General features: G+C 40.4%; 1 protein-coding gene across 1 annotated transcript; it reads left to right on the top strand.

The window, feature by feature from the left end:
• The first annotated feature begins 2,408 nt into the window (after window positions 1–2,408).
• On the top strand, window positions 2,409–34,667 carry LOC128689115 (vacuolar protein sorting-associated protein 29). Its single transcript, XM_070081325.1, has 4 exons — window positions 2,409–2,506; window positions 4,549–4,740; window positions 24,268–24,500; window positions 33,400–34,667. The coding sequence occupies exons 1-4, from the start codon at window positions 2,504–2,506 to the stop codon at window positions 33,518–33,520; spliced, it is 549 nt and encodes a 182-aa protein (XP_069937426.1). The 5' UTR covers window positions 2,409–2,503; the 3' UTR covers window positions 33,521–34,667.
• Window positions 34,668–63,249: the final 28,582 nt, after the last annotated feature.

Here is a 63,249-nt window from a genome sequence, read left to right on the forward strand (position 1 = left end):
CAACTCATTTACTGACTTCCCTGCCAGTGCTCTGTCCCACAGGAAATTCTTCATGCCTCTGTAGTCCCCTCTCTTGTAGTTTGGTTTCGTTCGTCCTGTCCTGCCTGCTTCCCTCTTCACTTGTAACTCTACTATGTACAGTATTTGAAGCTCAGAACCACGTGGTCACTGGCCTCTTAAGGTTCTTTCATATGTGATGTACTCAATATCTGCACTATTCCAGTCTTGTTGATTCATCCTCTCCTCTCTCTCTGGTAGTTTCTTTTTCTTCTTGATTTGCCAGTACTCTCCCAGCCCAGGACTTTTCCAGATGGTGACCCAGCCTTGGCTTTCTGTCGTGGGAGTATCTGAGATCAACTGCCTCCAGGCCTAACCCCATTTCCCCCCCTCATGGGGTTTATAGGGAGAGGCTAAGCCTCTGGTCTTCCATCTTTCCCTCCCCAGCGGGGCTTGTGGGAATGGCAGTCTTTTGAGCTGTGAGTGGTAGCAATCTATGGTTCTGCCACCTTCCCTGCCCTTGGAGGGCTCGTGGGAGAGGTGTCTCTCTGGTAGTGTCCCTTACGTGTTGGTACATGAGGTTTTCCAGTACCACCTCCATCATTCCAGCCCTCCACATTTCTGGGCCCCCATGTGACTCTAAGTTCTCCCAGTCACTTTTTTTTTTGTGACAGAAATCACCCACAATCAGTAGCTTTGCCCTGCTCGCATGAGTCCTTCTGGCCACTTCAGGCAATGTGTCAACCATCGCTCTGTTACTCTCATCATACTCTTGCCTTGGCCTCCTGCTGTTCTTTGGTGGGTTATACATCACTGCAATTACCACCTTGGGACTATGGTTCATACATCGGGTTGCATGCGGCAAACAGTAACAGCCTGGTTGATCAGGCCCTGGTCCACCATGAGGCCTGTCATAGACTGGGTTGCAGGAGCGTATACCCCTGAAACCCTCTCCAGGTAAACTTCAGGTATATATATTGCAAACAATCGCAGACAGGCTATCTTAACTGTGCAAGACAAGCAAATGGAAGGGGGGAATCTTTAGCTCAAGTACTTTCACACTTCTCAGTGCATCATCAGGAGCTATGCAAAGATGCAAAGCAACAACTGAAGGAGTGAGAGGGGAAGTTTTCTCAGAGTAGCGCAGTGCGGGTTATATATATATATATATATATATATATATATATATATATATGAATGTTGCAGCGAGGAGAAGGCTGGAGGCAGTGGAGATGTCATGTCTGAGGGCAATGTGTGGTGTGAATATAATGCAGAGAATTCGTAGTTTGGAAGTTAGGAGGAGGTCCGGGATTACCAAAACTGTTGTCCAGAGGGCTGAGGAAGGGTTGTTGAGGTGGTTCGGACATGTAGAGAGAATGGAGCGAGACAGAATGACTTCAAGAGTGTATCAGTCTGTAGTGGAAGGAAGGCGGGGTAGGGGTCGGCCTAGGAAAGGTTGGAGGGAGGGGGTAAAGGAGGTTTTGTGTGCGAGGGGCTTGAACTTCCAGCAGGCATGCGTGAGCATGTTTGATAGGAGTGAATGGAGACAAATGGTTTTTAATACTTGACGTGCTGTTGGAGTGTGAGCAAAGTAACATTTATGAAGGGGTTCAGGGAAACCGGCAGGCCGGACTTGAGTCCTGGAGATGGGAAGTACAGTGCCTGCACTCTGAAGGAGGGGTGTTAATGTTGCAGTTTAAAAACTGTAGTGTAAAGCACCCCTCTGGCAAGACAGTGACGGAGTGAATGATGGTGAAAGTTTTTCTTTTTCGGGCCACCCTGCCTTGGTGGGAATCGGCCAGTGTGATAATATATATATATATATATATATATATATATATATATATATATATATATATATATATATATATATATATATATATACATACAATATATAATATATAATATGTAATATATATATATATATATATATATATATATATATATATATATATATATATATATATATATATATATATATACATATATATATACATACAATATATAATATATAATATATATATATATATATATATATATATATATATATATATATATATATATATATATAAATATATATATATATATATATATATATATATATATATATATATATATATATATATATATATATATATATATATATATATATATATATATATATATATATATATATATATATATATATATATATATATATATATATATATATATATATATATATATATATATATATATATATATATATATATATATATATATATATATATATATATATATATATATATATATATATATATATATATATATATATATATATAAGTGTGTATATAGGTATATAATATAATATAATATAACATAATTTTGTTTTATAAGAATATTATTAATACTATATTTTATGGTAGTAGTGTGGGTGATGTAGTGAAGTATATTCCTGAGTATAGTGGGGGAGGTACAGTGTCCGGGACCTTGTGATCAAAACAATCGTGTCCTCCCACCTGTCACCATGGTCAGTATTATTACTAGCTTCTCTGACACCTCCTGACCCTGGTACTCAAAGGAGGCTCTAGTAGGGTTACTTTCAGAAAGCAGAGATAACTGATGACATTTTTTTTCCCCATTTTTCACATTAAGACCTATTTCAAGATTATGGCTGACTGCCTCTCTTGCTATTTTATTATTATTATAATAAAAAAGAAGCGCTAAGCCACAAGGACTATACAGATTTCTATTTTATAATAATTTTTTTCTCACTTGTCTCTATTATCTCTAATACGATGGAAATAAAGATAATTTCTCTGAAGTTTCCAGTTTTGGACTGTCGTTTTTAATTGACATATCAAGCTAAAATCTCACTTTGCAGTTCTTTTCTCTTTGTCGATATTACTGATCAATTATTTAGTAGTTCTTGTAAATACATGACTGATGTGGAAAATTGCATTTAGCTGAACGTATCATTATGTACATAACAGTAAATGAACAGATAATTATTATTTATCAGTTAGACAAGTAGGAATTTGGGACACCTAGGTCGCAAAAAATGTCCCCCTTCGATACCTACCACTGTCATATCCACAAGTTGCTCTGGACCTATTAACTAAATGAAATATACATCACCAGGAATGCTGATAAATATATAAATTTGTGGACTGTATATTAAAATTAAAAAAGGATTATATATACACAATTACATAACAGAAGGAAAATATATCTTAATATCACTCAACAATTTGACTGGAGATTAATGTGTATCATACTCAGAAAACCTCACTCTAACTAAATCTATGAAAATAATGCTGGCCAGAATTACACACAAATCTAGAGAGCTTATCTGAGGTTCCTGGAGCTGTCTTGTCCAGTCGTCTGATATCTCAAGTTATGCAGGAATGCACATCCAACAATTTTGCCTCCTATTTGAGAGGTGTCAACCCAATTTTAACCTCTAGAGCACGAAAATTTCTACCCATTACACCAACGTTCTAATACAAATTCAAAACCAAGATGGTGAGTCTCCCTTTCTGCGCAGGCGCAGCTTCCAGTTTCCCATTTTCGATAACATACTTCTTTTAAAAATACAATATAGGCATCTATTTACATATAAATTACCGTATTTCCGGAAAATATACAGTATTTTCCACAACTGATATATGTGTACACTACTGGTAAATTATATGGATTTAACTTAGGAAAAAACCAAGTCTGTTTGATATATATCCAGGAGTCCTATTGACCTAGGCACCTGGGCACCCATGAAAATATATTGTCTCTACCATAAGATTAAAAAAAAAAAAGAAGTTGAGTGACACTTACAACTATTTCTTGTTAAATGAACGGTAGAAATTGTTTTTATTGTATTTTACTATATTGCAGGTTTGTGTTTATTATAGTTGTTAAGATTTTGATTGAACATCCTAAGAAACTGATATATTTTTAATCAATACATTGCATAGAATTTAGACCTTATATATTTGCATTTTGTAGATGAATGGTTCAGAGAACCGACATGTTGATAAATTAGACACATGTGCAACTCTTGGGTATCTTTATTGAGGAAACGTTTCGCCACACAGTGGCTTCATCAGTCCATACGTAGGAGAAACTTGAAGAACAGGAGGAGAATGAGGTAATCAGTCCCTCAACCTTGAGTCGGTGTGTTCAGTCCATCAATCTTGATGGACTGAACACATCGACTCAAGGTTTCGCCACACAGTGGCTTCATCAGTCCATACGTAGGAGAAACTTGAAGAACAGGAGGAGAATGATGGACTGAACACATCGACTCAAGGTTGGGGGACTGATTACCTCATTCTCCTCCTGTTCTTCAAGTTTCTCCTACGTATGGACTGATGAAGCCACTGTGTGGCGAAACGTTTCCTCAATAAAGATACCCAAGAGTTGCACATGTGTCTAATTTATCATATATTTGCATAAACATTCATCATTATATTTTGATAATTTGAATGCTGCACTGGGTGTTATGAAAGGTTTTACGCACATTAAAATTTAAAATAACTATCTCAGTATTGTAAGTACACTATATATATTCCACAGCTGGTTCTGGTACTAGGCGATCTACATATTCCTCACCGCACGAGTTCTCTGCCTGCAAAATTTAAGAAGTTGCTAGTTCCAGGCCGCATTCAGCACATTCTTTGCACTGGAAATCTCTGCACAAAGGAGAGTTATGACTATCTCAAAACTCTGGCAGCAGACGTACATGTTGTTCGAGGAGACTTTGATGAGGTGAGACTAAAGAATTAGCAAGTTTTACTCTCAGAAAAGTATTGATTTCATTATGAAAATAAAAATCCTTGCTTTTTTTGAAACATACATGGAAGTTAGATTAACTGGGCTTGCAGTTCACTTACCATATTTTCCAGCATGTAAGGTGCGCTTTTTTTTTTCCACACAAAAAGTCTTGGAAAATCACACTGCACATTATACTGTATACTCAAGGTCAGGGTCAAGAGTAATCTTTGGGTTACACTTTAGCAGTTGTTTACTAATGTTACATTACAACTGCTGGGAAACATCGTGACAGCAAGTAGTCGACATTCGTGTCATACAATTATGATACAATTACAGTTTAATGCTCCAAAGAAAGCTACTTACGAAAAGCATTTCAGGCAGACTAATTCGGAACCTTTCAAACTATGGTAGATAAGCACATTTCACACAAGATACGTATCGAAAAAACAGAGCTGCAAGTGAAAACACGATAGGTAGAGTGAACAACTTGTGGGAAAAAGTGGGTCAGGTTTTATACCACCCTCAGAAAAAGAAAAAACTTTTCTTGTAAATACACAGTTGACCTAAAATACTAAACTGAGTATTGCTAATGATTTTAAAAGACACGCAAATGGATGCCTAAGTTTCGCTGTCTGAAGTGGATGATTGTGGTTCGCAGGCTGAGGTCAGTGCATAGCTGTTACTTTTGGGAGTCCTGAAGTATTCTGTCATGTGTCTGCTGTGTATTACCCAGCAGTACTTTGTACAGCTAACAGTAAGGCATCATTGCCTGGTTCACGATCCATTTCAGAGTAGAGCTGCAAGATATGTCAGGGTCCTCTTCATTGTAAAAGTCTGCAAGTTTAGCAGCAACATGGAACTGCTCATGTAACCATTGAAGTGTTAATTGTTTCTCTGAAAGCTCTTCTTCCTCATCCTCTTCTACTCTGAGTCTCTTGTGTCTGGGAATTCAGCTCTGCCAACATATCCTCTAACCTCTTTCTTCCTCGTTATCTTCTAATAGTTCATTAACATCTTAATGGCTGCATGTCTTCAAAGCCCTCATCTGGCAGTTTCCTTGCCATCTGAACGATTTCCTTTCCACTGAAATTACAGTGGACCCCCGCCTTACGAATGCATCGCCTTACGTTAAATCTGCCATACGAAGCATTTGAACGCAAAAATTTTGCCTCGCCTCACAATAAAAAACTCACTTTATGTGATTCGTCCAGGACGCGTCCCATGTGTGGCCTCAGCGCCAGTGTTTACAAGCCAGCCAGTGCGGTTGTATCTACGCATACATTCGGTACATTTCACATTATCCCAGTGTTTTTAGTGCTTGTAACTGCAAAATAAGTCACCATGGACCCCAAGAAAGCTTCTAGTGCCATCCCTGTGGTAAAAAGGGCGAGAATTAATATGGAAATGTGTGCAAAGTGGGTTTAACTGCAAACCTTTATGAATGAATATCACCCTGACACAGCTACTGCAAGCCGTGTTGGCAACCTGTACAATGACAATGTTATGGCCCATTTTAGGAAAGTCTTAAAGGAACGGGAGGTACAGAGCTCTATGGACAGATTTGTTGTGCGACAGAGGTCCAGTGCCTCTCAAGCTGGGCCTTGTGGCATTAAAAGAAGAAAGGAAGTAACCCTCGAAAAGGACTTGCTACCTCAAGTCCTAATGGAAGGGGATTCCCCTTCTAAACAATAACAACTTCCACACTCTCCCCTCCTCCCATCCCATCAGTCATCACCAGATCTTCAAAGGTAAGTGTCATGTATTCTATTCATAGTAGAGTAGGAATTGTGCCTGTCTTTTTCAGTTTGTGTGTATTAAAATTAATATTTCATGTGGTAAATTTTTTTTTTTTTCATACTTTGGGGTGTCTTGCACGGATTAATTTGAATTCCATTATTTCTCATGGGGAAAATTAATTCGCCTTATGATAATTTCGGCTTACGATGAGCTCTCAGGAACGGATTAATATCGTAAGGCGGGGGTCCACTGTATTCACCAAATTAGGCCATAATTTTCCCCAGCTGCATTTATTGTTGACTTGGGCACATTATCACATGCAGCTTAGACGCAAGGTTTTTGCTGCTTCTATTAAACATACTTCAGGAATAAAATGATGCTCGAATTAGTTAGCAAGTAATTCCTCTGTCGTCCATGCTGACTAGTTTGACCACCAGGTAACAAGCAACATAGTTTTGTCTTTCTGTTTTAAAACACAAGGCTTATTTTTAACCCTTTCACTATCAAGACCCTTCCCCCCCTAAAATAATATTGCTCAGTGTCCAAACTTTAAAAAAAAGTGTTTTTCTTCTGAAATTGTAGAGGATCTTTTTCTGAAGGTAATGACACCAAAAATATGAAATTTGATGGAAAACTTTTGTAATTACCCATATGCAAAATTAGCAGTGAGGAGCAATTTATTCATTGGTGATTTTTGCCAAATTTGAGTCCTATTTTAAGTCAATTCCATTACTTCAATTGACCAAATTCTTAGCTATTTTGCTAGTATACCTTCCATCCTTTCAATTGAGCACAAAGAAACACCCAACAACTCTGTAAAGTGCAGTAAAGCTGGTAATTTGGCAATTTAACGCAAAATTCAAAAATACCGATTTAAAAATAGTCCAAAAATAAACAGTGTAGACATTCCCGGCACTAAAATTTTTTTATGTTTACCGGTTCATCATGAGTCAGCTTTACATCTCAAAGTTATGTTGATTTACTGGAATATTGTAGTGATTCTGATTATAGACTGTATTGGTTTAATAGAGTACAACCTACAGTACAACAGAAGCTGAATACATCACTGCATAGGATGGCATCAGGCATGACAGCACAAATATTTTAACTCAATCCTGGTAAACACTTCTGTGAATCTATCCCCACTACAGGAAGACAGTTATTGAAAGAAGATGCTGCTGCTTGTGTAATTGCACACACAGAAAGTCAAGATAACACGAACAGACAGTATTTCTGTTAAATAAGGAATGTGGCACTGTGCATCTATCCGTGTTTCTTGGAATACCACATTTAATGATATACAGCCTCTCCTCACTTAATGATGGGGTTCTGTTCCTAAGAGTAGGTCGGTAAGCGAATTGGTCATTAAGCGAGGAGCGTACTGTACTGGTAGTGGGTTTGTGTCAACTGTCTTCAAATATTTTTTTAATGTCACCTTTGCACCATTTATAACATTTTTAGTACATTTTTAAATGTTTATACAGTAGTGTACTATATACTGTAATAAACCTAATAGAGGAAATCAGCTCTAGTATACATAGGTTTGCATACTGGTTGGAAAGCCGGTCGTAAGTCCAACTGGTCGGTAAACGAGTATGTCGCTACGTGAGGAAAGGCTGTATTTTGTTTTATGAATTGTGTAAATTCATATGGTACAGGTACAGGAAGGTTCGCTGGGACGGGTATGGGCCCGGGTCTTTTCCATGTGGTGACCCGGCAGATTCATGTGGTGGAAAAAGGAGTTGTTAAAAATTGGTGTAAGAACTAGTGTTTGGAGTATGAGTATTTTTGTCATGCCATAAAAGGTTATTTTTTTATTATTTTTCAGTTTTCACATTTACATCTAGCTTTATATTCTCTACGGTCACGTAAGATTTTTTGTATACTACCCCCTGTGGCTTGCTTTGCATTGTTTTGTATACTTTAGTTAAGAGATAAGATAAGATTTCATTCGGATTTTTAACCCCGGAGGGTTAGCCACCCAGGATAACCCAAGAAAGTCAGTGCGTCATCGAGGACTGTCTAACTTATTTCCATTGGGGTCCTTAATCTTGTCCCCCAGGATGCGACCCACACCAGTTGACTAACACCCAGGTACCTATTTGCTGCTAGGTGAACAGGACAACAGGTGTAAGGAAACATGTCGAAATGTTTCCACCCGCCGGGAATCGAACCCGGGCCCTCCGTGTGTGAAGCGGGAGCTTTAGCCACCAGGCCATCGGTTTCCGTCACAAACATAAGCCGTGATAACAGGGGCTGTCACGGCTTCTACCCATCCACAATTTAATGATTAACAATGCAAGTTCCAGATTCCTTGTGTAGCAACTGTATACAATATTAAAATTCTGTTTATTGTATTTAAGGTTCATTCCTGTAGTTTTTATGTACAGTACAGTACTTGAGCAATTTGTATTATGTACATAAATGTGAAATCACTCATTAGGTACCCATGGTGTGTGTATTAAGAGCAAAAAAGTGGTTAAAAATTAAATGAGATGAAGCAGGTGATTCTCAATATATACATGTATATTGTCAGTGTATGTTTTGTTGCTGGGTGAGGCAAGTGTATGGGCATGCTGCATCTGTGGCTCAAGTTCAAAAACAGCCAGAGAATCTTCCTTAAAATATGCTCAGTAGAGTCACCAGATTGCATTCTTTACATTTTTACTGTTTTGTATTATACAAATGTTTGTGTTAAAGCCATTAGTGCTATATTCTGGGACATAGGATCATGTGAACTTTCAGAGCAGCACCTGTGGGTCAAATTCAGAAAATATATATAAATGCAGTACTTTTTCTGTCATTATTTTGTTGTTTGTTCAAACCAGTTTTGCATTTTGATTGTGGCATCCTTCTTACCCAGCTCTTTAAGATATGAAAGAAATGGCATAATTTTATCTAATTGACCTAGCAAGATAACACAAACTGCTAGGCTACCTTTTCCATACTTATCTTTTAGTACGAAAGAAAATAACTGTTTCAGTCACACTGAATACTCTGATGTGTGTAGCCAGCATCTCCAGTTATTGCCAACAAAATTAGATGCTTCATGCTTTGGCATTTAAAAAGGAAATGAGTGTTTTCCCTAGGTATAGTGCTCTGACTGCTAAGTATATTCTGCCAACTCTAGTCACCTGCTGGGCACTTCTGCTTCATTATGAAAACTTTGCCATACATTTTCTTTTACTTTATTTCCTCCTTTAATTTTTGATTAACCATGGCACTCAAAAGGACTTTTATAAGTTACACCAGATATCAGAAATTGGCTAAGCAAGAACCTATAAATATATTCAACATAATGTGTTTATATTTAGTGGAGGCTCACTGTGAAGGCTTACTCAGCCCTGTAACAACTTCAGTCAGTATTACTCAGGCTGGCTCCTCCTCAGGAAAATTGAAGAATAGAAAAAGAAATAATAACAGACAAACATAAACACTTTATTAAATATAAAATATAAAATATAAAACACTTAAATATGAAATATTAATCCTACATTAAAGAAAATGAAAAATGAAAAATATAAATAACTGAATTCAACGCTAATATATATAGGGGTGTCTGGTGTTGGTGACACTGTGTGTTGTTGAAATCGTAGCTGTTGCTGATGATGGAGGGGGGGGGGGTTGCAGGTGTTGGTTACGACCCACTGGCTAGTTCTTCACAGTATAGCCGTGAGTATTATATCCCGATGACAGGAAAGCAGGTTCTTTACCGCTGCAATGATGTGGGGTTACGTCCTGCAATTTCATACAGGTGCACAGGTAATTAAATCCAAAAAGGGGACGTCTCAGGACGTTAGTCCATCTCCATTCGTTCTTCTCGTTGATTGACAGGTGACCCTCTCTGTCATCCAAGAGTAGTGTTGGGAGCTGTGAGTCGAGTGATTTACTGTTTGACCAGAGCCCCACACATCACCTTTTGGGGGGGGGGAAGAAGGAGGGGAAGGGATAGCAGGAGCTAGACTGACCCTACCTTAACAAGCAGCCGGCAGTCAAACTATCACTTTCGGGGAGGGGGAGAAAAAGGCGGGAATAGTGGGAGCTTGACTTACCCTACCTTAACAAGTAGCCGGCAATGAAACTATTGTTAATATATACTCCCTCGCTACTCCTATCTAGTGAACTTTTCCCTCACACTCCCCCATACCAAGACTTATAGTCAAGGAGTATAAGAAGAATAGGGGAGGAAAAAGTTCTAACATATGGAAGTCGCGTAAGGCAAGAAATCTTCTACTGACTGTCACGACTTAACCAGTCAGAGAAATAATTGGATGAACCATTGATATACACAATATGGAACTTAAAAGTCTGGAATGCCAATGTCCACCTCAAGAGGCGACTGTTGGTTCCCTTAAAAGTTTCTAGGTATATCAAAGGTTTGTGGTCCGTTTCTAAAATGAATTCTTTTCCCAGCAAATAAAATTTAAGTTTGGAGATACCCCACACAAGGGCCAAACATTCCTTTTCTATGGTGGAGTATCTCGTTTCTGCGGGAAGGAGTTTCCGGCTTAGAAAGCATACAGGGAAGGGAGTACCATCATGGTATTGTACTAACACTGCACCTAAGCCAGTATTGGAGGCATCAGTTCTTAAACAAAATGTTTTATTAATATCTGGAATCTTAAGTATAGGGTCTTTCGAAAAGATACTTTTAATCTCATTAAACTTTTCCCGAGCTATGTCGGAAAGTTCAAGAGGTTCCTTCACAGACTTTTTAAGGAAGTCGGATAAGATGCCTGTAAGATCAGTAAGGTTCGGGATAAACCGTGCATAAAAATTTACAGAACCAAGAAAGCTACGCATGAGCTTCTTGGTTTTGGGGAATTTAAATTCTAATAAAGCTTTGATCTTACTGGGGAGAGGCTGCAGAGAGTTATTAGAAGGTGTGTAAAGGTAGAAAGTTGAAAGTGAACATAGAAAAGAGTAAGGTGATGAGGGTGTCAAATGATTTAGATAAAGAAAAATTGGATATCAAATTGGGGAGGAGGAGTATGGAAGAAGTGAATGTTTTCAGATACTTGGGAGTTGACGTGTCGGCGGATGGATTTATGAAGGATGAGGTTAATCATAGAATTGATGAGGGAAAAAAGGTGAGTGGTGCGTTGAGGTATATGTGGAGTCAAAAAACGTTATCTATGGAGGCAAAGAAGGGAATGTATGAAAGTATAGTAGTACCAACACTCTTATATGGGTGTGAAGCTTGGGTGGTAAATGCAGCAGCAAGGAGACGGTTGGAGGCAGCGGAGATGTCCTGTCTAAGGGCAATGTGTGGTGTAAATATTATGCAAAAAATTCGGAGTGTGGAAATTAGGAGAAGGTGTGGAGTTAATAAAAGTATTAGTCAGAGGGCAGAAGAGGGGTTGTTGAGGTGGTTTGGTCATTTAGAGAGAATGGATCACAGTAGAATGACATGGAAAGCATATAAATCTATAGGGGAAGGAAGGCGGGGTAGGGGTCGTCCTCGAAAGGGTTGGAGAGAGGGGGTAAAGGAGGTTTTGTGGGTAAGGGGCTTGGATTTCCAGCAAGCGTGCGTGAGCGTGTTAGATAGGAGTGAATGGAGACGAATGGTACTTGGGACCTGACGATCTGTTGGAGTGTGAGCAGGGTAATATTTAGTGAAGGGATTCAGGGAAACCGGTTATTTTCATATAGTCGGACTTGAGTCCTGGAAATGGGAAGTACAATGCCTGCACTTTAAAGGAGGGGTTTGGGATATTGGCAGTTTGGAGGGATATGTTGTGTATCTTTATATGTGTATGCTTCTAGACTGTTGTATTCTGAGCACCTCTGCAAAAACAGTGATAATGTGCGAGTGTGGTGAAAGTGTTGAATGATGATGAAAGTATTTTCTTTTTGGGGATTTTCTTTCTTTTTTGGGTCACCCTGCCTCGGTGGGAGACGGCCGACTTGTTGTAAAAAAAAAAAAAAAAAAAAAAAAAAATCAGTCCAAGATATCTAATCTTGTTATACCCAAGGAAGCATTTCTTCGGCTTGGCAGTGAGGCCATGTGAGCGTAACCTACGCAAAACTGACGTTAATGTTTGGATATGTTCGCCCCACGTGGATGTCATTACGTAAATGTTATCAAAATAAACTGAAACATTTGGCATATTACCCAAGACCTTTCTCATCAGTCTCACGTAGGTAGCACAGGCAGTTACCAAACCGAAGGGCATAGTTCTATATTGCATCAGTCCTTGGTGTGTAGGAAAAGCGGTGTACTGCTTAGAAGAAGGATCTAACATTACTTGATGATATGCCTGCGTAATATCAATCTCTGAAAAGAAGGAAGCGTCATAAAATTTGTGTAGATCGCTATCTATTAAGGGCATAGGCTCAGCATCCCACCGAGTTATAGCATTAAGGCCTCTGAAGTCAATAGCAAGTCTATATGAATTATCCTCCTTCTTAACCATGACTACTGGTGAGCAATATGCAGATACTGAAGGTTCAATGATCTTTAGTTTTAATAATTTGTCTACCTCTCAGTCAAATGCATCCCTAAGGTGAACTGGAACTGGGTATAATTTCCGTTTGATAGGATTGTCAGTAACTAAGTCAATCTTATGGACTACCGTGGAGGTAACACCTGGAATATCAGTAAACATGTCTGAAAAGTTACTCACACATTGAAGTAGTTCATGTCTCTTATGGTCATCCAAAGATTCATTAATATTAATGTTGGTAGCCATAAACCATACCCCCGGCCGGGATTGAACCCGCGGTCATAGAGTCTCAAAACTCCAGCCCGTCGCGTTAGCCACTAGACCAGCTAGCCACAATAAGATTCATCCAACTAGGTATATTTCTACACCATAGGAAAGTTAGCACAGGCACCTCTGTGACCACAAATGCAAGTTTTTACAGACGAATCTCCAGCTAGCGTGGCCGTGACGAACTCTAGCTCAAGTCCCTTCACTGCCGTCAACATGACTTAAGAAATCGTAATGACACGATTTGCAATCGTGTCATTACGATTTCTTAAGTAATGTTGGTAGCATCCGAGTGGTCAAGAGTCACCAAGTCATGTAGTTCTTCATCATAGTCTAAGTTAGAGGTGTCAATTACGCACACCTTACATTCTTCAGTTGTCGTATCAAGTTCGTGTGGAAAAACTAAGTCAAAGTTATTAAGGCAGTTAACCGAATTTCTTCGGTAATATTTCTGTCCTAGTTGTGCATGGACACTGTGGGTTGTCCTCCCACATCTTTCATAAACATGCAGTTGTTGATCATCCTATTAAGAAAAGAGAGTGAATGATGGCATGAATTCATTCCTGCATGAAGAGCTTGAACGAAATAATTAAAATCCTGTTTTATTGCTTTAACCAAATATAAGTTCTTTTTGCTGGGAAGCTCTTCGTGGAAGAACTAATTTTGATATGATAAAGCTTAGGTTTCCCCTTGACTTCTATGAGGTAGTCAACTTTCCCACAAATTTTTAATACTTTATATGGACCTTTCCATGCTACTAATAATTTATTTGACTTGATAGGCAAAAGTACAAGAACTTCATCTCCTACTTTAAAACTTCTCCTCTGACTTTTGGAATCAAAATAGGTTTTGTACTGGTCCATTGACAAGCTTAGGTTTTTCGAAACTATGTCAGAGGTCTCCTCAAGTTTGGATCTAAGGTCAAGGAGAAACTGGTAAGAAGACTGAACCTCAGCACTCACCTCCTCATTAGTCCATAAGTCATGAAGGATGGACAGTGGACCTCTGGCCTGTCTACCATAGAGAAGTTCAAAAGGTGAAAACCCCAAAGAGTCATTGGGAACTTCCCTCATGGCAAACAAAGCACAGGGTAGGTAACGATGCCACTCCTTAGGTTTAAGGGAGCAAAGTTTCCTTAAAATGGACTTGAGAATCAAATGCTGGCGCTCAATCCTCCCATTACAGCTGGGATGATAGGGTGTGGTGAAGAGAGGCTTCACTCCCAGAAGTTGGTATAGATGTTGCATTAAGTCAGATGTGAATTGTGTCCCACGGTCAGACAAAATTTCTCTAGGGATGCCCACTCTGGAGAAGATGGACAAAAGGGCTTCAGCCACCTCTGTAGTAGTTATGGTCTTTAAGGGTATGGCTTCAGGGAAACTCGAAGCATAATCAACTAATGTTAATATATATCTATGTCCCCCAGATGAAAGTGGAGATAAAGGACCAACGATGTCAATAGCTACTCTTTCAAACGGTACCATAAAGATAGGCATTTTGACCATAGGTACTCGCCTGGTACCTCGGGAGGATGACAGTTGGCAAACTTTACACGATCTACAATAGGTAGTTACATCTGAGGACATTTTTGGCCAAAAATAGGTTTCCCTAATTTTATTTAAGGTTTTACGATGCAAGAAATGTCCGGCCACTGGCAGGTCATGAGCCATTTTAAGAACAGTCTCTCTGCATTGACTTGGAACAACTAAGACGGAATAGTCTATCTCATCTGAATTTAATTTGTATACTGACTTGTACAAGATACCTTTTATATATTCAAATTTATATGAAAAGTTTTTCCTTTGGATAACTTGATTTTGTTTAGCGGCATTATGGCAATTCTGAAGAGAAGGGCAATTACCTTGTAAATTGACAAAGGAGTCCTTCGATATATCTAAAGGCTTGAAGTCAGGGAAAATCAAAGGATGGACAGTAGGAGAAGTCTGGGCTTTGGTCTGAGCCCTAGTCAAGACATTTATGGTATCGGAGGTGATATCTTCACTTTCATCTAACAAGTGAACCGGTGATCCTACTACCTCGCTTTCGAGAGTATCATCACTGGTTTTTAATCCCACATGAATCTCACGAGACATTGTCTCATCTGAACTTTCAAGGGGCTTCTCTGACTCTACAGGAAGAGGATCTGAAACACTTATATCCATCTTTGGTGATGAAAGGTCAACCTCAGAAGGAAGAATGGCACCTTTTACATTACCTATTAGTACGGAGCAAGAAGTGATGGGAGCTAGTACGGCTTCAGACCAACCTGTGAACCATTTAGACCTAATGTAACAACGGATGGTAGGAAAAGTGTCCGTACGGCCCAAGTAGTCTGAAAGTATAGCAGAGGAATGAGTTTCTTTAACCCTTTGAGGGTCGACAGGCCCTCTCCGAAACTCGTTCTCAGGGTCGGCCAAATTTAAAAAAAAAAAAAATTTATTTTCTCTTATGAAAAGATAGAGAATCTTTTCCCGATCATAACGACACCAAAAGTTTGAAATTTGATAGAAAACTTACGGAATTATGCTCTCGCAAAGTTAGCGGTCTCGGCGATGTTTACGGATCGGCGATTTTGCCCACTTTGAGCCCCATTTTCGGCCAATTTCACTGTACTAGTCGACAAAAAACATGAATATTTCGCTAGAACTCCATTTTTTCTATCGAATGGGTGCAAGAAACCACCCATTTATAAATTCAACTATCCAGTACAGTGGTCAGAATTTAGCAATTTTGCCAATTTCACACAAATTTCAAAAGATGCCAATTTCGGAATAGGGTCCAGAATAAACAAGAAAGACATCCTGGCACTAAAATGACATTTCCTCTAGTCATTAGTCACGTCTCAAGGCCCTTCTTATATTCTTTTGCTTTCCACTTTGAATTTTTATTCTCACAAAAAATATAAGATTTACTGTTATGCAGACTACTGTATTAGTGTAAAAAATGGTATAAATATTATTGGTGCACTTGTGAAAGAATATTAGACTCACCAGTTGACGTGTATTGCACGCTTGGCACGATTTGTTTACTTTTGAAGTTTGGTAAAAATCGAACATTTCTGCTACTTTGAGCTCAATTTCAAGGCACCTTTCATTGTAAAACCAGTCAAAATCATCTCAATTTCAGTAATATGTCTTCCATTCTATAAAATGAGACCAAGAAAACTAGAATACAACAATAAATACTATACGAAAATACACTGCAAAGTCGCTGATTTATTAAAAAAAAATGGAAAAAGTTTTTTTTTTCTCATTATGCACCGTGTGCTGCAGGATTTTTTTTAGACTGTGCACACTGACCACATAGACCCATTCTTTCATATGAAGGCCTACAAGCTTTCTCCCACTAGATTTGAGGTCGCTAGAATTTATGAGTACTAGTACGTCAAAAACCCCTACGCGTAAGACGTACTAGTACGACGAAAACCCTCAAAGGGTTAAGGTTAGGGAACAGCTTATCAGAAATGACTATACATGTGCATCCATTGTCTCGTAAAATGGTAGATACATTAAGTCCATTAACTGTTCCTGAACAGAAGGGTGCTTGGTCATTACAGTCTTTAAAACATCTTCCAACTTTATGGACCTTCTTAGAAGGACAATCTGGACGTTTATGTCCCTTAACACCACACAAATGACAAACAGGAATAAAAGAAGTCATTTTACTTTCCACTAGAGGCTTTGATTTCTTAAGGTCTGATGAACCCTTGCCCTTAGGGTTCGATCCCTTTAGGTCTTTATAGGAATTGTGAGCCTCAGCATACAGGTCAGCAGCCTCAGCAACGTTCTCAGCTTTAATCAGGTTACGTTCTCTGATGAATATTCGTATCTGATGGGGAAGAGCTGTCAGGAACTGGTCAGCAACCATGAAGTCTCTAAGAGATTCATAACTGTGATCAATTCCTGAACTCTCTATCCAAAAGTCGAACAAACGAAAGTGTGTTACCTGTAACTGCTGAAAGTTCTGGCCAGGCTTTAAGGTGGCATACCTGAAATCTTTCCTGTAAGAATTTGTGGTTTTTTGATATGCTTTAAGGATTGCCTTCTTCAGTAGGTTATAATTACATATGATATCCTGCGACAAAGTTGCTTAGATATTCAAAGCAGTACCAGAAAATAACATACCCAACCTAGTAGCCCAGGTGTCAGCAGGCCATTCACAGAGGGTAGCGGTATTTTCAAACCTGATAATGTATGAAGTAATGTCTTCACCTTCTGTGAAGGGAGGTAAATTAGGTGTTGGAATATGTGCACTAGCTGCATGATGTTCAATTACTCCTTCCTCTAATTGTTGTTGTGTAAAAGTTAACTTTTTATTCTCTAATTCAAGGCGAGATTTTTCGAGCTCGCGATCCTTTTCTCTCTCTATTAACTCGTGCTCTCAATCCTTTGCTCTTTCCTCAAGTTCTCTTAATTTAACTTGTTCCTCACGTAACTTAGCTTGTTCCTCACGTATCTTACCCTGTTCCTCACGTTCCCTAGCTCTTTCTTCACGATCAAGTCTATCACGCTCTTTTTGGTCTTCTCGTTCTCGTTCTAACTGTCTTTCTCGGATTTCTCTCTCAATTCTCTCTCTCTCCTTTTTCTCTTCTCTTTCGATTCTCTCTCTCTCCTTATTCTCTTCTCTTTCCCTTTCTAGCTGTCTTTCTTCTCTCTCAATTCTCTCTCCTTCAAGTCTTTCCTGGATCTTAGCACTAATGAAAGATTCTAAATTTTTCCCTGTTATTCCTAACTTGCTTCCAGCGTTCATCCAAAACTGGTATTCCTCCATGCTTGCAAGAATAACTTAAACTATCAGGGGAAATGAAATGGGTATTAAAGAAAACAGAGGGTTCAATTCCTGCTCCGCTCAAACTGTAAATAAATCAGAGGGCTCGATCCCTACTTCAATTAAACAATATGTATTAATGAAAACGAAGGGTTCTATGCCGGCTCCGAGCAAACAGTAAGTAGAATGGGGTCACTTGACCATCCAATCTTCTCACCAACAAATCAAGAGTGTCCTACGACAGTTCCCTTGATATAATAAAGAGCTCAATGAAACAAATTGTCACTGGAAAATCTCGGGTCCCTAGAGTCTAATCCTCCAAAGTGTTTCAAGCTCCAAAAGGTGGCAGAATTAAATATTATATCCTGCCTGACTTGACTTACAATAAATTGAGACTATAACAATCACCAAATCTTTTAAATACCTGTACCGTAGTCCTACCATAGAGAATGATTACTCATGGCTGGTGGTAACTGTCTGTGGTATGCAGCATTGAAGTTCCAGTGGTAGATTCGAGATGGAGTTGAATCTTGATTCAGTCGAGTTGATCCTGGCAAGGTCGCCACTTGTGAAAGCTTACTCAGCCCTGTAACAACTTCAGTCAGTATTACTCAGGCTGGCTCCTCCTCAGGAAAATTGAAGAATAGAAAAAGAAATAATAACAGACAAACATAAACGCTTTCTTATATAGAAAATATAAAATATAAAACACTTAAATATGAAATATTAATCCTACATTAAAGAAAATGAAAAATGAAAAATATAAATGATAACTGAATTCAACGCTAATATATATAGGGGTGTCTGGTGTTGGTGACACTGTGTGTTGTTGAAATCGTAGCCGTTGCTGATGATGGGGGGGAGGGTCGCAGGTGTTGGTTACGACCCACTGGCTAGTTCTTCACAGTATAGCCGTGAGTATTATATCCCAATGACAGGAAAGCAGGTTCTTTACCGCTGCAATGATGTGGGGTTACGTCCTGCAATTTCATACAGGTGCACAGGTAATTAAATCCAAAAAGGGGACGTCTCAGGACGTTAGTCCATCTCCATTCGTTCTTCTCGTTGATTGACAGGTGACCCTCTCTGTCATCCAAGAGTAGTGTTGGGAGCTGTGAGTCGAGTGATTTACTGTTTGACCAGAGCCCCACACGTCACCTTTCGAGGGGGGGGGAAGGAGGTGGGGAAGGGATAGTGGGAGCTAGACTGACCCTACCTTAACAAGCAGCCGGCAGTCAAACTATTGTTACCATATACTCCCTTGCTACTCCTATCTATTGAACTTTTCCCTCACACTCACTGCTGAGAATGCGAAATAAATCACTTGCTGTGTGTGTCATTGAGGTAAGTCTGTTTGTAAGGTGTCCCATGGCCTGGTAGGCAATGCTCTCGCTTCACACAGTGTCAATGGTTCGATCCCCAGCAAGGGTGAAAGATTGGATGTGTTTCCTTACACCTGTTGTCCTCGTTCACCTAGCAAGCAAGTAGGTACCTGGGTGTTAGTCAACTAGTGTGGGTCGCATCCTGGGGGGACAGGATTTAAGGACTGAAATGGGAATAAGACAAACAGTCCTCGATGATGCACTGACACTCTTGGGTTATCATGGGTGGCTAACAAATTAGGGTTAAAAATCCAAACAAAATCTTAAGAACATGGCCCCTATTTCATAATGTTTTAATTTGAGCAGCAGGATGATGTGGTCTTCTGTATTAAAATCATTTTTTTTTTTTTGGGGGGGATTGGTAAAAAGGCCAATTGAATATTTATGCTGGATATTTAGACAATTTGGAAGACTTTTAGATTTTGTAAGAACACAGTAAATGTTTATTGCATCACCCTGAGAGCTCACAGGTACTAGACCAGTACATTTAATAGAATTACCCAGGTGATAATGTATTCATTTGAAAGGCTGCTAGAATTAAAGGTAAATTGTTCAGAAATTAGTTTTTCTTGCAAACTTTTTTAAGAAAACAGGCCAGTTTTCTGCATGTATGGTATGCTGAGCACTTGCTGCGGTGTATAGCTAACCTCTTAAGTTATTTTTAACACAAGGGGGAGAAATATAAGCAAACCATACCATGGGCGGGGATAGAACTCGCGATCAGAGAGTTTCAGAACTCCAGACTATTGCATTAGGCACTGGACCAGCTAGCCACAATAAAATTCATCCAACTAGGTATATTTCTACATCATAGTAAAGTTAGCATAGGCATCACTGTTACCACAAATGCAAGTTTTTACAGACAAATCTCCAGTTAGCGTGGCTGTGGTGAACTCTAGCTCAAGCCCCCTCAAAGCCGTCAACATGACTCACGAAATCGTAATGACACGATTGCAAACAAACCATACTACGGGCTGGGATAGAACCCGCGATCAGAGAGTCTCAAAACTCCAGACCGTTACGTTAGCCACTGGACGGCTTTGAAGAGACCTGAGCTAGAGTTTGTCACGGCCATGCTAGCTGGAGATTCGTCTGTAAAAATTGCATTTGTGGTCACAGTGGGGCCTATGCTAACCTTCCTATGGTGTAGAAATATACCTAGTTGGATGAATCTTATTGTGGCTAGCTGGTCCAGTGGCTAACGTAATGGTCTGGAGTTTTGAGACTCTCTGATCGCGGGTTCTCTCCCTTCCCATGATATGGTTTGTTTGCAATTGTGTCATTAAGATTTCGTGAGTCGAGTCGGGGAGAAATATACAGGAGTAGACATGTTTACATATAAAACAATGGAGCCATGCATATACTGTATGATACTACATATGCACCAAAACAGTTTTTCCCCTCTAAGAAAACTCCTTAAGGTGTGTTTACATTCGTGAATCCTAATTGACAAAATTTTAGTTTTTGTGAGTCACGAAATCGTAATGACATGATTGCAAACAAACCATACCACAGGTGGGGATAGAACCTGTGCTCAGAGAGTTTTGAGACTGATCGCAGGTTCTATCTCCGCCCGTGTTATGGTTTGTTTAGTTTTTGTGGTGAATTTGTTAGAATCTATATTTTCTTTTCCAAGAATTTCAGCATTAATTCCTTAAGTCTCACATAGTGTAAAGAAATAAGACCACGTTAATTTTACAGCTCACTGCTCGCTGCCTAAAATTAAAAATCAGCTGAAGGGGATACAGTATTTTGAAATATTCAGTTCGCAATGCATGCATTTACTGGATCCATTTCTTTAACTTATTTTTTTTCCAGTTTATGACTTAAATTACCAGTGCTGTTAGAGCAACATTAAATATTAAGAAAGACTGTATTGTGCATCTGTTTGAACTTTCAATGCAATGTTGCAGCTCAAAATAAAAATTTTACTTATAATATTTAACTAGGTATTTTCATTCCATTTTTATTTTGTACCAGTACAGTGGAACCTCGACTTACAAGTGCCTCAACATATGAGTTTTTTGAGTTATGAGTCGTTGCTCAGTTGATTTTTTGCTTTGAGTTACGAGCCAAAATCCAAGTTACAGGAAGGCTCCAGAACACCATCACTAGTTGGCGTAGTGAACACCACAACATCTGCTCAGCAGTGCACGTGTTTACCTCACCGTGCAAGCATTTCTCTTGTGTTGTGCTTGTGTTTTGTGCAATTATTTTGCCAAATTTCTTTGTTCTTACCATGGGTCTAAGAAAGTAAGTGCTGAGAAGAAAAAGAGGATAATGTCCATTGAATTATAGAATGAAATCATAAACACGAGTGAGGTGTGTGGGTTGTGGACTCAGCCAGGCAGTACCAGCATAGTGCTTCTATGATATGTATGATACTAAAGCAGGAGGAGTCGATAAAGGCTATAGTGCCAGCCAAGGGCGTTACAATAATTTCTAAGCCACAGACCTTTGTCCACGAAAAGATGGAGAAGCTACTGTTGATGCGGTTGATGGAGAAGCACTTCACAAGAGATACTGTGACTGAGGGTCAATTAAGTTCAGCGATAAAGTGTAGCATTAAGAGTGTAGCAAGTAGCCTATCTTTTCTACCCTCCACCTCCCCCAGCATCTGTTCTCCAAGGTAAATACATACACTTTACAAAACCAGTTTATTTCTTTACATTCTCTCTTATGTTTTACAGGTTCACATTCCTTTATCCGAAATTCTGAAATTCGAAAAGTTCCAAAAACCAAAGTTTTTTCATGGAATGTGGAGCATCAGTCACTGACAGCCAGAGTGGCAGCCATCAGTTGTGTCTCAGCGCTTGTAGTGTTTACATGTGCGTCTGCTGTTCACTGATATTTTGTTTTTGCTTTTTATTTTGTGACTGTGTTTAATTTCACTGTGAAAATGTCAGAATGAGCTACAGATACCCCTATGGGTAACAGTGAGAAAAAGAACAGAAAGCATCTGACATTATTAATAGCGTAGAAAGTAGAGTTACTGCAGAAGCTTGATTGTGGTGTGTCAGTGTGGCATCTTACTGAAGAATATGGTGTTGGAACTACCACTGTTTATGATTGAAAGAAATGGTGTTAAATACAAATAAGCATAAGAATAGTAGTGATGATGATGACATTGTGAACACAGGTGAAAAAAAGTCCTCATAGACAATATGGTGAAAATGTGCAATCAGTTAAGTCTTTAAAAATGCCGTCAGTCATAGTGCTGCTTCATCACTTGAGAATCATGTTCCTGGTCTATAATTATCCCATTATTTCATTTATCAGTATACAGTGGACTTAAGAAATCGTAATGACACGATTGCAAACAAACCAAACCATACTCTATGACCGCGGGTTCAATCCCGGCCGGGGGTATGGTTTTTTATACAGTGGACCCTCACCTAACGATATTATTGGTACCCAAAAACGAATATTGTTAGGCGAGTTTTTTAGCATTAGCCGAGGCAAAATGTTAGCGTTAAAATGTATCGTTAGGCGAATTTAACGTTATGCGATGCATTCGTTAGGCGAGGGTCCACTGTATTACTTTATAAATAAACCGTACTAGTATTTGTAGTCTTTATTTATCCCACTTAGTGTGAGCATTCATATGTGTTTGCTGCAGTGTTAATGTTTAATTATGGAGTGCTGCCCTAGACCCCACCGTCATTCTGAAATTTGAAAATTTCTGAAATTCGAAACACTACTGGCCCCAAGGGTTTCGGATAAAGGAAAGTGTACCTGTACGTACTATATTATGTTTTTATACAATATTTCTTATTTATAAATACATTGTTTCAGTGTTTTCCTTATGAAACTAGTGATCTAGTGCAGTTAGCCTCACAAACACCGTTTTCAGAAGGGGAAGAATAGGAAGATATGGTCAGAGCAGGAGCGGGAGTGGCCGCCACCACTCGTCACATAATGACATATTTTATTCATTCTAGAGTATATATCATGTTTCTGTGTTATTTATATTGTTTATTATGTCATGTTAGATCAATTGTGATAGATAAATAAGCCGTAGAGTTGATATTAGCATCATATTGAAGTATTTTCTTTTGCCTCCCGAGAGCAGAAATTCCGCTGAACAGATTAATGGCATTTCAGTTAATTTCATTGAGGAAAATTAATTCGATATACAAGCAAATTGAGTTACGAACTAGGTCACGGAACGGATTAAACTCGTAAGTCAAGGTGCCACAGCATATACTAATGCTATTAGAGTCATATCTGAAGAAATATGAGTGCTAGCTCTTGACTCCTGAGTTAATTGGCAAGAAGCATGTGTTTCAGCACTTGCATCCTCTTCATTTCCCAATACTGCTGCTGTTCTTGAACCCAAAACAGTTTCTTATTGGAAAGAACCTTTTTCTGGGATTCCAATATGATGTCAGCTTTGTCAGTATAGTACAGTCATACCCTGCATTTCATCATTAATTGGTTCCAGGAACTGTGACGTAACCCAATTTTTGACATAAACTGGACATAATGTCTTAAAAATGTCTTAAAATGACAAACATGATAAAACTAAGCTGAAACTAAAACTAGCATAAATAACTCGCGTAAGAATATAACTGTTGTTTAATCTTAAAGAACACTAAAAGAGTAATGAGCACAAAAAATTATAATGTAGGTGACATTGCTGAGTGACGTAAAGTCGGACATAATGACATACACTGAAATGAAATTTACTGTAGAAAAGTGGTGTAAAGGTGAATTTGACGTAGGCCGAAGTGACGTAAGTGGGGTATGACTGTACTGTGCATTTCAAGTCGGCATTGATAGGTTCATGAACTTCTTGGGAATGTCTTGTATTGTATCTCAAGGCCATTGAAGCTATTGATACACTCAGGCCGGTGTTTTTTCCACACCATTCATGCTATAATGTGCCTTTTGATTTATTTTGTTTATATTTATTATTGCAGACCAGTTATCCAGAACAGAAAGTGGTGACAGTAGGACAATTTCGCATTGGTATGTGCCATGGCCATCAAGTAGTTCCCTGGGGAGATCCTGCAGCCCTTTCCCTCATTGCCAGACAGCTGGATGCTGACATCCTCATCTCAGGTCACACACACAAATTTGAAGCATTCGAAGCGGAATCTCGGTTCTTTATCAATCCTGGCTCAGCTACAGGATCTTACAGTGCTCTGGATGGGTAAGGTTCTTCTTAAAAATTAAGTATTTTTGTTTAATGGAAAAAGTATTTTCATGTTATTTTGTTCACTGTATTGGTGTTTTTCAGTTGTTACAGGTACGATACATTTTTTTTTCAACACACCATCTATCTCTCACCGAGGCAGGGTGAACTAAAGGAAAAACTAGTTTTCCTTTTTACATTTAGTAATTTATACAAGAGAAGGGGTTACTTAGGGTACGTTTATGTATAGTGTATAGCAAGAGTGTCATAAAAAGTTTTTTCTAGAAAATTTTTACCTTCGAAGAAGAGCTTAAAACATTTCTCTTTAATTCCTGCCACATGATACAGGTACAGAATGAGGAATATAATTATTTTATTTGTATTTATTTATTTGAGCATGATACAGTGTTTGTAAAGAGATGGGTGACATTTAGATGTGCATGCGGAAAGCTCCTTAGTATGCAGAGCATTTTGGGCAAACTTAAGACTAATATAGCAATAATTAATTTGATTTCTTTTATATATATGATCTCCAAGTGATTATATCATTAAATTTAGAAATTATGAGGAACACGAGAATTGAATAGCATATTAATACACTCTATATAACATTCATTGAGTTTAATTGTTTTAAGGATTGCAGTTTGGATTTTAATTACAGGTAATGAGGATTCTTGCATATTAATGCATTTTGAACACTTTCAGTATAATTAATAGTTGTCAGTGTGAATATTACAGATAATGGGAAAAAGAATATACAGTGGTACCCAAAGTTTCGTACAGCTCCTAACTCGAACAAATATGTAAGTGTATTATTGTAAGTGCTTTTGTAACTGTATTTTTGGGGGTCTGAAACAGACCACTCTAATTTACATTATTCCTTATGGGAATAAATTCGTTTGGTAAAGGCACTCGAACAGCCTTCTGGAATGAATTATGGCCAAAACTTTGGGTATCACTGTGTAGTTTTCCATGTACTTGTGGTAATGAGAATATGAATGTAGCCTCTCCTCACTTAATGACAGAGTTCCATTTCTAAAACCATGTCAGTAAACGAGTTCGTCGCTAAGCAAGGAGCATACTATGATGGTAGTGGATTTATGTCAACCATCTTTGATATTGTTTTAATGTCATCTTTGCACCATTTATAAAATTTTTAGTATATTTTTAAATGTTTATTTAGTATTGTACTGTACGTATATTGTAATAAGCAGGACAGAGGAAATCAGCTCTAATATACATTATTAAGGTATGCATACTGGTCAGCGAGCCTGATGTAAGTCTGAGTCATCGATAAACGAGTACGTCGCTAAGTGAGGAGAGGTTGTATATATGTAGTTTTATCATATTTAGCTATTCTTCTTTCTTTCAACACACCAGCCGTATCCCACCGAGGCGGGGTGGCCCAAAAGGAAAAACAAAAGTTTCTCCTTTCACATTTAGTAATATATACAGGAGAAGAGGTTACTAGCCCCTTGCTCCCGGCATTTTAGTCGCCTCTTACAACACGCATGGCTTACGGAGGAAGAATTCTGTTCCACTTCCCCATGGAGATAAGAGGAAATAAACAAGAATAAGAACTAGAAAGAAAATAGAAGAAAACCCAGAGGGGTGTGTATATATGTGCTTGTACATGTATGTGTAGTGTGACCTAAGTGTAAGTAGAAGTAGCAAGACGTACCTGAAATCTTGCATGTTCATGAGACAGAAAAAAGGACACCAGCAATCCTACCATCATGTAAAACAATTACAGGCTTTCGTTTTACACTCACTTGGCAGGACGGTAGTACCTCCCTGGGCGGTTGCTGTCTACCAACCTACTACCTATATTTAGCTATTGTTGGAATATATTAGAGAAAGAGGGTTGTTTTGTGGTAATTTTGAAAATGCTGACAGAGAAGTGTGGCTCTGGAGATTTCTGACATGGAGTTCCAGATTTTGGGTCCTTTTATGTACATTGAGGTTTTACAAAGATTAAACCGGACATTGGGTATGTCATAGAGATTTTTGTGTCTAGTACAGTATTATGTTTGTGGGTCCTGTTGCATCTATTAAGGAAGTGCTTCAGGTCAGGATTAATCTTAAAATTTATTGTTTTGTATATGTAGGATGCACAGTAATAAGAGTGAATGATTTGTATACTAAGTAGATTTAGGTCTTTGAAGAATGGGGTGGGAGTTGTTTGGCATTAGACTGTGTGATCGTTCGTACTGTGGCCTTTTGTTGAGTTATTTTTGGCCTAGGGGAATTTACTGTTGTGGATCCCCAGGTGCAGATAGCATAGGTGAGGTAGGTGCACATCAGTGAATAGTATAATGTAAGTAGTGTTGTTTGTGGAACATAATAATGCATCTTGGCGAGGATGCCAACTGTTTTGCACACTTATTTTGTGATGTGTTGGGTGTGGGTGTTGAATTTCAAGTTGCTGTCAAGGAACAGATCTAGAAGTTTTCTCTCATTATGTTTAGCTATAAGAGTATTGTTAATCGTGACGTTTAGTTGGACATTACTTGATCTTCTCCCAAACAGAAGGTTTTGTCAGTGTTAAATGAGAGTTCATTGGTAGCCATCCAGGTTGATATTTTTAAGAGCTCTTCATTAAATATGTTGTTAAGTGGTGAAAATTTGGGTGGGAGATGACAAAAGTTTCGTTGTTGGCAAAGAGAATAGGTCTCTGTTGCTGCGATACATTTGGAAGACTGTTGATGTTTTATTTTTTTATTATCACACTGGCCGGTTCCCACCAAGGCAGGGTGGCCCGAAAAAGAAAAACTTTCACCATCATTCACTCCATCACTGTCTTGCCAGAAGGGTGCTTTACACTACAGTTTTTAAACTGCAACATTAACACCCCTCCTTCAGAGTGCAGGCACTGTACTTCCCATCTCCAGGATTCAAGTCCGGCCTGCCGGTTTCCCTGAACCCCTTCATAAATGTTACTTTGCTCACACTCCAACAGCACATCAAGTATTAAAAACCATTTGTCTCCATTCACTCCTATCAAACACGCTCACGCATGCCTGCTGGAAGTCCAAGCCCCTCGCACACAAAACCTCCTTTACCCCCTCTCTCCAACCTTTCCTAGGCCGACCCCTACCCCGCCTTCCTTCCACTACAGACTGATACACTCTTGAAGTCATTCTGTTTTGCTCCATTCTCTCTACATGTCCGAACCACCTCAACAACCCTTCCTCAGCCCTCTGGACAACAGTTTTGGTAATCCCGCACCTCCTCCTAACTTCCAAACTACGAATTCTCTGCATTATATTCACACCACACATTGCCCTCAGACATGACATCTCCACTGCCTCCAGCCTTCTCCTCGCTGCAACATTCATCACCCATGCTTCACACCCATATAAGAGCGTTGGTAAAACTATACTCTCATACATTCCCCTCTTTGCCTCCAAGGACAAAGTTCTTTGTCTCCACAGACTCCTAAGTGCACCACTCACTCTTTTCCCCTCATCAATTCTATGATTCACCTCATCTTTCATAGACCCATCCGCTGACACGTCCACTCCCAAATATCTGAATACATTCACCTCCTCCATACTCTCTCCCTCCAATCTGATATTCAATCTTTCATCACCTAATCTTTTTGTTATCCTCATAACCTTACTCTTTCCTGTATTCACCTTTAATTTTCTTCTTTTGCACACCCTACCAAATTCATCCACCAATCTCTGCAACTTCTCTTCAGAATCTCCCAAGAGCACAGTGTCATCAGCAAAGAGCAACTGTGACAACTCCCACTTCATGTGTGATTCTTTATCTTTTAACTCCACACCTCTTGCCAATACCCTCGCATTTACTTCTCTTACAACCCCATCTATAAATATATTAAACAACCACGGTGACATCACACATCCTAGTCTGAGGCCTACTTTTACTGGGAAATAATTTCCCTCTTTCCTACATACTCTAACTTGAGCCTCACTATCCTCGTAAAAACTCTTCACTGCTTTCAGTAGCCTACCTCCTACACCATACACCTGCAACATCTGCCACATTGCCCCCCTATCCACCCTGTCATACGCCTTTTCCAAATCCATAAATGCCACAAAGACCTCTTTAGCCTTATCTAAATACTGTTCACTTATGTGTTTCACTGTAAACACCTGGTCCACACACCCCCTACCTTTCCTAAAGCCTCCTTGTTCATCTGCTATCCTATTCTCCGTCTTACTCTTCTTCTTTCTTTCAATAATAACTCTACCATACACTTTACCAGGTATACTCAACAGACTTATTCCCCTATAATTTTTGCACTCTCTTTTGTCCCCTTTGCCTTTATACAAAGGAACTATGCATGCTCTCTGCCAATCCCTAGGTACCTTACCTTCTTCCATACATTTATTAAATAACTGGGATGCTTAAATGTGTGTGGATGTAGTGCGGATGACAAGAAACAGATGATTGCTGATGTTATGAATGAAAAGAAGTTGGATGTCCTGGCCCTAAGCGAAACAAAGCTGAAGGGGGTAGGGGAGTTTCAGTGGGGGGAAATAAATGGGATTAAATCTGGAGTATCTGAGAGAGTTAGAGCAAAGGAAGGGGTAGCAGTAATGTTAAATGATCAGTTATGGAAGGAGAAAAGAGAATATGAATGTGTAAATTCAAGAATTATGTGGATTAAAGTAAAGGTTGGATGCGAAAAGTGGGTCATAATAAGCATATATGCACCTGGAGAAGAGAGGAATGTAGAGGAGAGAGAGAGATTTTGGGAGATGTTAAGTGAATGTATAGGAGCCTTTGAACCAAGTGAGAGAGTAATTGTGGTAGGGGACCTGAATGCTAAAGTAGGAGAAACTTTTAGAGAGGGAGTGGTAGGTAAGTTTGGGGTGCCAGGTGTAAATGATAATGGGAGCCCTTTGATTGAACTTTGTATAGAAAGGGGTTTAGTTATAGGTAATACATATTTTAAGAAAAAGAGGATAAATAAGTATACAAGATATGATGTAGGGCGAAATGACAGTAGTTTGTTGGATTATGTATTGGTAGATAAAAGACTGTTGAGTAGACTTCAGGATGTACATGTTTATAGAGGGGCCACAGATATATCAGGTCACTTTCTAGTTGTAGCTACACTGAGAGTAAAAGGTAGATGGGATACAAGGAGAATAGAAGCATCAGGGAAGAGAGAGGTGAAGGTTTATAAACTAAAAGAGGAGGCAGTTAGGGTAAGATATAAACAGCTATTGGAGGATAGATGGGCTAATGAGAGCATAGGCAATGGGGTCGAAGAGGTATGGGGTAGGTTTAAAAATGTAGTGTTAGAGTGTTCAGCAGAAGTTTGTGGTTACAGGAAAGTGGGTGCGGGAGGGAAGAGGAGCGATTGGTGGAATGATGATGTAAAGAGAGTGGTAAGGGAGAAAAAGTTAGCATATGAGAAGTTTTTACAAAGTAGAAGTGATGCAAGGAGGGAAGAGTATATGGAGAAAAGGAGAGAGGTTAAGAGAGTGGTGAAGCAATGTAAAAAGAGAGCAAATGAGAGAGTGGGTGAGATGTTATCAACAAATTTTGTTGAAAATAAGAAAAAGTTTTGGAGTGAGATTAACAAGTTAAGAAAGCCTAGAGAACAAATGGATTTGTCAGTTAAAAATAGGAGAGGAGAGTTATTAAATGGAGAGTTAGAGGTATTGGGAAGATGGAGGGAATATTTTGAGGAATTGTTAAATGTTGATGAAGATAGGGAAGCTGTGATTTCGTGTATAGGACAAGGAGGAATAACATCTTGTAGGAGTGAGGAAGAGCCAGTTGTGAGTGTGGGGGAAGTTCGTGAGGCAGTAGGTAAAATAAAAGGGGGTAAGGCAGCTGGGATTGATGGGATAAAGATAGAAATGTTAAAAGCAGGTGGGGATATAGTTTTGGAGTGGTTGGTGCAATTATTTAATAAATGTATGGAAGAGGGTAAGGTACCTAGTGATTGGCAGAGAGCATGCATAGTTCCTTTGTATAAAGGCAAAGGGGATAAAAGAGAGTGCAAAAATTATAGGGGGATAAGTCTGCTGAGTATACCTGGCTGGTCTAGTGGCTAGCGCGACGGGCTGGAGTTTTGAGACTCTATGACCGCGGGTTCAATCCCGGCCGGGGGTATGGTTTATTTGCAATCGTGTCATTACGATTTCTTAAGTCATGTTGACGGCAGTGAAGGGACTTGAGCTAGAGTTCGCCACGGCCACGCTAGCTGGAGATTCGTCTGTAAAAACTTGCATTTGTGGTCACAGAGGTGCCTGTGCTAACTTTCCTATGGTGTAGAAATATACCTAGTTGGATGAATCTTATTGTGGCTGGCTGGTCTAGTGGCTAGCGCGACGGGCTGGAGTTTTGAGACTCTATGACCGCGGGTTCAATCCCGGCCGGGGGTATGGTTTATTTGCAATCGTGTCATTACGATTTCTTAAGTCATGTTGACGGCAGTGAAGGGACTTGAGCTAGAGTTCGCCACGGCCACGCTAGCTGGAGATTCGTCTGTAAAAACTTGCATTTGTGGTCACAGAGGTGCCTGTGCTAACTTTCCTATGGTGTAGAAATATACCTAGTTGGATGAATCTTATTGTGGCTGGCTGGTCTAGTGGCTAGCGCGACGGGCTGGAGTTTTGAGACTCTATGACCGCGGGTTCAATCCCGGCCGGGGGTATGGTTTATTTGCAATCGTGTCATTACGATTTCTTAAGTCATGTTGACGGCAGTGAAGGGACTTGAGCTAGAGTTCGCCACGGCCACGCTAGCTGGAGATTCGTCTGTAAAAACTTGCATTTGTGGTCACAGAGGTGCCTGTGCTAACTTTCCTATGGTGTAGAAATATACCTAGTTGGATGAATCTTATTGTGGCTGGCTGGTCTAGTGGCTAGCGCGACGGGCTGGAGTTTTGAGACTCTATGACCGCGGGTTCAATCCCGGCCGGGGGTATGGTTTACCTGGTAAAGTGTATGGTAGAGTTATTATTGAAAGAATTAAGAGTAAGACGGAGAATAGGATAGCAGATGAACAAGGAGGCTTTAGGAAAGGTAGGGAGTGTGTGGACCAGGTGTTTACAGTGAAATATATAAGTGAACAGTATTTAGATAAGGCTAAAGAGGTCTTTGTGGCATTTATGGATTTGGAAAAGGCGTATGACAGGGTGGATAGGGGGGCAATGTGGCAGATGTTGCAAGTGTATGGTGTAGGAGGTAGGTTACTGAAAGCAGTGAAGAGTTTTTACGAGGATAGTGAGGCTCAAGTTAGAGTATGTAGGAAAGAGGGAAATTATTTCCCAGTAAAAGTAGGCCTTAGACAAGGATGTGTGATGTCACCGTGGTTGTTTAATATATTTATAGATGGGGTTGTAAGAGAAGTAAATGCGAGGGTCTTGGCAAGAGGCGTGGAGTTAAAAGATAAAGAATCACACACAAAGTGGGAGCTGTCACAGCTGCTCTTTGCTGATGACACTGTGCTCTTGGGAGATTCTGAAGAGAAGTTGCAGAGATTGGTGGATGAATTTGGTAGGGTGTGCAAAAGAAGAAAATTAAAGGTGAATACAGGAAAGAGTAAGGTTATGAGGATAACAAAAAGATTAGGTGATGAAAGATTGAATATCAGATTGGAGGGAGAGAGTATGGAGGAGGTGAATGTATTCAGATATTTGGGAGTGGACGTGTCAGCGGATGGGTCTATGAAAGATGAGGTGAATCATAGAATTGATGAGGGGAAAAGAGTGAGTGGTGCACTTAGGAGTCTGTGGAGACAAAGAAATTTGTCCTTGGAGGCAAAGAGGGGAATGTATGAGAGTATAGTTTTACCAACGCTCTTATATGGGTGTGAAGCATGGGTGATGAATGTTGCAGCGAGGAGAAGGCTGGAGATGTCATGTCTGAGGGCAATGTGTGGTGTGAATATAATGCAGAGAATTCGTAGTTTGGAAGTTAGGAGGAGGTGCGGGATTACCAAAACTGTTGCCCTGAGGAGGGCAGGGTGGCCTGAAAAAGAAAAACTTTCACCATCATTCACTCCACCACTGTCTTGCCAGAAGGGTGCTTTACACTACAGTTTTTAAACTGCAACATTAACACCCCTCCTTCAGAGTGCAGGCACTGTACTTCCCATCTCCAGGACTCAAGTCCGGCCTGCTGGTTTCCCTGAATCCCTTCATAAATGTTACTTTGTTCACACTCCAACAGCACGTCAAGTATTAAAAAACCATTCGTCTCCATTCACTCCTATCAAACACTCTCACACATGCCTGCTGGAAGTCCAAGCCCCTTGCACACAAAACCTCCTTTACCCCCTCCCTCCAACCTTTCCTAGGCTGACCCTTACTCTGCCTTCCTTCCACTACAGACTGATACACTCTTGAAGTCATTCTGTTCTGCTCCATTCTCTCTACATGTCCGAACCACCTCAACAACCCTTCCTCAGCCCTCTGGACAACAGTTTTGGCAATCCCGCACCTCCTCCTAACTTCCAAACTACGAATTCTCTGCATTATATTCACACCACACATTGCCCTCAGACATGACATCTCCACTGCCTCCAGCCTTCTCCTCTCTGCAACATTCATCACCCATGCTTCACACTCATACAGGAGCGTTGGTAAAACTATACTCTCATACATTCCCCTCTTTGCTTCCAAGGACAATTACTTATATATTTGCAAAAATATATAAGTAATTTTGTCATATAATTACTGTAGCAACAGTTGCATATTGTTGTCAGAGTTTGTCATGGTTCTGTTACCCAAGTTGATTCCTGGTATAAAGATTAAACGTAACAAGTTTTACTCTATTGCAATCTCCTATTCTTCTTATAAGTGTGTCCATGCAATGCTCCTGAGTTATATTAAGAGTTGACAGTAAAGTACTAAAAAAAATGGCTACAGTGCCACTATTCTAATGCTTTGAAGCTCTATTATTCATATTATTCTCTTCCTTTCCAGAGAGATCACACCATCATTCGTGCTAATGGATATTCAGAGCTCCACAGTCGTCACCTACGTTTATCAGCTGGTTGGGGATGAAGTCAAAGTGGAAAGAATAGAGTACAAAAAAGCCAATTAGGCATTTTTTTTATTGAAGCATGTGATAAGCAGCATGTTAAATCAAACAGCATCACCACACAAACATTATGAAACAACTATAAGTCTGTGCTGCTGTTTTAAGTATTTATGTTAAATCTTCAGTGTGGCAGGTCTCTCATGCAGGGTTCAAGAGGCATGGGTAGATTACACCATATACTTTGATCTGTATATTATTCATTACATAACATTTAATTAAATGGAAATTTACTTTGTCATTTATTACTCAATTCCCAGTGAAGTGGGATTGATCACTCAATGATATAGCTATTGCTGATAAAAGGAATTATTTTTTTAAATTTCTCAAGGTATTAATTTTTTATGCAGTGGTGGGTAGTGTAAAATGCCAGGGTATAATATGAAGTTTATTTGCATGCATAGCTATTTAGAGAAGGAGCATATATATGTTGACTAGAAAACCATCTTAGGTACATCTGCCTTAAATATTTTTTAATACCTACTGAAGCTCATGTTTAAGATTACAGCAAAGCCTCAATTAGTACAAATAATGAATCCTGCTAATCTCATTTATTGAATTCATACTATTTTAAGTTGTTATAACAAAGTATGGTAATTGGTCCCACTCCAATGAAAATAGAGTATTTAATGAAATTTTTAATATATTACCAGTAGATAATCAAAATGTATTTCTTATTCGTTTATTATAAACAAAAATATTTTAGTAGGCTAGGCAGAACTGTTTTCTCCAAGTCTTCATACATGTGCTTGTATTTGTTGAAAACTTTATCTGTATCTTGGCAGACTTGCATGCTTTGAGGGTCAGCATCCCTAACCTCTCGTTTTAAAACTTCCAGACCTTGAAATATTTTCTTGCAATCTTTGATGGTGAATGCCTTCATTTGCACATTGTCTAATTCTTCAGATACATACTATTGATCTAAATTAAGGTCTCCATCAGTCATTTCTTGCAGCATGATTCAGGCAAGTCATGGACATTTGTAGAGTTCAGTTCATCAAAACTGAGCTGCCTCCATTGTCTTTTTCTTCAACAACAGCTGTCACTGTCTGCACTGGCAGACTCGCCAGTAATTTTAACATTATGCAGTTTTTTATTTTTAAAATGGTCAAACAAACCATTACTTGCAATAAAAATTTCTTCAGTTTCTGCATGAACTCTTTTCTTTAACCCTTTCAGGGTTTCGGCCGTACTAGTACGGCTTACGCATCAGGGTTTTTGACGTACTAGTATGCCTAAATTCTAGCGCCCTCAAATCTAGTGAGAGAAAGCTGGTAGGCCTACATATGAAAGAATGGGTCTATGTGGTCAGTGTGCGCGGTATAAAAAAAAATCCTGCAGCACACAGTGCGTAATGAGAAAAAAAAAAAAAAACTTTGACCGTGTTTTTGGATTAAACCAGCGACTTTGCACTGTATTTTCGTATGGTATTTATTGTTGTATTCTAGTTTTCCTGGTCTCATTTTATAGAATGGAAGACATATTACAGAAAATGAGGTGATTTTGACTGGTTTTACAAAGAAAACTACCTTGAAATTGTGCTCAAAGTAGCAGAAATGTTCGATTTTTACCCAAGTTCAAAAGTAAAATTGTGCTATGTGTTCAATACACGTCAACTGGTTAGTCTAATATTCTTTCACAAGTACGCTGATATTTATACCATTTCTACACCAATGCAGTAGTCTGCATAACAGTAAATCTTATTTTTTTGTGAGAATAAAAATTCAAAGTGGAAAGCAAAAGAATGTAAGAGGGGCATGGGGACATGACTAATGAACAGAGGAAATGCTATTTTAGTGCCAGGAATGTCTTTCTTGTTTATTCTGGACCCTATTCGGAAATTGGCATCTTTTGAAATTTGTGTGAAATTGGCTAAATTCCGACCACTGTACTGGCTAGTTGAAATTGGTAAATGGGTGGTTTCTTGTACTCATTCGATAGAAAAAATGGAGTTCTAACGAAATAGTTATGATTTTTGTCGATAAGTACACTGGAATTGGCCGAAAATAGGGCTCAAAGTGGGCAAAATCACCGATGCATAAATATTGTCGAGACCGCTAACTTTGCGAGAGCATAATTCCTTAAGTTTTCCATCAAATTTCATACTTTTGGTGTCATTATGATTGGGAAAAGATTATCTGTCTTCATAATTTTTTTTTTTTTTTTTTTTTTTTTGAAATTTGGCCGACCCTGACAACAAATCTCTGAGAGGGCCTGTCGACCCTGAAAGGGTTAATTACCATAAAGAGACTAAGCTTTTGTTTGAATTGCTTTTTGCTAAGAGTAATACATTTTTGGTTGCAGTCTTGTACTCTCACAGATAATCACTCCATTTCTTTCATTGTAATGTTTGTTTCTAGTAGTAGTTAGCAAGCCCCAAAAAGCTAATACAACTGTACCCTTATCTTTTATTTCATCTGTGTGTTTTATAGCATTACGTTCCATAGATTCATGCATTCCAACATCTCTGCCTATTTTAGAGATGCTATCACCCTGTGCATGTCACTATTACATCAATTTTTTTGCCCTTATAAGCCCCCCCCCCCCTTTTTTTTTTTTTTTTTTTTTTTTGCCCTTGCATTATTTAGACTAATTATTCTTGTATTTGTCCACATTAGCTAAGGGCAGTTTTAAAAAAAATTAAAATACAGTACGTGTATAGGATAATCTATGGTACATCTCTACGTGACACTGGGCAGAGCCATGCTCACTGGGCAAGTGGGGTGAGCAGTACACTCATACTGTACTAACCAAATTTTGACATATTAAATAAGGTCTGGTATTTTATAATTTGTTCCAAATTGAATTGCGTGCTATTCAAATTTGTACTAATCAAGGCTTTAGTGTACACTTTCTTTAATATTATATGTATCTGAAAGCAGTTTAAAATTATAGTCCAAGAAAAAATTTTCACGATAGTTGGCTTATAAGAATACAGACAAAAACCAGAGAATAAAAAATAGTGGTGGAAGAAAAGCAAAATGTACTGTACTAGAGTTAAGGCTGATGTGTGGTCTAGTGGCCAGTTTTAGGATTGATTTGCCACGAGTTTGAATACTCTTCATTTCCTGCTGTGTTAGAGGACATTTTCACTTACTGCACCCACTGAGTTAATTTTTCAAGGGGTTTCTGTATCCACAGTAATTTAAACTTATCCCCACTGCAGTACTAAGAGCGATTTAGCATTTTTTGGTCACTCAGTCTAAAGAAAAACTTAGCAATAGTTGCATAATTTTTTTTTTTTTTTTTTGGGTTATAGTAGTTTCCTCAAGGGGACCATTTTGATTGGGTACTGTCCTTCATTGCATTATTTAACTTAAAACTATGTGCATAGGGTATAATTTTTTATAAATTTTTTTTAGTTATCATTTACTGATGACTGTTTTCTATACCTTTTTATGTAATTGACTTTTTGGTTGTTTACCTGTTTATTCTTCCTTCATTTTCCCTTAATCATCCTGAAAAGTGTTTTGACAATTTTTACTGCTATGTACAAATTGATATCATTAAAATGGAGTCTGTATTAAACTAATTATAATATTCTAAACTTTCTCATCTTTGAAGAGGAATATGATTGAGATATATATATATATAGCATATTTGCTTAAGGAAGATCTATCTACAGTATAAACATTACAGTACTTGGAAAATCTGTAGGGGATCATAATTCCCTTTTGTTAACCACATACTTCTCCCTCTTATAAGGAAGAGCAGATTATGATGATGTATGCAGTATAGATATACAAATTATATCTGGTGTTGGCTGATACAACATGTAGGCCAATAAAATATACAAAGATTTTTTTTTCATAAAAAAGGGTTTTATTTCTTCAGAATTAACTAAATTACTTTAATAAATATGGCTTAATTATGGCAATATTTTTACTGGATTGATTTACAGTGTGACAATGGTATTCTACAAAATTGGAGCTGCTCTTCCCTGTCTTGAATCATGCCTGAAGAAAGCTCATTGACCATCACTCACTCCATAGTTGCCTTTCCAAAAGGACATGTAGAATTATGTAAAATTTTCATCCTGTTTGAATGAATAGTTTAAAAAGATTTAAAATATGTATTCTGCATAATAATTTGTCTCGTCACATTGGTGCTCGGAAGTTGGTTGCATGAAGCTCATGAAATGTGCATAAAGGGAAAAAAATCACTTGCATAATGAAATAAAGCATGGCATTGCCTGAGATACATGATGTATGACTGGACTGACATGTTTTTTCATAAATACATTAACAAATTAATTTGATTAAACTAGAATGAAGCATACAGGATTTTCCTAGCTTACACATGCTCCAGGCTATGACCACCCTCACAAATACTAAACCATTTAAATTCTTACACTTGCAAATTTTCAGTACAAATGATAAGACATAACTATCCTTTGTACTACAGGTTGAGTATTCCTTATCCAAAATAATGAAATTTGAAAAGCTCCGAAATCTGAAGCTTTTTTTTTTTTTTTGAGCACTGATACGATGCCACAAATGGAAAATCCTTTCAGCTCTGGAGAGGTTACCAGGCATTGTGCAAGTCTCTCCATACCCAGACAGATGTGACGTGACCTCATGTACCCTGATTGAGGCTCTGATGGTCTGTTCATGCCAGTTTATAAACATCTGTCATTGCCAGACCTATGTGCATTAATATTATTAATCATAGCTAACCACTAAATACTACATACATTACTCACTGTGATTACTGTGTTTAGTGCTTTTCTTTGCCCTGTGTTGTCAAGATATTTTTGAGTGTAAAAATGGTAACACCGATGGGAAAAAATAGTGTATAATAGCTTTTAATCAAAATAGAGCATCACAGGTGGAGACAGTCTGCCAGTATTTACTGTAACAGCTGATGCTGTTTAGCGCTTCTTTTTGATTATAATACAGTGGACCCCCGGTTAACGATTTTAATCCGTGCAAGAGGGGTAATTGTTATGCGAAATAATCGTTATGTGAATGAATTTTCCCCATAAGAAATAATGGAAATAAAATTAATCCGTGCAAGACACCCAAAAGTATGAAAAAAAAATTTTTTTACCACATGAAATATTAATTTTAATACACACAAACTGAAAAAGGCATGCACACTTACATGACACTTACTTTTATTGAAGATCTGGTGATGATTGATGGGATGGGAGGAGGGGAGAGCATTATCTTCTTACTGTTTAGAAGGGGAATCCCCTTCCATTACGACTTGAGGTAGCAAGTCCTTTTCCGGGGTTACTTCCCTTCTTCTTTTAATGCCACTAGGACCAGCTTGAGAGTAACTGGACCTCTGTCGCACAACAAATCTGTCCATAGAGCTCTGTACCTCCCGTTCCTTTACGATTTGTCTAAAATGGGCCACAACATTGTCATTGAAATAGTCACCAGCACGGCTTGCAACAGCTGTGTCAGGGTGATTTTCATCCATAAAGGTTTGCAGTTCAACCCACTGTGCACACATTTCCTTAATCTTTGAAGTAGGCACAATGGATTCCACAACTGGCATAGGCTTCTCAGGGTTAGCCCCAAACCCTTCAAAATCTTTCTTAATTTCCATACTAATTCTCACCCTTTTTACCACAGGGTTGGCACTAGAAGCTTTCTTGGGGCCCATGGTCACTTATTTTCCAGAAACAGCACCGAAAACACTGTAATAATACGAAATACTCCGAGTGTATGCTTGGATGTTACCGCGGAGGCTGGCTCGTAAACAATGGGACGGGCGGCACATGTGAGGCTGGCTGAGGGCACATTGGACGCGTCTCGGACGAAAATCGGTGAGCGGGTTTTTAATCGGTATGCGCGGCAAAAATTTTGCGATAAAAGTAAGCGGTATGCGGAAAAATCGCTATGTGATGCCATCATTATGCGGGGGTCCACTGTAATCTGCCGTGCTGTGCTACTTTCATTAAAACATATTTTTACTAAAAATAAAACCATCTTCAGGTGTAGATATTCCCATCCCCAAGCTATCATATTCCAAAATCTGTAAAGTTTGAAATCTGACACACTTCTGGCCCCAAGCAATTCAAATAAGGTATACTCAACCTGTACTGATTTCTATAAAATACTGAAACACCAGGAATGCAACTTGTTAGCAAGTTGGGGACTGTTTTGTTTATATTATGTTTTATTTATATTATCTGGCTACTGCTGTAAAGCAAAAATCACTGTAAAATGAATCATTGCCTTTTTTTCACTTTCAAATTTACATAAAAGCCTGATATATTTACACTATCATATATTAAGTGAGTACTATAGCTATGCCTAAAAAATGCGCATACAGTGCACACATTACATACCTTAAAATATTTTCTTCTTTAGCTTATAGTGAATATATTTATTGTAGGAAATCTGAATAAATGAAGAATGGGTATAGTCAAAAACCACTGTATTAGTGAAAAACTAAAGTGAAGCGCTGTTTGCCTGTATATTAACTAAATATGCTCAACCTGCATGGGTCACAAAACTGATATTTTTAATAACACTACAGAACTGTACTAAAGACAGAGTTCAAAACTTCTTTGATGTCTCCTGGTTCATCTTGTGTAAACTTTTCTAGTATGTACGTGATCTTTGTGTTCCTGCACACTAACCCCCTCATTTGTTTAGCACTTCTTTGTGAATAAAATAATCTCGAGTGTCCTCTTGGTACCTTCCAGCATTGTCCAAGTCATTATGTTGGACAGTTTCTGAAATCTACAATTGCTTGTTAATCTTCATTCTTATGTTTTTATAGTGTAAATAAGGAAAGTATGATTTACTACATTGTAGAAATTTTACACACTGTTCTTCCATCAAATGGGTGCCTTAATGCTGGTAAAGGGATCTTGATCAAAGGAATTGGATCTATTCTCTTGAGTCAAACCTAACTACCTCTGTTTCCAAGGCATTCTATGATCCCTATGGGTTTAACACTTTTCCATAGATATAATAATGAAGGGCTCTTGATTCAAGAAATTGGCACTAGCCTTGTTTGGATTAACCTTGATTGCCAACCATTCCCCAGGCACTGACCACTATGGGTTTAATGCTTCCCTTTGATTATATTAATGGTAATAATCCTATTCCCTCCAGGTGCTGCTTGATCCTAACGAGTTCAGCACTTTACTACAAATATAACACTAGCCTACAAAATTTAACAAGTTCAGAGAGCAAATTGGTGTTTTAAGCTAAGATTGATGCACTGATAACAAATCTGATCTTATTTAGTCTATCATGTAAGGCTCTTTTGAGATCTTATGATCAGTATTTTGGCTTGTTTTAAGAATCTCATGATACTCATTACTTAACAATCACAGGAATTTTTTTATGCATATAAAGCCATAAAGCTGATCACATTTCCATGATATCTCTTCTCTAAGATGGTTATGTTATTGTGAAATTATTCAGTGCATTCGTTATTAACTGCACCAAGGTTTGGCAGGAAAAATTAAAGTTGAGAATAGAGGAAATGAATTTTGAGAATCTGACATCTCGGTATATATATACTGTTAAAAGCTCTTCTACAATAGTTCTGTGATCATCAGTGATGACTCCCCAAGAGACATGCACAAGTGTTCTTGAATGCCACTCATGCAGCTCAGCATCTTTGAGACTTTTGTTAAAACGAGGATCATTTAATAACTTCCTGGTGTGAGGTCTGACAAAGATTCATTCTTTTAGTTTGGTGTCACTAACTTTGGAAAACTTCTCCCTTAGGTAGATGAACCCTGCCTCATATGATTCTAGAGTTGGCCTTATACATTGAATGCATCTTAATTGTACCACAGGTACAGGTAGCAGCAGTACTTTGTCAATTCACCTTGCAATTCCAGTATAAGCTTATAATTTTTAGGTCACCACAGGTTTTCAACTCAAACTTCTCAGAGTAGTGACAAGTTTGTGCATTGTTTCATTTTTCTTTTAAGCCTCTAGCAAGAGCTAAGGGCAGACCTGGTAGCGCTGCAGTAACTGATTCTTCCAGTTTAAAATTCCTAGGCTTTTCTGTTGCTTTCTAAACAAAATGATTCTTGTGTCTGGGTGCAGTTAATTCCAATTGGCACAATCTTGACCCAAGTGGCTCTAACTGTTCCTTGGATAAATTAAGATAGCATGAAGATCGTTAAGGTCACTGAGTTCCTAGATGTGCTTCCTGGTTGTCAGCTCCAGCTGGTTCAAACTGGGAATATGAATTAGTGGTTTTATCATCCCAGGGAAATATAGTTTTACAGGATGGTAGTACCAGAACGGAGATCCTCTGAATGTTCAACTGGTCTGACTGCAAGACCAGCACTGTATGACCCTGGTGGGTTTAGTGCTTAGTTTTGATCATAATGATTTCAAAAGGAATATCTGGATATGTTGTTTTGGATTTTTTTTTTTTTTTTGGTGAAAATCCCAATGCACTCGTGATACAAAAAAAAATAAAACTGTGTGATCCTTCGGTTCCCTTATACCATTGAGATTGCAAATGGCATACATGACTTCCTTCCAGCAAACCACTCACCAGTCATACAGCAATGATGAGGTACCCACATCTTGTCCTGATTTCCGACCTTCATTCCTGAGTAGTGAAAACAGGCATTTTTCACGAGAGGCATGGTGTTTCATCTCTGCTTTGTCAGGGTAAAGCTGCCGCATCATATAAACATTACTGTTGTTGAAGCAACCACGAAGCATTGTAAGCATGTAACCTGAGAATCAAAAATATGTGTACCATTAACTCTGAAACAGAGAAAACATATAATCCATGAGTAATAAAACAATCTCAGATTTGCAAAAAAAAAAAAAAAAACACCCACTAGCACTAATACTGAAAAATTATAGCTAAAAGTGCTGTATAGCCCTTGTGGCTTAGCGCTTCTTTTTTATAATAATAATAATAATAATAATATAGCTAAAAATAGTGGACTGCATTTTATTTAAAAATGTATACATGTTACAAAATTAGGTGATAAATAACAAAAAAAAAAAAAAGCACAATACCGTGACTGGTGATAAATAATTGTAGGTGATAAATAATTGAAATTCTGTGGAAAGCCCATGGTTCTATGGTACATTTACATGGTGGTTAATTTTGAGGTTTTGTGGTGCATAAACAGAATTATGGGATCATTAAATGGTTATGCCAGTGGATAAATACCAAAAGGTGCATGTCCATTAATGTATTTATACTGCGAGTATGCTTTAATTCCTTCTCTAAATGGAGATTCTTAGATGCCAATGAGGGACTCTTAATCCAAGTAACTGAACATAACCTTCCTGTATTTACTCAAACTTGATGGCTTTCCATTTCCCTAGATACTGTATGACCTATACAGATTTAGAGCTCTGCTCATGAATGTAATAACAGTAAATACTTAGTCCCTATTTTAGGAAATTATAGTGTGTAAAATGCCTTAAATAATGTATCAGTGAACATAAAAGCTCTTGCCGAAGGTCAATTTAAGCAGTACCTGCATGCACCATGCATTACAACATTCACAATTATGACATTTAATTCCAGATTATTATTATTATAATAAAAAAGAAGCGCTAAGCCACAAGGGCTATACAGCGCTGCAGGGTAGGGAAGGAAGCGAGGGTATAGGATAAGAGAGAGAGAGGAGGGATGATCAGTAGGTTACAGAAAACAGCGGGGCAGGGGATAGTACCGGGGTAGAGGGTAGCAAGAGATTGAAGTAGAAAGGGCTGAAGGTATCAGAATTTATGAAGTAAGTCGGTTATTGTCAAAAAGTCAATGAGAGAGTCTGGATGAAAGGTGGGTCCATCAGCGAGAAGGGAAGGTAGAGAGAGAGCAGCAGAGCGAAGACGACGACGGAGGTAAATTCTGCATGCTCGTTGATAAAGTGGGCAGTCCAACAGAATGTGGCTGACTGATAATGGAACTTGGCAATTCTCACAGAGAGGAGCAGGGCGCCTCTCCATGAGATATCCATGAGTAAGACGAGTATGGCCAATGCGAAGACGGGAGAGAGTAGTCTCCCAACCTCGACACTGGTGATAAGAAGACGGCCAGTAACCTATACTCGGTTTAATAGATTGAAGTTTGTTGCCGAGCATAGTAGACCAACGTTGTTGCCAATGGGTGTGAAGTTGGGAAGATATTGCAGCAAAATAGTCTGTAAATGGAATACCTCTACATGAAACTGGTAGGTCATGTACTGCTGACCGTGCAGCAGTGTCTGCCTGTTCATTGCCCTGTACGTCAACATGACCAGGGACCCAACAAAAAACAATATCTTTATGCTTGGTAAAGATGCGGCGTAGCCAAAGTTGGATATGGAGGACTAAGGGGTGAGGTGTATCAAATTTCTGTATAGCCTGTAAAGCACTAAGGGAGTCTGAGACAACCACAAATGATGACACAGGCATAGATGCAATACGGATAAGTGCTGTAAGGATGGCATACAATTCAGCAGTAAAAATACTAGCCGAAGATAGTAAATGCCCTTGTATGACGCTGTCCGGAAACACTGCTGCAAATTCTACGCCGTCAGAAGACTTAGAGCCATCTGTGTACACAGCAATGGCATGAGAATGAGAGTGAAAGTGGTCAAGAAAAAAAGAGCAGGAAGCGACCGTAGACAGTTGGGCTTTCGAGCAAGGGAGAGAGAAAGAATAGACTCGAACAGCTGGAACTTCCCAGGGGGGTAGGGAAAAGTGAGATGCTACATGTACATAGAAAGGTGGTAATTGAAGAGAAGACAAGAGCGAATGAAGGCGAAGAGAGAAGGGACGGAGTAAACAGGGGCGACTAACAAATAAAGAATGTCTACTAATATCAGTGACCATTCTATAAATGGAAGGATTGCAGAGATCATGAGAGCGTACATAGTAGCGAAGGCAATGGGCATCACGGCGATCGGATAAGGATGGAACGTTCGCTTCTGCATAGTGGCTCTCGACAGGGGAAGAGCGAAAAACACCAAGGCATAAACGTAATCCTTGGGGATGAATGGGGTTAAGGCTAGAGAGAGTAGCAGGAGATGCTGCTGAATAGATCTGGTCACCATAATCAAGTTTCGATAAGATAAGGGTGGAATGTAGGCGAAGGAGGGTTCGACGATCAGCTCCCCATGAAAGATGAGCAAGGGTTTTAAGAAGGTTCAGCCGGCTGTGACAAGTTGCCTTCAGAGAGGTAATGTGAGGTTTCCAGGATAACCTACGATCAAAGAGGAGGCCCAGAAACTTGACTATCGCTTTCAGGGATACGGGAGCCATAGAGGTACAAAGGATGATCGGAGATGACAGAGCGTCTAGTGAAAGTAATTTGGTGGGTTTTAGTGCTGGAAAATTTAAACCCACGTGTGGTGGCCCAATTGGAAACACGGTCGACTGCATGCTGGAGAGAAACTGTAATGAGGTGACAGTCAGCGCCTGCACAGGCAATAGCGAAGTCATCAACATAGAGTGATGACCAAATATTTGATGGAAGACTAGAGGCCAAATCATTAATAGCAAGGAGAAAAAGTGTTGTGCTCAGAACACATCCCTGGGGGACACCTTCAGCTTGGATAAAGTCCGGGGAGAGCACATTATTAACCCGAACACGGAAATGCCTGTCAATTAAAAAGTTCTTAAGGAAGGATGGTAGATTGCCTCGAAGGCCTAAGGAGTGGGCTTGGGCTAAAATATTATACCTCCAAGTTGTGTCATATGCCTTCTCAAGGTCAAAAAATATGGCAATAACTGAGTGGTTATTCACAAAGGCATTACGAACATACGTATCCAAGCGTAGTAAGGGGTCTATGGTAGAACGTCCCTTACGAAAGCCATACTGACGAGTGGAGAGACTGTTGTGTGTCTCTAAATACCACACTAAACGTCTATTTACTAGGCGTTCCATCACATTGCAAACTGCACTGGTAAGAGCAATGGGACGATAGTGGGAGGTTTCATGTCCTGTAGTGCCTGGTTTGCGGAAAGGGAGAACAATGGCGGATTTCCACAGCTGTGGAAGAACTCCTTGTGTCCAAATAAGATTGTAAAGGCGTAATAGGACTGCAAGGGCTGACTGATGTAAATGTTGTAGTATACGAATATGAATGTCGTCGGGCCCAGCTGCGATGATCGGCAAGCTGAGAGTGTTGCCTCCAGTTCTTGAAGTGTAAAAGGCACATTATACTGTTCTTCTCTAAGAGAAGAAAAGTCCAAGAGTGCTAACTCTCTGGCAGACTTTGAGGAAAGAAATGAGGGGCATAGATGGAGTCCCTGAGAAATACAGACCAGATGATTGCCAATTTCATTGGCAACATCTAGTGGGTTTGCTATATCAACACCGGCAACCCGCAGAACAGGAGCCGGGTCAGGAGAATATTTACCTGGAGTACCTGGAGTACCTGGAGAGAGTTTCGGGGGTCAACGCCCCCGCGGCCCGGTCTGTGACCAGGCCTCCTGGTGGATCAGCGCCTGATCAACCAGGCTGTTGCTGCTGGCTGCACGCAAACCAACGTACGAGCCACAGCCCGGCTGATCAGGAACTGACTTTAGGTGCTTGTCCAGTGCCAGCTTGAAGACTGCCAGGGGTCTGTTGGTAATCCCCCTTATGTGTGCTGGGAGGCAGTTGAACAGTCTCGGGCCCCTGACACTTATTGTATGGTCTCTTAACGTGCTAGTGACACCCCTGCTTTTCACTGGGGGGATGGTGCATCGTCTGCCAAGTCTTTTGCTTTCGTAGTGAGTGATTTTCGTGTGCAAGTTCGGTACTAGTCCCTCTAGGATTTTCCAGGTGTATATAATCATGTATCTCTCCCTCCTGCGTTCCAGGGAATACAGGTTTAGAAACCTCAAGCGCTCCCAGTAATTGAGGTGTTTTATCTCCGTTATGCGTGCCGTGAAAGTTCTCTGTACATTTTCTAGGTCGGCAATTTCACCTGCCTTGAAAGGTGCTGTTAGAGTGCAGCAATATTCCAGCCTAGATAGAACAAGTGACCTGAAGAGTGTCATCATGGGCTTGGCCTCCCTAGTTTTGAAGGTTCTCATTATCCATCCTGTCATTTTTCTAGCAGATGCGATTGATACAATGTTATGGTCCTTGAAGGTGAGATCCTCCGACATAATCACTCCCAGGTCTTTGACGTTGGTGTTTCGCTCTATTTCGTGGCCAGAATTTGTTTTGTACTCTGATGAAGATTTAATTTCCTCATGTTTACCATATCTGAGTAATTGAAATTTCTCATCGTTGAACTTCATATTGTTTTCTGCAGCCCACTGAAAGATTTGGTTAATGTCCGCCTGGAGCCTTGCAGTGTCTGCAATGGAAGACACTGTCATGCAGATTCGGGTGTCATCTGCAAAGGAAGACACGGTGCTGTGGCTGACATCCTTGTCTATGTCGGATATGAGGATGAGGAACAAGATGGGAGCTAGTACTGTGCCTTGTGGAACAGAGCTTTTCACTGTAGCTGCCTCGGACTTTACTCTGTTGACGACTACTCTCTGTGTTCTGTTAGTGAGGAAATTATAGATCCATCGACCGACTTTTCCTGTTATTCCTTTAGCGCGCATTTTGTGCGCTATTACGCCATGGTCACACTTGTCGAAGGCTTTTGCAAAGTCTGTATATATTACTCAGTTTTCGTACTTTTTTCCAGACTGCACTCGGAGGAAGCAGAGGTGAGGGTGGAGACATAATCTCGCCAGCAAGTGCATTTAGCTTCACAGATGGCACGGCGAGCGATCGCATGCTTCTGCTTTAAATCAAGAAGTCTCTCAGTGGTTCTATTGTACTGGTACCTGCCCCACGCAGCGCCACGTTTCAAACGTACTGCATGAGCACAAGCAGAGACCACCAAGGCACGCATTTCTGAAAATGCCTGCCCGAAGTTTGGGGTATAGAATGAGAAGCTGCGGTTAAAACGGAGGACGAGAAGAGGTGTAAAAGCTCATCGATGGAGGACGAAGAAGGAACGTCTCTAAAAACAGTTAGGTGTGAGTAAAGGTTCCAATTTGCCTGATCAAATTGCCAGCGTGGGATGCGAAGAGGTGGTGAATATGAAGGGGAAGTAAGAATGATTGGGAAATGATCGCTGTCACGTAAGTCCGGAAGAACAGACCAAGTGAAGTCTAATGCGGCGGAGGAAGAGCAGACCGAGAGATTGATGCAAGAGAGAGTGAGAGTCCGAGGATCAAAATGGGTGTGAGTACCTGTATTTAAAACATGGAGGGGGTGGGTGGCAAGAAAAGCCTCTAACTGAATGCCATGGAAATCACAGTGAGACCCCCCCCCCCAGAGGAAATGGTGGGCATTAAAATCACCAAGTAACAGAATCGGTAGTGGTAATGACGAAACAAGAAAGGCAATATCCGGAATAGATAATGCCTGAGAAGGAGAGAGATATAAAGAACAGAGCGTATACCACCTATGCAAGTGGATACGGGCTGCTGTGTAATGCAGCGAAGTACGAACAAATAGCTGATGGTACAGAATATCAGTGTGTAGAAGAAGGGCACTTTCATTAAAGGTCCCATCAGGAAAAGGATCTGAAGAATACAATAAATTATAGCCTGAGATGGGAGAGATAAGAGCAGAGTGTAATTTTGGTTCCTGTAAGCAAACACCAACAGGGGAAAACTGGGAGAGTAACATCTGAAGCTCACCCCGATTACCCCTGAGGCCACGTATATTCCACTGTAAATAGGCCATGATTGGCAATGATAAAGATACCTGAAATCTGCAGGTAAGGGTTCCTACGGACTAGAGGGGTTAGAAAAGTCCACATGCGAAGGCAGTGGAAAACGTTCAAGCAGCGAAGGAACGGTGCGCTGTGAAGAAAGGAGTTGCGCAGATGGAGTAGAGGAGAGAGAAGGAGCGGAGGGTGGATCAGTGTCCATTGATGGTTTGGTCTCTGCAATATATTCAGAGATTGCTTCAAGTGTTTCAGAATTCAGAGACGTCGTATGGGAGACATTATTGGAAATGGTAGGGGGAGGATGAGTAAAGATTGGAACTGTAATGGACTGTACCAAGGTAGGGGGGGGCGAAAGGGTGGAGGGAACTGGAGAAGCGTGGAAGGGGACAGAAGAGGCAGAAACCTGGGAGGTGGCAGAAGAGGAAGAAACTTGGGAGGGAACAGGGGAGGAAGGTACATTACGAGGAGGAGGGTGAACCTCTATACTTGTAACAGAGCCAGTGAGAGGGGGAGAACCAGGTACAGAGACAGGGAAGGGAAAATGAGGAGGTGGAAGATGGGTAGGAGGTGTTAACGGACCTTTTTTTGACTTTTGAGAGGTAGAGGGACGATTGGGAGGAGGTGTCATACGAGATCTCGTCGCTACTGAGGCTTGTGAGAGAGAACACGAAGAAGCAAGATCAGACTGAGACGTTGAAGTAGGGACGTCTGAGCCTAGGACAGCAAAAGAATTAGCTACAGGAGTGACTATGGGAAAGGTAACCACAGAGGTGGGTGCAGAAGATGGGATACCAGAAGTGGGGGGACGTTTTGAAACACGGGAATAAGAAACATGAGGTAATCTCCCTTGGAGGCGGAGATGAGAAACTGGCATGGCATAAGGGAGACCTTCTGCCTCTTTGAGGTAACGGATTTCCCGCTCGTTTAAGTAGACTTGACAACAGCGAGAGTATGAAGGGTGAGCCTCATGACAATTAAGGCAAGAGGGAGGTCGATTGCAAGACGTATTAGAATGGTCATCGGCACCACAGACTGGGCATTCGGTGATAGATCTGCAATATTTCGCTGGATGGCCAAATCGCCAGCAATTTCTACACTGTTGCAGTGTAGGGATAACCTTTCGAACTTGTAACCGATGTCCTGCTACATAAACTGAGGATGGGAGTTCACGGCTGTCAAAAGTTAAACGAGCCACATTGCTAGGGTATCATCTCCGCCCACGGGCAGGAAGAACGTAAGTGTCTACCTTGAGGACTGGAAGATCTTGGAGTTCCAGCTGTTCAAGAATGTCAGTGCCACATGTCTGGAAATTTTGTTGAACTATGGTATGGGGCAGAATGACGGTACCACTACAAGAATTGAGGGAATGATGCTTTTCAATAGTTACAGGAATAGTATCGATATGGGAAAGATGAGAAAGCTCATGAGCCTGGGTAGCATTCTGTACGGTGACAATGCGCATACCGCTCTTAAGAGCATGAAAAGAAATATCTTTACCAACATGGCGTAGGAGTGCCTTGCCAATACTGTGGTCAGAAAGATAGGCAGTAGAGGAAGTCGGTCGTAAAGTGAAGAATTTAGTCCATTGTGCAGTCTGAAACTGAGCGTGGAAAGGTAGTGAAGGATGTGTCGATCTTTTCTGAGAAGAACGAGAAGGTGGAGAAGTATCATCAGCAGGTAATTGTCGTTGTCGTTTAGGCGTGGGATCAGAGTTGGTCCGACGTGGAACGGGCCAGCGATTCGAAAATTGCCGCACCGTAGAGGGAGAGGCCGGAAGAATAGTCAGAGGAGAGCGAAGGTCAGATAAATCGAAGGAGTCAGTCGAGGCCTCAGTACCTTAAGCGGGTGAGGAAACAGCACCGGCAAGAGGTACAGAGGCATGAGGAGTGTCCGAAGAGTGGTCCAAAGATGAGGCGGGGTCAGAACGGGGTGCGGTATCAAGAAGGGGCCCGGGGGTAGCAGGTTCATGGACTAGGGCTGCCATGGTTAGGTTACTTCTTTCTTTTTGTTTTTAAGAAAAAAAAAGAAAGAAAAGAAAATAAAAATAAAAAAAAAGAATAAAAAAAGGGGGGACCGGGGAGGGATAGTTCCTAGGAGGAATGAAAGGGCCAGAAATCTCCCTCCGTGCCCAAGAGGACCTCAGCACCACAAGTAGCGCAGATGCAGCATGGAACCCGTGCCATACCCTACCCATCATGCCAGTAAACCGGCAATCCAGGATAGCAACCTCACATCTGCCGAGCTACCTCGGTGGACAAAAGAGAGGGCGGCCGGAAATCCGCCACAAAGCATACCTCCTTCGGCCACCACCCCCGGAATCCGAAAGGTGGCTTCCAGAGATACACCCGTCACCCGAGAGACACCCAAAGCCACCCTCCGGGATACCGGAGAGGGATCAGGACATCCCCAGGCAATCCAGATTCCACGGCAAACTACGCCACCGCCAAGAACCTCAACGGAATGGGATGGACCCCGGTACCCTTTCCCCTACCTAGGAACTAGCGTGCCTGTGGAAAAAAAAAAAAAAAAAAAAAGGCCAAAAAGGAAGGGCAAAAGGGAGGGGTGAGGAGGAGGAGGAGGAAAGGAAAAAGGGGAGGATGGGGAGGATGGGATAGGGAACGGGGGATTGGGGGGTAATTAGGTTCGGTCTGAGGAAGTAGACTGACAGGTCTAATTCCTCAGACCAAGAGCCTCTTCACCACGCCAAGGAGCCCCCCTTGAAGAGGATTTAATTCCAGAATTTAAAAAAAATTCATTAAGGAATAAGACCAGCATCACACGTTCAGAATCTGCTCTCATCTCTACTACCGACACCATTGCTTACAAACGCACACAGTTTTATGATCTTCGAAGTAACTTAACAAGCATCACCTAGCCCAACACATCATATATACTCTTGATCTAGTCTAGCCCTTTCAGGGTCAAGACCTATCTCAAACTTGCTCTCAGGGTTGAAGAATTTTCAAAAAAATATTTCATCTTATGAAATGATAGAAAATCTTTTTCCTAACTTAATGAAATCAAAAGTACGAAATTTGATGAAAAACTCACGGAATTACACTCCCAAATTCTGCGATCTCAGCGATGTTTACACATTCAATTCAATTCAAGTTTATTCTCTATAAGGGTTACAATGTGGGGTTTACAGGTTTTGGGTATTGTGTGGTTTACATGTTATAAAATACTAATTACAGAGGGGGCCACTAGGACACCTATCATGGCTAGGCATTTCGAGCAGACTTAGATCAATTCTTAACATTAAATCCTTACAGATTATGGTATTAAGGATAAGTGACTACATCATAATTTGTGAGTTTAGCAATGTGAATGCTTTTGTTTTGGCACAATACAAAGTGTCTATATTGGAGTATCATAGGCAAACTTATGACTAGTTAGGATTTATTATTTTAAAATTAAGATTAGTATTTCTGGGTTTATAGTCAGTGGGTGAGTGAGTAATTGTGAACCACCAGGTGGTTATCATGTAGTTAGTTGTCGGGGTGGATCAGGGAGATAAGATGTGTCTTAACTGTAGTTTTGAAAGTGATGAATGTGTCTGCAGTTCTAGAGTTTTCAGGTAGGGTGTTCCAGATTTCAGGTCCTTTGAAATGCATTGAATTTTTGTAAAGGTTTAGTCGAACACGGGGAATGTCATAGAGATGTTTGTGTCTGGTGTTATGCCTGTGGATCCTGTCACAACTATCAAGAAAGCATTTTAGGTCAAGGTTAATATTGGAATTTAAGGTCCTGTAGATACAGATTGCACAGTAGTAAGTGTGGATGTTCTGAACAGGGAGTAAGTTTAGATCTATGAAGAGTGGGGGGGGGGTTGCCAGGGTTGGGATTTAGTGATTATTCTTACTGGCTTTTTGTTAGGTTATTATTGGCTTTAGGTGTGTTGCTGCAGCTGAACCCCAAGCACAGATAGCGTAAGTGAATGGTATAGTGTGAGAAGGGCAGTTTGCGGCACGTAGTATTGTATCTTGGAGAGGATCCCCACCGTTTTGGATACTTTTTTTGTTGTGTTGGATATGGGTGCTGAAATTTATTGTTATTATTATAATCAAGGGGAAGCGCTAAACCCATAGGATTATGCAGTGCTGAAATTTAGGTTGTTGTCGAGGTATAGGCCAAGGAATTTGCCCTCATTATGTCTGGCAATTGGAGTGTTGTCGATCTTAATGTTAAGTTGCGCAACACCTGCTCTGCTACCAAACATAATATAGTAGGTTTTGCCAGTGTTAAGTGTAAGTTTATTGGCTGTCATCCAAGTCGATATTTTGAGTAACTCCTCGTTAACAATGGTGTTGAGGGTGGCAAGATTAGGGTGGGAGATGACACAAGTCGTGTCGCCAGCAAAGAGAATGGGTTTCAGGTGTTGGGATATGTTTGGAAGATCATTGATGTAAATGAGGAAGAGCAGGGGTCCAAGGACACTTCCCTGCGGAACTCCAGTATCAAGTGGCTGTATTGATGAGGCTGTCTTTAATGGTGACATACTGATACCTATTAGAAAGGTAGGATTTAAAATATGCAAGCGCATGGCCTCCACAAACTTGACCATAGTGGTCAAGTTTGTGGAGTAGGATGCGATTTCGCCCACTTTGTGCCCTGTTTTTGTCAATTCCATTGTTCCAGTAGACCAAAATCTACTATGTCGCTAGTTTTCCTTCTATCGATTAAGTACAAGAAACCGCCCATTTACCTGTTTCAACTACCCAATAAAGTGATCAGAAATAGGCAATTTGGCCAATTTCACACAAAATTAAAAAATGTCAGTTTAAAAATAGGGTCCAGAATAAACAATGTAGACATCCCTGGCCCTAAAAACCATGTCCTCGGTTCCTTAGTCAAGTTTTCAGGCCCCTCTTATATTACGCTTGCTTTCCATTTTGAACTTTTATACATAAAAAATGCATATTAGACTGGCAAGCTGGATGCATGTTGGACAAGTGACATCATTTGTGTATTCTGAATATTGGCAAAAATCGAACATTTCCGCTACTTTGAGCTCAATTTCAAGCTACTTTCATTTCTAAAACCACTCCAAATCATCTATTTCTTTTAATATCTTCCATTCTATCAAATAGAGACCAAGAATACAACTGTTGGAAATAATTCGGTCCGAGAAGTCCCAACGGGGAAAAACACACCGTTCGAGGGCCCTTACACCCACCCAAAAACACAAACACACTCTCCCGGATTGGTGGAGATGGATGGAAGGTACTTTTTAATTGATAAATTTACCCTTCAGGGAAGAAGTAGGTAGTTTATACTGTTAGTACACTAATATTAGGATTATTGAGGCAATTGTAGATAATAATAATGTAGACCTAAGACCTTAACATAGGTAGTAATAGGCCGATAATGTAGGCAAACACTAGGTCAAGTTAGCTAGGGAGAACTGGCAGCCCAAGTTTGAACGACGAGGCGTGGGTCTCGAAGACGCCAGATCTTTCTTCTTAGACTAGACACCATCTGGACAACACGTGCCGTGATCAGCAGGCAGTGCCCCCCACGTGTCTTCACATATGAGACCTGGGGAAATTTGGTAGAGGCACCTCGATGTACCGTAGATGACCTCCTCCATCAGGCCCATACAGTAAGACAAGACCTCCACTTTTTCTTAGGATTTCTGGCCAGTGTCTGGGGAAAACTGTGAGTGAGTTGAGCTGTGGCCTTTGTGCAGCAGGCAGTTCATGACCAGTACGTGATTTTGTCTCTTGTCTACCTAGAAGCTAGTGTCCGTTTCTGCACAGTTATACTAGAGGATACACACCCTCTTGGATACAGGAATTTCTGAGGTGCAGGCAGATCACTAATATCGATTAAATATTGCAGGAATTAAGGCTCCCGGTTGCACGTGGTTTCTTAGGGAAAGTCCAAAGGGGCTAAGCTTAGGAAGGTTGAAGATCAGGATATATGCTGCAACACCAAGTTAGTTAGTCCTTTAAACGTGCATGCAGGCGAGATTTCTTGCAACATCAGTCATTTATGAAAATCTGTCCTATAAGCCACTTGTGAGGCTGAGGTACCGATCTCAGAGCTCGGTGTCAACAGAGCTTGCCAGGGTAGGCGACTCACTTGGAGGCAGTCCAGACAAATTTTCACAACCATAAAAACTATACAAAAATACACCACAAAGTCTGTTTTAAACCAAAAACATGGTTGCATTTTCTTTCCATCATGCACTACATGCTGCAGATTTTTTTTATATGGTGCACACTTATCGCATAGACCCATTCTCTTACATCTAGGCCCAAATTTTCCGCTCACAACTTATCTGAGCGAGCCGAGCTCATGGCACTGTACTATTTCTTCTCCTATGCCAAATCAAAATCGAGAACAACGTCCAGTATTGGGCCCCTACTTAAACAAGATGGGTCCTACACAGATGACAGCAAGGAAATGAGTGAGCTACTCAAGTCCCAATATGACTCAGTTTTTAGCAAGCCGCTAACCAGACTGAGAGTCGAAGATCAAAATGATTTTTTTATGAGAGAGCCACAAAATTTGATTAACACAAGCCTATCCGATGTTATCCTGACGCCAAATGACTTCGAACAGGCGATAAATGACATGCCCATGCACTCTGCCCCAGGGCCAGACTCATGGAACTCCGTGTTCATCAAGAACTGCAAGAAGCCCCTATCACGAGCCTTTTCCATCCTATGGAGAGGGAGCATGGACACGGGGGTCGTCCCACAGTTACTAAAAACAACAGACATAGCCCCACTCCACAAAGGGGGCAGTAAAGCAACAGCAAAGAACTACAGACCAATAGCACTAACATCCCATATCATAAAAATCTTTGAAAGGGTCCTAAGAAGCAAGATCACCACCCATCTAGAAACCCATCAGTTACACAACCCAGGGAAACATGGGTTTAGAACAGGTCGCTCCTGTCTGTCTCAACTATTGGATCACTACGACAAGGTCCTAAATGCACTAGAAGACAAAAAGAATGCAGTTGTAATATATACAGACTTTGCAAAAGCCTTCGACAAGTGTGACCATGGCGTAATAGTGCACAAAATGCGTGCTAAAGGAATAACAGGAAAAGTCGGTCGATGGATCTATAATTTCCTCACTAACAGAACAGAGAGAGTAGTCGTCAACAGAGTAAAGTCCGAGGCAGCTACGGTGAAAAGCTCTGTTCCACAAGGCACAGTACTCGCTCCCATCTTGTTCCTCATCCTCATATCCGACATAGACAAGGATGTCAGCCACAGCACCGTGTCTTCCTTTGCAGATGACACCCGAATCTGCATGACAGTGTCTTCCATTGCAGACACTGCAAGGCTCCAGGCGGACATCAACCAAATCTTTCAGTGGGCTGCAGAAAACAATATGAAGTTCAACGATGAGAAATTTCAATTACTCAGATATGGTAAACATGAGGAAATTAAATCTTCATCAGAGTACAAAACAAATTCTGGCCACAAAATAGAGCGAAACACCAACGTCAAAGACCTGGGAGTGATCATGTCGGAGGATCTCACCTTCAAGGACCATAACATTGTATCAATCGCATCTGCTAGAAAAATGACAGGATGGATAATGAGAACCTTCAAAACTAGGGAGGCCAAGCCCATGATGACACTCTTCAGGTCACTTGTTCTATCTAGGCTGGAATATTGCTGCACACTAACAGGATCTTTCAAGGCAGGTGAAATTGCCGACCTAGAAAATGTACAGAGAACTTTCACGGTGCGCATAACGGAGATAAAACACCTCAATTACTGGGAGCGCTTGAGGTTCCTAAACCTGTATTCCCTGGAACGCAGGAGGGAGAGATACATGATTATATACACCTGGAAAATCCTAGAGGGACTAGTACCGAACTTGCACACGAAAATCACTCACTACGAAAGCAAAAGACTTGGCAGACGATGCACCATCCCCCCAATGAAAAGCAGGGGTGTCACCAGCACGTTAAGAGACCATACAATAAGTGTCAGGGGCCCGAGACTGTTCAACTGCCTCCCAGCACACATAAGGGGGATTACCAACAGACCCCTGGCAGTCTTCAAGCTGGCACTGGACAAGCACCTAAAGTCAGTTCCTGATCAGCCGGGCTGTGGCTCGTACGTTGGTTTGCGTGCAGCCAGCAGCAACAGCCTGGTTGATCAGGCTCTGATCCACCAGGAGGCCTGGTCACAGACCGGGCCGCGGGGGCGTTGACCCCTGGAACTCTCTCCAGGTAAACTCCAGGTATGGAACTAACACTGGCTTCAAAGCAAATATATAACGGGACCAACACTGATAGGGCTAGTCACTGTATTTGACTGAAAGCACCGATGGATGGAACTTCTCTTTAATAAGTGTTCTAACACCGGATGTGTATCTTGCATTTTCTACTGCCCAAAATGCTCAGCCATATTAGCGGCTTTCTTTGTACTTCAGCATCTTATATGTAAATCACACATTATAACCTTTGCAAAGAAATAAATTTTTTATCGTATTGTACCGGTGAACAGTTGACATGCTGCTCAGCACCGCTCAGTTCACCATCTCTTAATAGACTCTCCTGTATCAGGAGACACGTAAAATTTATTTCCGACGTCGTCATCGTCCTCGTGCACTGCCTATATCTAACCTGGCTGAAAGCCCAACCTTGCATGCAGACTCCCTCTGACTGTCAGCAACTGCCTTATTAAACCAACTATATTTTCCCTTTAGAGCTCCCCACTATTGAAAACTAACCCCTCACTGGTCTCTGATCTTCGCACATTTCATCTAGAGCGCATCTCATCCTGCGGTGCTGTATAACCTTTGTATAATCCTACTGGTTTAGCTCTCCCCCACGATTATGTATAACCTTTGTTGGTTTAGCGCTTAGTTTTGATTGTAATAATACACTTTCCTCCTTTATACAAGACTATGCTCAACTCTAGCAACAAAGTTACTACCGAGAAACTCAGATTCTTTATTCTACCTGAAGAGGTAGTGGTCAACACCATGAAGCTGTCACGGCCAAGTCTTCCAGCAGAAACCTCACCAGGAAAAGAGAGATTCCGTAGATCAACCCAACAGTGAAACAGAAGTATACACCATTAGTGTTAGGTTAGGTAAGATTTGTCAGGAAAAAAGTGTTTCCTGATGCTGGTCTTAGTCATAGATGACACAGCTTTTGGTCATCTGACTAGAGCCTTCTGCTGGCTTACCGGACTACCCCCTTCAAAAATTATGGTTATGATTTCCTTGCAAAGGATGGAACAAAATCTACATAGGAGAAATGAAGAGGAATCTTTTCACACGGGTCCTATAAAACAAATCTACTGTACGTGTAACGTGGGTGACACCAGCAACACTTACTTTATTGAACACAGACCTAACGTGCACTGGAGCAATACAGAATTTATCTGCAGGAAATCCAACAGGGATTGACGCTACTGTATTAAAGCATCCTTAATTGCTACTTTCAACACAATACAACAAAAGGCTGGGAAATACATTAAGAGGCGGCGCCAATATTTCTATACATGGTGGGTGGGGTCATTGGGGTAGCTGTCTGGTTGGAACGGGGGAGGACTAGGAGACTTGTTTTGAAGCAGCGTTATTATTTCTATTTTTATTTGGGGAGGCTTGGAGGGCCGAGGGAATTTTTTGGGCTCCAGTGCTCCCTTGGTGCCGCCACTGATATCAATACTGCACATGATACTGGGCCACGATGCTGCATGACAGCAATTGGACTTTTTATTGGAGAGCACTAAAATCATAGGAGTCATAAAACACCTGAGGGAAGAGAGAGAGTTGATTCAAAGGTTGGAAGGATGGATCAGTAAAGGTACCTTTGTGAGAATAACGACAACTAGATGATTTGAAACCTTAAACTGATCATCTCCCAAGACTTGTGTTCTCCTGACTAAGGGTCGTCAATCTAAATGAATTTTTTATGAATGAGACTCAAAATTTGGTCATCTCAAAAATTTCTGATATTATCCAAACACCACAAGACTTTGAAAAGGCAATAAATGACATGCCCATGCACTCTGCCCCAGGCCCAGACTCATGGAACTCAGTGTTCACGAAGAACTGCAAGAAGCCCCTGTCACGTGCCTTCAGCATTCTATGGAGAGGGAGCATGGACACAGAGGTCATCCCACACTCACTAAAACCAACAGACATAGCCCAACTCTACAAAGGTGGCAGTAAAGCAATTGCAAAACTACAGACCGATAGCACTAACATCTCATATAAAAATCTTTGAAAGGGTTCTAAGAAGCAAGATCGCCAACCACCTAGATACCCATCTGTTACACAGTTCAGGGAAACACGAGTTTAGAGCAGGTCGCTCATGCCTGCCCCAGCTACTGAACCACTATGACAAGGTCCTGGATGCTATAGAGGATAAACAAAATGCAGATGTAGTATACATAGATTTTGCAAAAACCTTCGACAAGTGCGACCATGGTGTAATAGCGCACAAAATGAGTGATAAGGAATAACAGGAAAACTTGGTAGATGGATCTATAACTGCCTGACAAACAGAACACAAAGATTAATAGTAAACAACGTAAAGTCTGAGGCAGCTACAGTGAAAAGCTCTGTTCCACAAGGCATAGTACTCACTCCCTTCTTATTCCTCATCCTTATATCTGACAGAAGTAAGCCACAGGTCAGTGTTTTCCTTTGTGGATGACACCCGAATTGCCATGACATTGTCCTCCATCGAAGACACCGCAAGACTCCAAGCGGACATCAACCAAATCTTCAAAAGGGCCACTCAAAACAATATGAAGTTCAATGAAGAGAAATTTCAACTACTCATATATGGAAAACTTGAGGAAATTAAAATTGTATCAGGGAATACAACAATTTCTAACCATACAATAGAGCGAGAAAGTAATGTGAAGGACCTGGGAGCGATATTGTCAAGAGGATCTTATCTTCAAAGACCACAACAATGTATCCACCGCATCTGCTATATATATATATATAAAGATAGGATGGATAATGAGAACCTTCAAAACTAGAGACGCCGAGCCCATGATGATTCTCTTCTAATTGCTTATTCTCTCTAGGCTGGAATATTGCTGTACACTAACTGCCTCCTTCAAGGTACTCGAAATTGCTGACCTGGAAAGTGTACAAAGAACTTGCACGACATACACAAGTACAATAAATTACCTAAATTACTGGGAGCGGTTGAAGTCCCTTGATTTGTATTTTCTGGAATGCAGGCGTGAGAGATACATAATATACACTCGAGACAACACAACAAGTGTCAAGGGCCCAAGACTGTTCAATTACCTCCAAGACCCCTGGCTGTCTTCAAGAAGGCACTGGACAGGCACCTAAAGTCAGTACCTGACCAACCGGGCTGTGATTCGTACGTCAGTTTGCGTGCGGCCAGGTGTAACAGCCTGGCTGATCAGACCCTGATCCACCACGAGGCCTGGTCTTAGACCGGGCCGCGGGGACGATGAGCCCCAGCTTCAAAACTTACACATTAAAGACGTCCAAAGTATATGCACTTTCGTCCAAATTGAATATCAGTATTTTAGAATTTTAGATTTCATGACGTCAGGTTAGGTTCAGCAAGATTAGATTATCCTCCATTAATAAAAAAATAACCAGTTATAACACTACAATAAAATACAGAATAAAACAGTATCCGAAGTAGAAACATTTTTTTTAGAGCACTATGACTTATATTCAGAAACATATTACTGATACTAGTTTTTAATAAAGTTATAGGCTTAAAAGAATACAGACTCGCCTTTGGTAAGGCCCCTTGTCTATCGTCTTCATTACTAAATTAACTCCTTCAGCATTTCCTTGTTTTTCAGTTTTCAAACCTGTAATGACTGAACATCATGTTCTGTTACGTCTAATATACAAGGTAACACCACTATACTTAGTGTATTTTATTATAACTAGACATATGAATGATCACTAAAAAGTTACTTTGTATCTATAAAAAGACACGTGTAACCCATGGGCATCTTAATTACTGAAATTTTACCTGTTCAACAAGCTTCTTTAGTTAAATACGGGTGAATATAACAGACACAGTAGAAGCAATTTTGAGGTGATCAGTCCCTCAGCCTAAGGCAGAGGCATGTGGCCAGACCTTATATACAGGAGCAACTGCGTAGTATCTGGAGGTGACATTACAGGTAAATGCTGTCCACTCAGTGTGGGAGAAAATTTTCCCTGTAGCTAAATACCTTGACGATGCTGTGCCAGACAAGTTTACTGATGAATAAGCTGCTACACCTCACTTCTGCTCGAGTTTATAACATATGGTCGCATGTCTGCTTTAGGCTGAGATACTGACCACCTGTCGAAGTTAAGGGACTAATCACCTCATAATTACTTCTACTGTTTTCACTGTTATATTAGTCAGCATTCGACTGAAGAAGTCTGTTGCGCAGGCAGAACGTTTGAACAACAAAGATATCCAGGTGTTGCACACGTGTCTTATTCATCATTAACATTAAGCGCTAAACCCACAAGGGTCATAGAGCGCTGGTCTTGTCATTATGTAAAACGTTAAAACTAAAATTTATATACAGAGCTAAACTAGACATTTATATAATACACATTCCAGCTTGGAAGTAATTTCCACACACCCTACACAATAATAACGCTGCTGCCTATATAAAGAGTAACATGTTTAAATCATGAACCTAACATCCACAGGCGAGTTATTCCGCAGGTTGCATGCACCGTGTCAACATTTGCAACATTTACTAAAAAAAAAAAGAAAATTGTTCCAGATTACACTAAGCAAATTAATTTTACCAACATTTAAACGAAATTTATTAGAGAAAAATTTGGCGCTTCCCCCATGATTATAAAAATACAACGCAAACATGACGGGAGGTTAGAGAAAAATGTTAAGCTAGTTTCTGTACAGCGTCGGGAACATAACAGACGGGAATATAGAAGATAATTTAAATATAAAAAAAATATTTGGACAATGTTTTAGCCTGTTAAAATGTTTAAGTTATAATTTAAAAGTTAAGTCGTCCCAGCTGGGTGTTGGTCACTGGTATGTTAACAGCCGTCCCAGCTGGGTGTTGGTCACTGGTATGTTAACAGCCGTCCCAGCTGGGTGTTGGTCACTGGTATGTTAACAGCCGTCCCAGCTGGGTGTTGGTAATTGGTATGTTAACAGCCGTCCCAGCTGGGTGTTGGTCACTGGTATGTTAACAGCCGTCCCAGCTGGGTGTTGGTCACTGGTATGTTGAATGTTGAGCTGTGGATAAAACCTTATATGTAGTGCTGTATTTACTAAAATGATTTTTTTTAATAAAAGTTATGAACTGTACACAAGTGTCATTGCCTCCGTGTTTCCATCGCTGCATTAGCAGAGAAAGGTATCCCTTAAATAACAAAAAGGCACAATACCGTGACTGGAACGATACACAAATAACCCGCACATAAAAGAGAAGCTTACGACGACGTTTCGGTCCGACTTGGACCATTGACAAAGTCACACTAACAGAGGTGGAGCAGGACGGCTATATATAGGCAGGAAGAGGTAGTAGTAGTAGTAGTAGTAGTAGTAGTAGTACAAGAATTGTATATAATACCGACAAGATGAAATTAAGACATGCACAACACCCGGGCATCCCCATCGTAGACGTTTCGCCATCCAGCCAGCCACTGGATGGCGAAACGTCCACAACAAAGACAACCAGACGCCGCACATGTGTCTTAATTTCATCAGTAGTTGTAGTAGTAGTTGAAGACGAAGAAGAGGTAGTAGTAGTGGTAGTGTTAGAAGTGGGAAATAAGGATGACGAGCCAGTCAAAAACAAAGGAAGAGGAGCACTGCAAGAGAGCTAGATGCCCACAGAGGGAGAGCAAGCGCACAGAGGTGCGTGAAAGGGGTAGTGGTGAAATAAAATAAATGAAGGAACAGAAACACGAGACAGGAGAGAGAAAGACAACCCAGAGGAGAAAAGGAGAGAGGAAAGGGGAAGAGGAAGAAGAAAAAGAAAAAGAAAAATGAGGATTCAGGTTAAGTCACGGGTGTTCTGAAGTTTGGAGCATTTTACAATGTAGTGGGAGAGGAAGTATGATAATATGTACATGTTACTATAATAAATTATAATTAGCATTTTACTAAAATAATAAATAATTCATAACCCTACACAGGGTACAACTTTCTTAACACTACTGTGTCACTATATATCTATATGCTAAAATAATAAATTAAGTAACATTTGTATAATAAATTACAATCAACTGCTTCTCACGACACTTATCCGGTCGAGGCCAGTCACATGACACTATTCAGTGTACACTACAACCAGGCCATCTTCAGTGTCACACGACACCCTTTTCATCTCAGTGTTCCACTACGGTCCTGTGCATATCTTAGTGTTCCACTCCATCATACGTCCCTAAGTGTCACTACGGTCCTGGCCCAGTTCAGTGTAACACTCCAACCTTTTCTTCATGTAAGGTCCCACTAAACAGCATCCGATGACTGCGGCCCACAGTTGATCAGCGTAGACGGCGAGTCCACAGACATCACCGGTAGTCCAGTAAATCCTCTCCAAAGCCGGTTGACACACCGCTAGCCGAACACCATGCTGCAAGCTCACTGAATGCGGCCGTCAAGTAACTGAGGCCAACAGACTCAGTGAGCTGCGGTGAGCGGTTCTTCTAACGCCAGTAGATAGGTACGATTAGGTGTTCAGGTACCTACTGCGTAGATGTGTACCCTGAGGAGTTCAGGTACTTAATGTTGCTGAAGCCAGTAGACGTGTACTATTAGGTGGTCAGGTACCTACTGCTTAGGTGCGTATCCTGAGGTGTTCAGGTACATACTACTGCGGTGCGTACCGTGAGGCGCTCAGGTACATACTGTTTCTAAAGCCAGTAGACGTGTACCCTTAGGTGTTCAGGTACCTACTGCTTAGGTGCGTACAGTGAGGCGCTCAGGTACATAATGTTGCTAAAGCCAGTAGACTGTACCCTTAGGTGTTCAGGTACCTACTGCTTAGATGCGCACCATGAGGCACTCAGGAACTTATTGCTCTAAGGCCGGCTCAGCAGTCCCCACATTGGGTTTGATGACGTACCCAGTGGTACTGCCGGCCGGCAGGTTAACTATATAACCGCTAGTTTGGCAGGGGGCCGCAACAGGAAGGCATCT

The sequence above is a fragment of the Cherax quadricarinatus genome, unplaced genomic scaffold (genome assembly GCF_038502225.1).
Source record: "Cherax quadricarinatus isolate ZL_2023a unplaced genomic scaffold, ASM3850222v1 Contig2334, whole genome shotgun sequence".
Lineage (NCBI taxonomy): Eukaryota > Metazoa > Arthropoda > Malacostraca > Decapoda > Parastacidae > Cherax > Cherax quadricarinatus.

Bases quoted from the DNA above. Each gene is read 5' to 3' on its own strand.
- LOC128689115 (XM_070081325.1), top strand. The intron at 4,741-24,267 runs GTGAGACTAAAG...TTATTATTGCAG, and splicing joins TTCGAGGAGACTTTGATGAG to ACCAGTTATCCAGAACAGAA. The intron at 24,501-33,399 runs GTAAGGTTCTTC...CTTCCTTTCCAG, and splicing joins TCTTACAGTGCTCTGGATGG to AGAGATCACACCATCATTCG.